The sequence below is a fragment of the Tachypleus tridentatus genome, unplaced genomic scaffold, assembly GCF_004210375.1.
Source record: "Tachypleus tridentatus isolate NWPU-2018 unplaced genomic scaffold, ASM421037v1 Hic_cluster_2, whole genome shotgun sequence".
NCBI classification, from domain to species: Eukaryota; Metazoa; Arthropoda; class Merostomata; order Xiphosura; family Limulidae; genus Tachypleus; species Tachypleus tridentatus.
In genome coordinates, this window is record NW_027467782.1 from 56,267,911 (window position 1) to 56,339,999 (window position 72,089).

At 34.8% G+C, this 72,089-nt stretch overlaps 1 protein-coding gene across 1 annotated transcript; it reads right to left on the reverse strand.

The window, feature by feature from the left end:
- Positions 1 to 2,795: 2,795 nt before the first annotated feature.
- Positions 2,796 to 54,449, reverse strand: LOC143242334 (lachesin-like). Its single transcript, XM_076485694.1, has 10 exons — positions 54,396 to 54,449; positions 51,528 to 51,567; positions 50,866 to 50,993; positions 47,615 to 47,822; positions 25,842 to 25,997; positions 25,515 to 25,643; positions 21,325 to 21,618; positions 9,801 to 9,917; positions 9,063 to 9,154; positions 2,796 to 7,570 (listed from the first exon to the last, which is right to left on the reverse strand). Exons 1-10 carry the CDS (start codon positions 54,447 to 54,449, stop codon positions 7,508 to 7,510), a joined length of 1,281 nt encoding a protein of 426 aa, XP_076341809.1. The 3' UTR covers positions 2,796 to 7,507.
- Positions 54,450 to 72,089: the final 17,640 nt, after the last annotated feature.

Below are 72,089 nucleotides of genomic sequence, written 5' to 3' on the forward strand. Positions count from 1 at the left end.
GTACAACCGGTTTGTTTTGATATAGAGTGTACATGTAGTACAACCGGTTTGTTTTGATATAGAGTGTACATGTAGTACAACCAGTTTGTTTTGATATAGAGTGTACATGTAGTACAACCAGTTTGTTTTCATATAGAGTGTACATGTAGTACAACCGGTTTGTTTTGATATAGAGTGTACATGTAGTACAACTGGTTTGTTTTGATATAGAGTGTACATGTAGTACAACTGGTTTGTTTTGATATAGAGTGTACATGTAGTACAACCGGTTTGTTTTGATATAGAGTGTACATGTAGTACAACCAGTTTGTTTTCATATAGAGTGTAGATGTAGTACAACCGGTTTGTTTTGATATAGAGTGTACATGTAGTACAACCGGTTTGTTTTGATATAGAGTGTAAATGTAATACAACCGGTTTGTTTTGACATAGAGTTTACATGTAGTACAACCAGTTTGTTTTGATATAGAGTGTACATGTAGTACAACCGGTTTGTTTTGATATAGAGTGTACATGCAGTACAACCGATTTGTTTTGATATACAGTGTACATGTAGTACAACCGGTTTGTTTTGACATAGAGTGTACATGTAGTACAACTGGTTTGTTTTGATATAGAGTGTACATGTAGTACAACCGGTTTGTTTTCATATAGAGTGTACATGTAGTACAACCGGTTTGTTTACATATAGAGTGTACATGTAGTATAACCGGTTTGTTTTGATATAGAGTGTACATGTAGTTCAACCGGTTTGTTTTGGTATAGAATGTACATGTAGTACAACCGGTTTGTTTTGATATAGAGTGTAAATGTAGTACAACCTGTATTTTTGATATAGAGTGTACATGTAGTACAACCGGTTTGTTTTGATATAGAATGTACATGTAGTACAACTGGTATTTTTGATATAGAGTGTACATGTAGTACAACCGGTTTGTTTTGATATAGAATGTGCATGTAGTACAACCGGTATTTTTGATATAGAGTAAACATGTAGTACAACCGGTTTGTTTTGATATACAGTGTAGATGTAGTACAACCAGTTTGTTTTGATATACAGTGTAGATGTAGTACAACCGGTTTATTTCGATTTCTGATATGTATTGATAACAGATGTGTTGACCAACCATGTCAGTTGCATGTGGACTAGCCATATCAGTTCCATGTGGTCTACCCATATCAGTTCTAATATGCATTCGGAGCAACTATTTCAGTTCCATGTGTACGTACCGTATTAGCTCCAATATGCTTCAGTATGTGAATCAACTATATAAGAAAAATGTAGACCAATCGTTTCAGTTCCAAGAGGACCAGTCATATTAGTCTCATTGGGACCAATCACATTAGTTCCTATTTGCATTTAGCATACGGAACAACCATGTAAGCTTCATATGGATGAACCACAAAAATTCTCATATGCCTCAGTCTTTGGATCAACTATATTAGTTCCTATACGCTTCAGTATGTGGGCCAACTATATCAGTTCCTATACGTCTCAGTATGTGGGCCAACTATATCGGTTCTTATATGCCTCAGTATGTGGACCAATTATATCAGTTCGTATACGCCTCAGTATTTGGACCAACTATATATCAGTTCTTGTATACCTCAGTATTTGGACCAACTATATATCAGTTCCTATATGCATCAGTATTTTGACCAACTATATCAGTTCCTGTACGCCTTAGTATTTGGACCAACTATATCAGTTCCTATATGCCTCAGTATATGAATGAATCATGTCATTTCCATGTGGACCAACAACATAAGTTCCTGTATGTGTCTCCAAGTGAACCAACCATGTCACTTCCTAAATATCTCAGGATGTTGAAAAAGCATGCCAGTTTCATGTGGACCAGCCCTATCAGTTCCTATATACCTCAGTATATGAGCCAATCATGTCAGTTCCTTGTGGACCAGCAACATAAGTTCCTATATGTGTCCGAAAGTGAACCAGCCATGTCACTTCCTAAATATCTCAGGATGTTGAAAAAGCATGCCAGTTTCATGTGGACCAGCCATATCAGTTCCTATATACCTCAGTATATGAGCCAATCATGTCAGTTCCTTGTGGACCAGCAACATAAGTTCCTATATGTGTCCGAAAGTGAACCAGCCATGTCACTTCCTAAATATCTCAGGATGTTGAAAAAGCATGCCAGTTTCATGTGGACCAGCCATATCTGTTCCTATATACCTCAGTATATGAGCCAATCATGTCAGTTCCATGTGGACCAACAACATAAGTTCCTATATGTGTCCGAAAGTGAACCAACCATGTCACTTCCTGTACACCTCAGGATGTGGACAAAGCACATCAGTTCCATGTGGACCAACCATGTTAGTTCCTGTATTGCCTCAGTATGTGAACCAATTGTGTCAGTTCCTGTGTGTTTTAGTTGTTTCTTCACCTTATTAGTAAGTTTTAACCTGTTAGGGTTGTGCTAGTGGTTTAAATTTTTATTCAATCACCGAGGCGTCAATCGTGTATATAAATAACCGCATATTCTCTGACGAAACTGTTGAATTTTAAACAGGCGACCTCCAGGTTCTAATGATCGAACCAGATAATCTAATGGTTATTAGGTGTCAAATAAATTTCCGTTTTATAAATCACGAGACAATGAATCTAGTGAATAAATATCAGTAAGAAATTGACTTATGAAAGTTTAAGTATGTTTTAGATTTTCAGAAAGTTTATCAGGGTAACAGCAGCAGACTCATGGGATGTTCGTATTGTGCGTAAAACAAAATTAATTTAAAAAACCAACAACAGAGTTCCGTAGATACCGATATCATGAATGACATATTTATTGATATTTTTAGTGAAATACAATTTCAACAGTTTACATGCACAGAAAAATTTTGACTTGAATATGAGTCGTTCCAACAATATCCGCTATCGTACCATGAATGTAACTATATTTATCATGTTCATAGAATCCATGTACATGCTAGCGACTATTAAACACTGACACCACCTGGTGTTGTTTTATGTAACTCGATGCTCCTATTGGTAGATGTTCAGTGAAGTAAGGTTTTCACACAAGCTCTGATGCTAGTTGTACTTTAAGCCTAAGGAAATAGGATGCTGTTTACATTTAGAATTTGAATAAGGTAATAAAGGTTTCTATTGATCCGTCGAAGTCCGATGTCTCTCCGGCCCAACAAGCATGAAAACCTGAAAACACCGTCGTATCACTGGTTTCACAGTCTTCAAGGGATCCTTTATTTCCCGTAGGAACGTCGGAAAATAACAACATATATAAGAATTTGAAACGAGACCTCTGCTTATACAGGTAAAATATTCATTTGCCACGCTGTCAGAGGGAGACACGGACACCATTACTTCCGGAACTTCAGTTCTTCGTTTTGACGGAAGGATCATTTTCCAAACCGATACGTTTACTGTTTATAGTTACGAGAGAAAACATACAGGAAAAAGTGTGCCAAGGGCATAACACCAAAGGGTAAGTATCAATCACAATCGTTTTGGCCAACAGACTAGCGAATATGTTTTACCAAAATAATGGATTTGTTAAGGCAGCACAAGGAAAATACATTTTTAGTACTAAACTAGGTGAACCGACAAAGAAATATATTTTTCAGTTGCACAGAACATAAAACGTACGTTTCAGAATACGGAGAGGATACGTTAACCTGTTTGATATCTTTTGAACCGAAACAATACATGTGCATAAGAGCTCTCATCGTAAAGATGCGTGTGAAATTTCGAATTTCAAAGAAAATCGTGAGGCGCACACTGCACTTATTTGTCATCCAAATGTTAAATTCATATCGGAAAGTTTTCACATTTGTTTTTCTCAGATGTGATAATGTATTTAATGTTCAATGGTACCATAATAGACACTAGAATTATGTACATATTAGCGACTATTAAGGTTCTTTGGTACCACTATACACACTAGAATTATATATTTACTAGAGACTCTTAAAGTTTAGTGGTACCATTGTAGAGACTAGAATTATGTGCTTACTAGCAACTACTAATGTTTAGTGGTACCATTGTAGATACTACAATTATAAACTTATTAGTGACGATTAAGGTTTAGTGGTACCATTACAGAGACTATAATTATGTATTTGTAACAATTTAGGTTTAGTGGTACCAATATAGTGACTAGAATTATGTACTTACTAGTGGTTATTAAGGTTCAGTGGTATCACTATAGTGACTAGAATTATGTACTTGTTAGTGACTATTAATGTTCAGTGGTATCACTATAGAGACTAGAATTATGTACTTACTAGTGGTTATTAAGGTTCAGTGGTATCACTATACTGACTAGAATTATGTACTTACTAGTGGTTATTAAGGTTCAGTGGTATCACTATAGAGACTATAATAATGTACTTACTAGTGGTTTTTAAGGTTCAGTGGTATCACTATAGTGACTAGAATTATGTACTTGTTAGTGACTATTAAGGTTCAGTGGTATCACTATAGTGACTAGAATTATGTACTTGTTAGTGACTATTAAGGTTCAGTGGTATCACTATAGTGACTAGAATTATGTACTTGTTAGTGACAATTAAGGTTCAGTGGTATCACTATAGTGACTAGAATTATGTACTTGTTAGTGACAATTAAGGTTCAGTGGTATCACTATAGTGACTAGAATTATGTACTTATTAGTGACTATTAAGGTTCAGTGGTATCACTAGAGTGACTAGAATTATGTACTTACTAGTGGTTATTAAGGTTCAGTGGTATCACTATAGTGACTAGAATCATGTACTTACTAGTGGTTATTAAGGTTCAGTGGTATCACGAAAGTGACTAGAATTATGTACTTGTTAGTGACTATTAAGGTTCAGTGGTATCACTATAGTGACTAGAATTATGTACTTGTTAGTGACTATTAAGGTTCAGTGGTATCACTATAGTGACTAGAATTATGTACTTGTTAGTGAGTAGTAAGGTTCAGTGGTATCACTATAGTGACTAGAATTATGTACTTGTTAGTTACTATTAAGGTTCAGTGGTATCACTACAGATACTATAATTATGTACTTACTAGTGGTTATTAAGGTTCAGTCGTATCGCTATAGTGACTAGAATTATGTACTTATTAGTGGTTATTAAGTTTCAGTGGTATCACTATAGTGACTATAATTCTGTACTTACTAGTGGTTATTAAGGTGCAGTGGTATCACTATAGTGACTATAATTATGTACTTACTAGTGGTTATTAAGGTTCAGTGGTATCACTATAGAGACTATAATTATGTACTTACTAGTGTTTATTAAGGTTCAGTTGTATCACTATAGTGACTAGAATTATGTACTTACTAGTGGTTAGTAAGGCTCAGTTGTATCACTATAGTGACTAGAATTATGTACTTACTAGTGGTTATTAAGGTTCAGTGGTATCACTATAGTGACTAGAATTATGTACTTACTAGTGGTTATTAAGGTTCAGTGGTATCACTATAGTGACTAGAATTATGTACTTACTAGTGGTTATTAAGGTTCAGTGGTATCACTATAGTGACTAGAATTATGTACTTACTAGTGGTTATTAAGGTTCAGTGGTATCACTATAGTGACTAGAATTATGTACTTACTAGTGGTTATTAAGGTTCAGTGGTATCACTATAGTGATTATAATTATGTACTTACTAGTGGTTATTAAGGTTCAGTGGTATCACTATAGTGACTAGAATTATGTACTTACTAGTGGTTATTAAGGTTCAGTGGTATCACTATAGTGACTAGAATTATGTACTTGTTAGTGACTATTAAGATTCAGTGGTATCACTATAGATACTATACTTATGTACTTACTAGTGGTTATTAAGGTTCAGTGGTATCACTATAGTGACTAGAATTATGTACTTACTAGTGGTTATTAAGGTTCAGTGGTATCACTATAGTGACTAGAATTATGTAATTACTATAGACTGTTATGGTTCAGTGGTGCCTTTACAGAGTTAGTTATTTATATGAAGTATCTGAGTTAGTTTTTTTTTCTGTAAATCGTCCCCAAATTATGAAGTCAAGCAACTTACTATTGGTCCGTTTAGATGCTTGGTAACGAATCATTGGTCTGTGAAGCATGTATCTAGATGTATATATATATATATATCTATGCACCAATAAAACTTAATAACAATTCAATTTGCATGGAAAACCTTCATACTTGTTATAACTCACTAGTCAAATATTCTATGTTAGATTCAATAAAGAAAGTTTGCTAGCTATTTTTAATAAAGTTAAAATAAATGGCTAATTTCTAAAATGGTTCAGAAAGGCTTGTTAAAAGACGAGGCAATAAATATCTAACTTGAAATCGAAAACGAGAAAACTACGTCGTCTGCATCTCAGTTTTCGTCATCCTTATATCAGAGACTTATCTCAATGGTAGTTCTGGGCCCTTCTGATAACACTGTAATATTAACATGATAATCCATGTAACGTGGGCGCTATAATTATTGCAGCGTGTCTTCGTGATTTAGTGTTAGCTTCTCAAAATTACTATTAGAAGTTATAGAAAAAGGAAATAGAAATGGTTACGTTTGTGAAGAGATCAACGATAGGGCGTCTGGAACTTGGAATAGCTAACGTTTTATTTGTTGCTAAGGGTAAGATAGAACAAGCGCTTTCCTGAAGATAAGGAATATCAGATTTGATGCAACTATGTAAAGTTTAAAACATTTTGATTTAACTACAGCATTTTGCGAATGAGAAACTCCTTGAATGATGTCTTATATGGACATTTTAATGAGCTAACACGTTGGAATATCTAAACTCCGTGACAGTAGTATTATGGAGAAGAACAAACAAGGTCTCCGGATGTCAGCATCAAAACAAGTTTGGCAGTTTCTCACTAGAGGACGTTATTGTTAAGCATTAATGAACAGAGATTTTAACGTGTGAAGAGCGGCAAAACTTGGCTAAAGTTTGTGAAATCAATATATAAGACGTGATGAAGCACTGAGATAACTCCTTACCCTGACTTTGATGTAATGATTAGTTGTGAATAAGGACTTTCTATCTTAAATTGAATCTTAACTCTATCAAACATGTCTGACAAGATATTACAGCATGTTCTAGATCCGGATAAATTTATCGGCCAGCACCAGTTATGATCCAGTGAAACTGACTACAGAAGCAAAAAGCGGAAGATAAAAGTTCCAGTCTCAGGAAGGCTGGTTGGGAGTCCTATTTGAGCATCGCTAGGGGGCGTGGCACTGATGAATCCTCTATGATAACTTTGGCACACTGTGAGGGCTATCGGTTTCATGTTTTTCGTCGTAATCAACATGAATATACATAAGATTTCAGTGACAGAGACAAGTGGTCGCTTGGAAATATTATATTTTGTCACTGAAAAGAGTTTCCCTAAGAAAATTGCTGAACGTCGAGTTCTAGGTAAACACCATGATAAAAGTCTTTGCCCACACAAGTCAATGTCTTCTTCCTCATCTGGAGCCCGGGATGTTACGGTCTAGTGGCTGCAGGTTCCAAGCAAAAACACCAAACTTATAACCACAAGTGTTCGTGGCAGCGGAAAAGACGACGCCGAGTCGTTGTATGCACTTTTTTCTGTAGAAAGAAATGACATAAATATTTACATGGGATCAAAACAAATGATTTCTTAAAACTTTCTAGAACATTCACACCTATTTATTATTCACTCTAAAAATGATGCCTTCTGTAAGAATGTTAGGGAGTGAAATATTTCAAGGCCGTACGTAATAAATAATAAAAAAATAATTAATAAATAATTTCGTCTGTGATGAACAATAAACCATACACACACACAAACAAACATAAAGGATGTCGTGTTAGTTTCTGCCACTAATTTAAGGCTTGAGAAAATTTATTTTCAATAAACAAGTCTCACACAATAACTATTATTGTCAAAAACATAAGATCACTGCACTTCATAAAACTATTTACAGTTTACAGTTCTAAAATATATTATTCTACCAAGTTTGTGTCAGAAACTAACAGTAATGAATACTTCATATTTATACTAACAACCGTCTACCAAGTTTGTGTTAGAACTAACAGTAATGGATACTTCATATTTATACTAAGGACTGTCTACCAAGTTTGTGTTAGAACTAACAGTAATGGATACTTCATATTTATACTAAGGACTGTCTACCAAGTTTGTGTTAGAACTAACAGTAATGAATACTTCATATTTATACTAAGGACTGTCCACCAAGTTTGTGTTAGAACTAACAGTAATGAATACTTCATATTTATACTATGAACTGTCTACCAAGTTACAGATTGGAAAGTTTACCATATGCTTTATTCTGGTTGTTTTGATAGGTGCATGACTTAGACTGTGTGTACTGCTGGTTGATTTTCCTGTCTCAGGCCAGTAGACCTAAGATTATTAGGGAGTACCTTGAGTGGATCTTCATGGTTCTATCTTAGGCCAGTAGTTCTAAGTTACTGTGAAGGATCTTATGTGAACCTCGAAGGTGTCTTTCTACTATAAGATTTGTTTTTCTGTTTTCAAACTGAAGAACTGACACAACGCGAACAAAGTAATAATAAATTGATAAACTGACAATAATGAGGACATTTTCTGTTTCAATTTTTTAATAGTATTCAACTAACGTATAATAACCGCATCTAGATATTAAAATAGTTAGCAAATTATTCACGACTAACTGCCTTACAAAAGTCTGCTCATTGTGACAGCATAATTGATAATGTTTTTGGACGTAACTTCACCGAAAGAGGGAGCTGTTTGAAAAAGGATGTATTTTCTTCAAAAATAAATATATATTTATTTAACTGCAGAGGCTTGAATCTTTAGTTGTTTTCTTGTGTACCTACACATATTGGCCCGACATGGCCAAGTGGTGAGGGCGCTCGACTCACAATCTGAGGGTTGTTGGTTCGAATCCTTATCATACCAAAAATCCTCTCTCTTTCAGCCGCAGAGGTGTTATAATGTGACAGTAAATCCCACTATTCGTTGATAAAAGACTAGCCCAAGAGTTAGCGGTGGGTGATAAATGACTAGCAACCCTCACTGTAGTCTTAAGAAGCGCACGTATGCACAACTTACCAGAAACAGCCGTGTTATCTTCTGGAGGAGTAACCGGATGATGTCCGGATGTACAACATCGTGAGTGTCGTCTATCACATCTGTAGAAATATCTAGAAAAGAGACACTGTGGTTTCGAGAGTATTCGATAACAAATGGTAAAGAGAAGTAGGCCTAGGAGAAACGTGGTGCATCTCACTTTAAAATGAATAACGTTTGATACATAACATTTAGAGTAGGTTGACATAAATAAAGAAAAGTGCTTGTTTGAAATGACGAATATCACAAAGTGTATAAATTTCTCCTTAAAACAGAGAGATCTGTGTCGTAGAGTACAATTTATAAACCAAAATACCAACATGAAACACTGTTGTTTTTTTTATCCAATTAAAACTCACTTTTACATTTTAAAACATATGATAAACGTAGTCTTCGTCTAGCAAAAACTGAAAACAACAACTAATATTTCCCTAGATACAAGCCCATCTCAATAACTCAGCGATTTAATGGTTATGTCTGATGACTTATATCGCTAAAAAACCACATTGCGATACCTGTAGTGAGCACAGGACAAATCGTCCATTGGGGGTATCTTTGCGTTTAACAATAAAACAATCCTGATTATGAAACAACATTGATAAAATATATTTATTAGACCTTGAATTATGTTCGTTGAACATTATTTGTACATGCAAACACCAAACTTACACGTTTATAACAGATCTTTAATCAGATCGTTGTATGATTATCATATTATACCTTTCTCGTTAGGCTTAGAGACCACGTTATGGGAGTAACTATTCCACAGTTTTTCTGACTTTGGTTGTAGCGTATCCGGAAGATAAGGCTGCGGTGACGTCACAGGTGCCGGAATCTCTGTAAAATAGAAGAGAAGAATTATGCGAAAGCGTAAATAAAAGAAAGGAAGTTTTTTTATTTCAGAACAATTTCTCAGTTTCATCGATATCGATTGTTTGGGCATACTAGAGTCACTCAAGTCTCACGCTTTGTGATTTACATTACTGATTTGAATTTCGCGCAAAGCTACACGAGGGCTATCTGCGCTAGTCTTCCATAATTTTACAGTGTCAGACTAGTGTAACCCAACTCTTGAGCTACTCTTTTACCAACGGATATTAGATTGACCGTCACATTATAAAGCCACCTCGGCTTTGGTGTGACGGGGATTCGAATTCGTGACTCTCGGCTTACGAGTCGAGTGCCTTAACCACCTGGCCAGGCCGAGCATCTAACGTTATTGAAATAATCTATTCAATTATTTTGTTCTATAACCAGATTTCTAATCTTGGGTAAGACGACAGTCGACAGGTTCAGCGATGAAAACAATGTTTTAGGTCCTAAAGGTTTTTATTCTGCTCTTAAAATACAAATTGTATCTTAGTACGATTGACTCTCTGCTTAAAACAAGTAAAACTCATTCAAGTTATTGAAAAATTCCGTTCATAATTTGGTTTATAATCTGTCTGCTATAACGTTTCGTTTGAAATGAAATGAAGCCTAAGTTAATCTCCGAAGATTACAGGCGAATTTCTTTGATTGAGAAGCTAAGAGAAAGCGATTTTCTCACCAGTTAACGTAAAGTTTACAACAGCAACTTCTGACCATGTTTAACAATACAACTTAGAAACTTGAAAACCAATGGTATGATAGCATTCGACTCTTAACAAAATCAAAACGGTAGTTAGATGTTTGAACTGACAGGAGAAACGTGGTTACTCATTATAAATTATTCTTTCTGATAACCGGGTACGTGAAGAAATATAAATAATCATTTTGGAGGTGTGGTATTTTCATGTTAAGCTGTTTTCTTAAAAGTATAATACATTGGGGAATTATTTCATAAAGCAGACCGGGCATGGCAAAACGTTTTTCGTGACCGGACCGTGGAATCGAGGGACCATGACCCGTTCTCAATATTTGAAGAAGGTGTACTATATGAACAAAGTGAAAATCCGTATCATACGATAAGACAAAAAGTTCCCCAAGCTTTGTCAATTGGTGGTATTAACTAGTTGTCTTCTCAATTGAAAATGTCAGAAATGTAATGCCCAGATAGCCCTTAAAGTAGACGTGTTCGTCGTTTCCATAAGTTAGCTAAACAGTGTATGGATTGTGGTAGTAACAAGAATAAAAGGAAATTAAAGTTAGCACTTTTCTTGAAATTAAAATAAAAGAAATAACCAAAATTTTTATTGTTGTTTTCAATTTCTTGCAAACTTACACGAGGCCTATCTGCGTAAGCAGTCTATAATTTAGTAGTGTAAGACTATAGGGAAGGCAGCTGGTCATCACCACCCACCATCAACTCTTGGGCTACTCTTTTACCAACGAATAGTGGGATTGACCGTGACGTCATAACACATCCACGGTTATAAGGGTCGAGCACGTTTGGTGTGATGGGAATTCGAAACCTTCGACTCTCAGAGAACTTTAAACCTGCTTTAACACCAAGTTTTAGGTAGCGAATAACAACTTATTTTGGATAGTGTAATTTAGGTCGATCTTATCACGAAGTCCTCAGAGAGAGACAAATTGGTGTTTCAATGCTTTACCAACTTACACCATTTAAATTATTAATTTTAATGGCCTTGGGAGGCCTTTAACCCCTTCCATGACTTCTTATGTTGACTTGGTAAGCCTTACCTTGGAGATTGAAACGTTTCGAATTACCCAAGGTGAGTGACTCGTTATTGTATCCAAAACGAACATTTAATTCCAATTCTAACTTGAAGAATAAAGGGAAAGTGCTCATGTTGGAAAATTTCTCATTGTGAAGTACATTTATTTGAACTACGGGGATAAATGTAGTACATTTATTTGCATACTACGTATTTTCTTTGTATAAAGTAATATTTTAATAGAATTTCACTAAATAACTGTTACAATAAGGGACTGCTGTTCTGATAAGTAAATTGTATTATAACCAACCAATCAGTTTTCTTCTAATGTCTGATCAGTTAAGCCTATTATGACCAACCAATCATCTTTCTTCTAATATCTGATCAGTTAAGCCTATCATCACCAACCAACCAGGTTTATTCTAATTCTATCAACGTCTTTTGCTGGAGAAACGTAATGATAAACAATTCTGATGAAACATTGTAGAATAGACAACAACTGCCTGTTGTGGAGACACAAGTGTAGAGGATGACGTTTCCATTTTACAAAGTTTCATCATGAATACTCTGCCTAAACAATCTGTCAAAGAATGAAAAATTATATTTATGATCACACATTCCTATTAGGCATCTTGTGTTTTGAAACACTAATCTTGATTCGGTTCCTTAGGGTTTTTCCGAGAATAAGAATGTATAAGATATTTCAACCACACTATGTCCATTACAGATTTACTATAACAAACTTTATTGTAACAGATGACTTGAATAAATAGTATACTTACCACACTATGTCCATTACAGATTTACTATAACAAACTTTATTGTAACAGATGACTTGTATAGAGAGTATACTTACCACACTATGTACATTACAGATTTACTATAACAAACTTTATTGTAACAGATGACTTGTATAAATAGTATACTTACCACACTATGTACATTACAGATTTACTATAACAAACTTTATTGTAACAGATGACTTGTATAAATAGTATTCTTACCACACTATGTACATTACAGATTTACTATAACAAACTTTATTGTAACAGATGACTTGAATAAATAGTATACTTACCACACTATGTCCATTACAGATTTACTATAACAAACTTTATTGTAACAGATGACTTGTATAGAGAGTATACTTACCACACTATGTACATTACAGATTTACTATAACAAACTTTATTGTAACAGATGACTTGTATAAATAGTATACTTACCACACTATGTACATTACAGATTTACTATAACAAACTTTATTGTAACAGATGACTTGTATAAATAGTATTCTTACCACACTATGTACATTACAGATTTACTATAACAAACTTTATTGTAACAGATGACTTGTATAAATAGTATACTTACCACACTATGTACATTACAGATTTACTATAACAAACTTTATTGTAACAGACGACTTGTATAAATAGTATACTTACCACACTATGTCCATTACAGATTTACTATAACAAACTTTATTGTAACAGATGACTTGTATAAATAGTATACTTACCACACTATGTCCATTACAGATTTACTATAACAAACTTTATTGTAACAGATGACTTGTATAAATAGTATACTTACCACACTATGTCCATTACAGATTTACTATAACAAACTTTATTGTAACAGATGACTTGTATAAATAGTATACTTACCACACTATGTCCATTACAGATTTACTATAACAAACTTTATTGTAACAGATGACTTGTATAAATAGTATACTTACCACACTATGTCCATTACAGATTTACTACAACAAAATTTATTGTAACAGATGACTTTTATAAATAGTATACTTACCACACTATGTCCATTACAGATTTACTATAACAAACTTTATTGTAACAGATGACTTGTATAAATAGTATACTTACCACACTATGTCCATTACAGATTTACTATAACAAACTTTATTGTAACAGATGACTTGTATAAATAGTATACTTACCACACTATGTCCATTACAGATTTACTATAACAAACTTTATTGTAACAGATGACTTGTATAAAAGTATACTTACCACACTATGTCCATTACAGATTTACTATAACAAACTTTATTGTAACAGATGACTTGTATAAATAGTATACTTACCACACTATGTCCATTACAGATTTACTATAACAAACTTTATTGTAAGAGACGACTTGTATAAATAGTATACTTACCACACTATGTCCATTACAGATTTACTATAACAAACTTTATTGTAACAGATGACTTGTATAAATAGTATACTTACCACACTATGTCCATTACAGATTTACTATAACAAACTTTATTGTAACAGATGACTTGTATAAATAGTATACTTACCACACTATGTCCATTACAGATTTACTATTACAAACTTTATTGTAACAGATGACTTGTATAAATAGTATACTTACCACACTATGTCCATTACAGATTTACTATAACAAACTTTATTGTAACAGATGACTTGTATAAATAGTATACTTACCACACTATGTCCATTACAGATTTACTATTACAAACTTTATTGTAACAGATGACTTGTATAAATAGTATACTTACCACACTATGTCCATTACAGATTTACTATAACAAACTTTATTGTAAGAGACGACTTGTATAAATAGTATACTTACCACACTATGTCCATTACAGATTTACTATAACAAACTTTATTGTAACAGATGACTTGTATAAATAGTATACTTACCACACTATGTCCATTACAGATTTACTATAACAAACTTTATTGTAACAGATGACTTGTATAAATAGTATACTTACCACACTATGTCCATTACAGATTTACTATTACAAACTTTATTGTAACAGATGACTTGTATAAATAGTATACTTACCACACTATGTCCATTACAGATTTACTATAACAAACTTTATTGTAACAGATGACTTGTATAAATAGTATACTTACCACACTATGTCCATTACAGATTTACTATTACAAACTTTATTGTAACAGATGACTTGTATAAATAGTATACTTACCACACTATGTCCATTGCAGATTTACTATAACAAACTTTATTGTAACAGATGACTTGTATAAATAGTATACTTACCACACTATGTCCATTACAGATTTACTATTACAAACTTTATTGTAACAGATGACTTGTATAAATAGTATACTTACCACACTATGTCCATTACAGATTTACTATAACAAACTTTATTGTAACAGATGACTTGTATAAATAGTATACTTACCACACTATGTCCATTACAGATTTACTATAACAAACTTTATTGTAACAGATGACTTGTATAAATAGTATACTTACCACACTATGTCCATTACAGATTTACTATAACAAACTTTATTGTAACAGATGACTTGTATAAATAGTATACTTACCACACTATGTCCATTACAGATTTACTATTACAAACTTTATTGTAACAGATGACTTGTATAAATAGTATACTTACCACACTATGTCCATTACAGATTTACTATAACAAACTTTATTGTAACAGATGACTTGTAAAAATAGTATACTTACCACACTATGTCCATTACAGATTTACTATAACAAACTTTATTGTAACAGATGACTTGTATAAATAGTATACTTACCACACTATGTCCATTACAGATTTACTATTACAAACTTTATTGTAACAGATGACTTGTATAAATAGTATACTTACCACACTATGTCCATTACAGATTTACTATAACAAACTTTATTGTAACAGATGACTTGTATAAATAGTATACTTACCACACTATGTCCATTACAGATTTACTATAACAAACTTTATTGTCACAGATGACTTGTATAAATAGTATACTTACCACGCTATGTCCATTACAGATTTACTATAACAAACTTTATTGTAACAGATGACTTGTATAAATAGTATACTTACCACACTATGTCCATTACAGATTTACTATAACAAACTTTATTGTAACAGATGACTTGTATAAATAGTATACTTACCACACTATGTCCATTACAGATTTACTATAACAAACTTTATTGTAACAGATGACTTGTATAGAGAGTATACTTACCACACTATGTCCGTTACAGATTTACTATAACAAACTTTATTGTAACAGATGACTAGTATAAATAGTATACTGACCACACTATGTCCATTACAGATTTACTATAACAAACTTTATTGTAACAGATTACTTGTATAAATAGTATACTTACCACACTATGTCCATTGCAGATTTACTATAACAAACTTTATTGTAACAGATGACTTGTATAAATAGTATACTTACCACACTATGTCCATTACAGATTTACTATTACAAACTTTATTGTAACAGATGACTTGTATAAATAGTATACTTACCACACTATGTCCATTACAGATTTACTATTACAAACTTTATTGTAACAGATGACTTGTATAAATAGTATACTTACCACACTATGTCCATTACAGATTTACTATAAGAAACTTTATTGTAACAGATGACTTGTATAAATAGTATACTTACCACACTATGTCCATTACAGATTTACTATAACAAACTTTATTGTAACAGATGACTTGTATAGAGAGTATACTTACCACACTATGTCCATTACAGATTTACTATAACAAACTTTATTGTAACAGATGACTTGTATAGAGAGTATACTTACCACACTATGTCCATTACAGATTTACTATTACAAACTTTATTGTAACAGATGACTTGTATAAATAGTATACTTACCACACTATGTCCATTACAGATTTACTATAACAAACTTTATTGTAACAGATGACTTGTATAAATAGTATACTTACCACACTATGTCCATTACAGATTTACTATAACAAACTTTATTGTAACAGATGACTTGTATAGAGAGTATACTTACCACACTATGTCCATTACAGATTTACTATAACAAACTTTATTGTAACAGATGACTTGTATAAATAGTATACTTACCACACTATGTCCATTACAGATTTACTATAACAAACTTTATTGTAACAGATGACTTGTATAGAGAGTATACTTACCACACTATGTCCATTACAGATTTACTATAGCAAACTTTATTGTAACAGATGACTTGTATAAATAGTATACTTACCACACTATGTCCATTACAGATTTACTATAACAAACTTTATTGTAACAGATGACTTGTATAAATAGTATACTTACCACACTATGTCCATTACAGATTTACTATAACAAACTTTATTGTAACAGATGACTTGTATCGAGAGTATACTTACCACACTATGTCCATTACAGATTTACTATAACAAACTTTATTGTAACAGATGACTTGTATAAATAGTATACTTACCACACTATGTCCATTACAGATTTACTATAACAAACTTTATTGTAACAGATGACTTGTATAAATAGTATACTTACCACACTATGTCCATTACAGATTTACTATAACAAACTTTATTGTAACAGATGACTTGTATAAATAGTATACTTACCACACTATGTCCATTACAGATTTACTATAGCAAACTTTATTGTAACAGATGACTTGTATAAATAGTATACTTACCACACTATGTCCATTACAGATTTACTATAACAAACTTTATTGTAACAGATGACTTGTATAAATAGTATACTTACCACACTATGTCCATTACAGATTTACTATAACAAACTTTATTGTAACAGATGACTTGTATCGAGAGTATACGTACCACAAATATGTCTTTTTCTTTTTTTACTCAAGACAGTCTGATGAGCTCTGATATTGGGCGAAACGTTTTGTCGGCGTTGTTTATGGTTGATATATAGTGAAAAAGTTGTGCTGTTAACGTGATTTTATCACAAATTTTAGACCAATTGGTTTCTAAGCTTCGCCAGCTTTCAACGTTTGTAACTGTAACTTTTAAGGTATTATACTGCATACACGATAACTGTTTGGTTGGTTGTTTTAAATTTTGCGCAATACTACACGAGGGCTAGCTGCGTTAGCTATCCCTAATTTTTAAGTGTAAGACTAGAGGGAAGGCAGCTAGTCATCACCACCCACTGCCAACTTTTGTGCTACTCTTTTGCCAACGAATAGTGAGATTGACCGTCACATTATAACACCCCCATGGCTGAAAGGGCGAGCACGTTTGGTGCGAAGAGGATTCAAACCCACGACCCTCGGATTACGAGTCGAGTGCCTTATCCACTTGGCCATGCCGGGCCACATTTACTCTGTTAAGACATCTACGTGTCCCCCTGGTGGCTCAGACTAAGTCTGAGGACGTGAAACGTTACAAACAGGGTTTTGATTTTTGAGGTGTGCACAGCATAGATGATTCATTGAGTGGAGCTTGTGCTTAATAATAAACAAATAAACAACATAGATAACCGCATTTGTAAAACCAAGGGGAACGAGTTTATAAAACTCGCATGTAGACCAGTTTGACCATGAAGAAGGTAACGTAAGCATATGTAGAGTGTTTTGTGATGACGTCATGACCACTCTATATGGTTCTTATGGCGTGTAAAGGCAGTGTTTGGTTTAGAGTTTCAGAACATTGTTCCTATTGTTCTTGTGAATGAAGTAACCTGAACAACTGATTAACTTTTGAGACAGATTCACATACATCAAACCTTAGAAATTTCACGTCTTAATGCCATCATCGGCTCCAGTTCTCTATTTCAAATTAACCGCTTCTTAGCCGTGTTGGTTACATTGTGGTTCACTTTCACTGAGCGAAGAATTGAGAAGGTTAAGAAGACAGAATGCCACTAAAATCACTAAGATCTAACATTCGAACTAGTGATAAAAAAAATTGCCCGAGGCTCACTGACAACCCAATGATAGGATGTTGTCCGCGACGTTGTTTGTCGTGTTCGTCTATAAAAGTATTATAATATTACAAAGTATTTACCATTATTATTTTATAACGTTTTAGTCGCCAGTTTCTCACAGCCACCGTACGACATAATCTGTACAATTATTGTACGTTATTAGACCTCGAAACTGTCTTGTAATTTAACTCAATTTTAAATCTTTAGTTGCTAGTATGTGTGTAACTAGCTAAGACGAACCTCGAAACTTCTCATAACTTTTCCATTTGACGTGTACGTCTGTCCCATTTTTGTGTTCCCTGTATTTTCTGTCAGAACTTACTAATTCTCAAGATACTCACAGATGTAAAAATGTTGTTTATTTAAGAATTGTTATAATTCATTACACTTCACTAAATGAAAGTAATTATTAAGCCTTTTAATGACTTCCATAGACAGCAGCTACTTGAAGTGTTTTCCTTTGAGGACGTCACAGTCTTTTTGCTGATATCTTCTCTCGTGGCCTTGCTTTAAGGGCAATTGCATCTTTCTTAATCCTAAAATATTCTATCGTCAGATGGCGTTGCTTTGACCTATGTATGGGTTGATTTACATCAAGTTTCATTGTTTGTATTGATATTAGCCTAAATATACTTACGTTTTCACAAGTTTTATCTTCGCTTGTTTTTAATGCTGTGTTTCAATACACATAGGAAAGTTGTATTGAAAACCAAGATCTAAATACAATAAGTTACAAACTGTAATATGTTTCAATACACATTGGAAAGTTGTATTGAAAACCAAGATCTAAATACAATAAGTTTCAAACTGTAATATGTTTCAATATACATAGGAAAGTTGTATTGAAATCCAAGATCTAAATACAATAAGTTTCAAACTGTAATATGTTTCAATACACATAGGAAAGTTGTATTGAAAACCAAGATCTAAATACAATAAGTTTCAAACTGTAATATGTTTCAATATACATAGGAAAGTTGTATTGAAATCCAAGATCTAAATACAATAAGTTTCAAACTGTAATATGTTTCAATACACATAGGAAAGTTGTATTGAAATCCAAGATCTAAATACAATAAGTTTCAAACTGTAATATGTTTCAATACACATAGGAAAGTTGTATTGAAAACCAAGATCTAAATACAATAAGTTTCAAACTGTAATATGTTTCAAAACACATTGGAAAGTTGTATTGAAAACCAAGTTCTAAATACAATAAGTTTCAAACTGTAATATGTTTCAATACACATAGGAAAGTTGTATTGAAAACCAAGATCTAAATACAATAAGTTTCAAACTGTAATATGTTTCAATACACATAGGAAAGTTATATTGAAATCCAAGTTCTAAATACAATAAGTTTCAAACTGTAATATGTTTCAATACACATAGGAAAGTTGTATTGAAAACCATGATCTAAATACAATAAGTTTCAAACTGTAATATGTTTCAATATACATAGGAAAGTTGTATTGAAAACCAAGATCTAAATACAATAAGTTTCAAACTGTAATATGTTTCAATACACATAGGAAAGTTGTATTGAAAACCAAGATCTAAATACAATAAGTTTCAAACTGTAATATGTTTCAATACACATAGGAAAGTTGTATTGAAAACCAAGATCTAAATACAATAAGTTTCAAACTGTAATATGTTTCAATACACATAGGAAAGTTGTATTGAAAACCAAGTTCTAAATACAATAAGTTTCAAACTGTAATATGTTTCAATACACATTGGAAAGTTGTATTGAAATTCAAGATCTAAATACAATAAGTTTCAAACTGTAATATGTTTCAATACACATAGGAAAGTTGTATTGAAAACCAAGTTCTAAATACAATAAGTTTCAAACTGTAATAAGTTTCAATACACATTGGAAAGTTGTATTGAAATTCAAGATCTAAATACAATAAGTTTCAAACTGTAATATGTTTCAATACACATAGGAAAGTTGTATTGGAAACCAAGATCTAAATACAATAAGTTTCAAACTGTAATATGTTTCAATACACATTGGAAAGTTGTATTGAAAACCAAGTTCTAAATACAATAAGTTTCAAACTGTAATATTTATTGATTGTCTATTATAATTATTGGCTGGTAATTTCTGTTTCACCCTGTATTTAAGCTTTTTAAAGAACAACACAATTCTGTAAGAAAGCTGACTACAAGGGGTAATGATACTATTGTTAACACTAGAATTACGATTCTCAAATTATTTCCAGTTATTAATAATACTTATAGGAGTAGATACTACGTTTAAAACTGTGCAACTTCAGTGAAACTAGATGACAATACTGTTTTGGTTTTATAATGTAATAAGGAAAAACAATGAATTCAAACGTTTTACTATATTTACAGACATTACCAGAACTTGTGACTTAGTAATTACATATATATTGTTGTAAAAGTAAACACTGTACCGTATTGCAACGTCCTAATGACCTATGAGAAGATATTTAAAATAACATTTCGATTAACGATTCGAACCTTCCATACATCGGCAGTGCTGCCTGCCTACTTGTTTACCCATTGTTCAGTTTAGTATATAATCATTAGCTCTGTAGTTTGATATATTAAATACCCACTGTATGGTTTAGAAACTAATCCATACATATGTTATTCATTACTGATTGTACACTAAACATGCTATTACCAAACGTATTGTTTATAACGTTATTGTCAGTTCCCCGCTGGTACAGCGGTAAGTCTACGGATTTACAATGCTAAAATCAGGGGTTCGATTTCCCTCGTTGGATTCAGTTGAAAGCCCGACGTGGCTTTGTTCTAAGAAAACACGCATACGTTATTATTAATGGTAAATCTTAAGACAAAACGTACATAATAATATGTATTACTCACCGTACAGTTTAATAGTGCCATCTGCAAATCCGAGAGAATTCTTAGCTGAACAACGGTAAGTTCCAAGGTCATCAGGTTGAAGGTTTCGAATTTGTAGCTTCATGTGAGTCTTATAAGGTCCGCTAGGTGTCTCGCTGGTATTGTATTTTGTGTTGGAGATGACGATGTAGACGTCTTTTTCCCTGATCCAATACGCTACAGACTTAGGATGTGATTCTAAGTTACAGTCAAGGGTGACGTCAGATCCGATCGCAGCGCCGACTACTTGGTTTGGAACCGCGATTGTTGGCTGGACTGGAATATAAACAGTCAAAATTACGTCATGCAAAATGATATATTTTTATTTTATGAGATTAATTACGGCTGTCGTTAAATGGATTAATATTTTTGTAGAACATTTTAAAATTCTCTGTCTTACGAAGGAAGTTGTTGAATACAGTATTAATTTATCTTCCACCACATCACTACCTTAAATTCAAAGTGGTTTCCCCCCAGTTGAACAAACGCACGGGTAATGAAATATCTTTTCTTCCCAAGTCTTCACTTCATACATCTGACCTTTTTATATAGAAAATAGTTGTTCTAAAAGACAAAAAAAAAAAAAAACTTTGTCTGTTGTTGCTGCTGAAGGCACAAGAAATTACTCCGAGAGAAAAAAAAGTTCTACCTTCTAAATGTAAAAAACGTGTCTTTATATGATAAGTGGAAGGAAGAAGACAGCTTAGGCTTAATGTCGTTAATGAATAAAGTTTTTATTCGCAATTACGAGTACAGAAAAATACACTTCACAGCCTCGTTCTTTGTAGCACCTCCATATACAGTAAGCTTTGATGTCAACTGCAGTTTCACTTTAATTCGCTTGTTTATAGCCGTTATAAAATTAAAATGTTACCATTTTAGTTTACCCTTGTAAAATATTTAAAATTGTCATCAGCTGTTCGAACGTTCTAGTAGTCTTAGAACGACAAGGACGTCTAAATGTTAGAACTTATTTATTACAGTTCGAATAGTAGGGAAAGTAGTTTCAAAGGAGCAAACATGCACGACCTTAAACCGCCACAAGACATGGGCAGAGACGGTTAATTTCACCGTTTCCTCGGGGAATCACCACAACATACGTGCTCTCCTGCACAACACAGTAAACAACACCGTTGAGATTAAAACTAGGTCCTCAAAACTATTAGATTTCGTCACGTTTGGTTAAACATAAAGCTACAAAATGGGCTGTTCGTACTCTGCCCACCAGGGGTATTGGGACTCGAATTGTTTTCATTTTACGATATATATATATATATTCCTTCGCCTCTGATGTACACTCCGAGACATTTCGCACACCGGGCGAGAAGTGAACTAAGAAAATAGTTCCTCAGCACTTTATGGACAGGCAGACACCTTTTAACAATGCTACCACATTCTTTGAAGCATGTTTGTTTGTTTATTTTAAACTTCGCGCAAAGCTACAAGAGGGCTATCTGCGCTAGCCGTCCCTAATTTAGCAGTGTAAGACTAGAGGGAAAGCAACTAGTCATCACCACCCACCGCCAACTCTTGGGCTACTCTTTTACCAACGAATAGTGGGATTGACCGTCACATTATAACGCCCCACGGCTGAAAGGGCGAACATGTTTGGTGCGACAGGGATTCGAACCCGCGACCCTCGGATCACGAGTCGAACACGCTTGGCCGTGCCGGGCCCTCTTTGAAGCAAGGTGTAGTCTAGTGTCGTCAAGGGATGGCAGTATTATCTTATCCAAGACTTTATAATAAAGCTTCAAAGTTAAGATAATAACTACATGAAAAGTGTCATATAAAGTAGTTGATAAAAGTTTTTGTTCACAAGAAACTGAAATTGTTTATGAATTAAATGAGTAAAACTTTAGAATGTTTCGTTTGTTACTAAACATGCTGCTCTAGACTTTATATTGTAGTGGTTCGTAATCTACATCAGGAACACTTCGTATTTTACACTAATAGCATTTCACAGTACACACTAGTAGCGGTTCATACTCTAAACCATTAGCCCTTCATAATCTACACTGGTCAATCTAAAAGAATGAGTAACAAGGTGTACATTTTGGAGATACAGGTAAAAGTTTTATCTGTTTTTATACTTATTGAAAGCTGATAGATAATAAGAAAATCATTTTTCGCTGAGAAAGTTAGGGTTACAACTTCGTGTAAGTCAATAAGCAGAGGTTCGTTCTAGCTCAAAACGGCTGAAAATGTTTGAAGAAAATGCCTGCTATTTGTAGCATCAAAGTAAGATGAGAAGATGAGATTTAGGTAATAAAAAATATTCTCATAATCACCAGCCAAGCGATGGTTATTGAACCCAACTTTCTAGTTAATAAAGTAAACTTTAGTTCACTTATTGCCGGAACTATACGCCTTTTGTGCCAAAGAAGCCTCATATATTAAGGGCTACGTTCAAGCAAGTTGTGTCATTGGTTATTACTGAAATGAATTTTTCCGAGGTAACTCTTTCCATGCTTGCTGTGTTTGTTTGTAGCAAGTTGATGAATGAGGCACTACAGTGTTAAGCATGTCGGTTACACACGAGATTCTGTTTGATGTTACATTTTCAAAGCGAGCCGTACTGAGTGACTAGGTATTATCATTTGAAAACCTCGTGCGTGAAAACACACTTATAATTTAAACACAGTTATAATTGAATCATACAACACAAGCCTAACGTTACGTACAGTATAGCATAACGAAGTTATTGATCTATTTAAGGGTTCTTCATGAAACCATGGACGTCGAACTTTTGTGAAGTGAATTACCGGTGATAATAGTGAATTACATGTCGTTGGGGGGGGGGGTGTAGGTGGGATGACATGCAACAAAGTACGTTGTGTCTCAGCTAAACGAACTACAAACGGAGTAAAATTGCTATGACTTAAAGTAAACAGGACAAGTATGGCGTAATAACTATGTTGCACATTAAAATCTGAAGTGATTACGAAAGGCAAATAACAAGGAATTGAGTGCAACATCTGTTGTTTTCCTGATTATGTCTGAACTGGATCTTCACGAGGAGATAAGTAGATAGTTTTTTAATCAACAGATCAGATATTGTCTGCCACAAAACTGAACATAATCAGGCTCAAACGTTAACAGTATTGATGACATTAGTAAACACGGATCACGTGACTTTTTAAAAGGAGAACGGGATGATCATGTGATTATTTATACATTTAGGTTATTACTAAGACAATTAGCTTACTGACGCATGCTCATTATTATAATTATCACTGACGGTTACCATAACTACCTAAAGTCTGCTCCAATTACAATCCGCATATTAACATGAGGTTATTAATATAATTACTTTGAGAATACTCCTAATAAAGGATCTTTATCAACATTAGGTGATTATTATAAGTAACAGCAAGCCGGCTCTAGAACAATCCATTTACTAACAAGTGTTGATTATCGTAAGTACCTACAGACCTGTCCCAGAACAATCCGTTAAGTAACAGGTGTTGATTATTGTAAATATCTAAAGACCTGTCCCAGAAGAATCCGTTAAGTAACAGGTGTTGATTATTGTAGATATCTAAAGACCTGTCCCAGAACAATCCGTTAAGTAACAGGTGCTGATTATTGTAAATATCTAAAGACCGGTCCCAGAACAATCCGTTAAGTAACAGGTGCTGATTATTGTAAATATCTAAAGACCGGTCCCAGAACAATCCGTTAAGTAACAGATGCTGATTATTGTAAATATCTAAAGACCTGTCCCAGAACAATCCGTTAAGTAACAGGTGTTGATTATTGTAAATATCTAAAGACCGGTCCCAGAACAATCCGTTAAGTAACAGGTGCTGATTATTGTAAATATCTAAAGACCTGTCCCAGAACAATCCGTTAAGTAACAGGTGTTGATTATTGTAAATATCTAAAGACCGGTCCCAGAACAATCCGTTAAGTAACAGGTGCTAATTATTGTAAATATCTAAAGACCTGTCCCAGAACAACCCGTTAAGTAACAGGTGTTGATTATTGTAAATATCTAAAGACCTGTACCAGAACAATCCCTTAAGTAACAGGTGTTGATTATTGCAAATATCTAAAGACCTGTCCCAGAACAATCCGTTAAGTAACAGGTGTTGATTATTGTAAATATCTAAAGACCTGTCCCAGAACAATCCGTTAAGTAACAGGTGTTGATTATTGGAAATACTTACATGCTACCCCCAGAACTATTCTTTTGCTTACAGACGGCTGAACTCCGTTTGATGCAATGCACAAGTATGCTCCGATGTGATGCCTGTTAACTTTTAAAATACTCAGGTTCGATCCCACCACCGATGGTACTGAAAGAGACCAAACACAGTTCAGATGTAGTTTTGTCATTTATGGCGTTTAAATAAGGAGAAATGCCATATTTATAAAACAAAACTGGGGTTAATTGTATTTAAGTTGAAGCTGAAAAGAAAACTGAAACAGTATAAAAGAAATACTTGAATCTGTTTTGATATTTATAAGGAAAAAATTACTAGATAGCAATTTACCTTTTTTGCTTCCAATAGATATTGGAAGACTGTCTTCTCTTCTCCATGTAATAGTTGGTTCCGGCGAGCCTGTGGCAACACATTTCAACGTTACCTCTTCGTTTTCTTTGACCTCTAGGTCAGTGCTGGTATTTCCTTCATCTATCCTAGGTGGAACTGAACGTTAAAAAATAACAAATTTAACGAGTATCCTCTGCTTTTGACGTAATTTTTTTTTTGACATCTCAAATGGTATTCCTACAAAAACACATTAGCACATCTGAAATGACATTGGTTGTAAAAACGTAACTCTATACATTGCTGTTGTTTGTTTAGTTTTAAGTTAGAGTGAAAAAATGGTGTTTCTGATTTATCTTAAATCGAGTGTAACCGTTTTAATGTAACGTGTAGGTTACTTTAAAACGTTTTAAGCTATCAATCCACTAATAGCTGTGATATAAAGTTAATATAAATGTCTAATATAAAGCGCATAGTTAAACATACAACTCGCTCTCTATGCGTATACATGTAGTACAATAACTTATGTGGCAGGACAGGGCAGAGTTATTAGATAACAGGGAAGTAGATGGGTGAGTTCAAGGTTCGAGATATGATGGTGTTTAACACGCTCCGCGTTATAGAAGTCATAGTTAATTCAAAATTTTGAATCCTGGAGGCCGTTTAGAGGTTATTTAACCCACGTGCTTATCAGCTTGATAATTCATATTCTGGAGAAACTAAATATGTTAAACAATGTCGTAGTTAATACATGAGCACGTTAGGAGTTGTAGGAGTTATAGCATTAATGTGTCAGTGACGAATGTTTTATTAGTAACCAACTTTTGTGTTTCGTGGTTTTTAAAATGACAACCATTTCTCTAATTTGTGTTTTTGTTCTTGAAGAGGTTTCTTTAAAATACTTGGTTTTTATTGACCATATTACGTGTGTTTATATCAAAGCCACATCGGGCTATCTGCTGAGCCCACCGAGGGGAATCGAACCCCTGATTTTGTCGTTGTAAATCCGTAGACTTACTGCTGTGTTACAGGAGTGTAACAATATTACGTTCTGAATGTTTAATAAATGAATATATATACTTTTATTACTCCTCGTTTTGTAACAAGTTCCACTGAAAATCAACTCTGAGCATGGAGATACATTCTATCTCTTTACACCTGGCGCTAGGTGCGCTGCCCGCAAAAATATGTTACGAAAATACAACAGGACATTACCTCGTGGGTCGTACAACTAAGAGGATAACTTAACACATAATTTGTTATACTGCTGTATTTGTTCGATTACACAAGTTTAGTAAAATAAAAATTGATCAAATTTAAGCTTATCTAGAATGTTCATTTAATAAAACATGTTTCCTTTAACTTGCAGAAGTTTTTCTGGCAGTTGTACTTCTGATGCGCCATTATGTTTCAAGTTTATCTGCAGCATACCGAACATTTTAAGACAATTTGGATTTGTTTGTTTGTTTTGAATATTCACACAAACCTACACAAGAGCTATCTGCGCTAGCCGTCCCTGATTTAGCAGTGTGAGGCTAGAGAGAAGGTAGCTAGTCATCACTACCCACCGCCAACTCTTGGGCTACTCTTTTACCAATGAATAGTAGGGCTGACTGTCACTTTATAACGCCCCCACGGCTGAAAGAGCAAGCATGTTTGGTGTGAGCGGGATTCAAACCTGCGACCCTCAGATTACGAGTCAAGGGCCTTGACCACCTGGCCATGCAGGGCCTAGACAACTTGGAAGTGGAAGTTGATCTGTTACTTTTGGAGTTGTAGATGAAACTGTTAACTGACGTTTTTTGATAAAAAGGGTGTTAGTAAAGAAAGTATACTGTATCACAACTCTTATTGGCTCAACAGAAGACTTATAACGCAAAAAATCTGGTTTCGATACCCGTAGTGAGCACGTGACGAGTAACTCATTGTGCAGTTTTGCGATTAACAACAAACAGCATCTCTGTGTAAATATATTTCAAGAAAACCACAAATACTGTAGCACAAGGATAAATGATTTAATTGGACATCTACCAATAAACTTCAATGTTAGTGGTCCTCTTCTACCTTCTAAGCTTCTGTTGTACAGTACAGAAGATTCTGTAGATGTCGAATAGCTATGTGCGACTGTGTATGAGCCCTTGCATTACGTTCTCTCGAATGCAATGACATGCACGTGGAATTAAAAGACAGTCTTAGCGTGACAACTTAATGCCAGTGTAATGACATTCTGCAAACCCGATCTCTCTACACCTATTGATCTCAGGAGAGGAAATTTATATCGAAGATATGATTAAACTCCTTTTCCTAACAAAGGAGATGCAGGGACTAGTGACTGTGTCAACTAGACGAAGAACGAAGAGTTGTGGAGCGAGAAATAAGATCACATACTGTTACGCTTTAATTATAGCATCGGATTTCGGTGACTTTTTCGTTGCTTCTTAGCACAGTTGATGGGTTGGTAAGGAAAACATTAGATAATACAGATTACGTTTGTAGAATATGTGCATAACATACAGCCACAAAGAAGTAAGTCTTTCGTGTTAACTTGTATACACAGTAGTATATAAATTATAACTAATCCATGTACTTCCAATTAACACGTTTGAATAAATTGATATTTCAATAAGTAACTTGTTGCTTGCCAGAGGGCGGTGTTATCGTTGGTTTGTTTTTGAATTTCGCGTAAAGCTAGCTATCCACTGTAGCCGTCCCTAATTTAGCAGTGTGAGACTAGAGGGAAGGCAGCTAGTCATCACCACTCACCGCCAACTCTTGGGCTACTCTTTTATCAACGGAAAGTGGGATTGCTCTTCACATTATAACGCCTCCACGGCTGAAAGGGCGAGCATGTTTGTTGCGACGGGGATTCGAATCGCCACCTTCGGATTACGAGTCGAACGTCTTAAGCCATCTGGCCATGCCAAGCCCAGGGCGGTGTTATCGTTGGTTTGTTTTGTTGAGTTTCGCGCAAAGCTGTTCGAGGTGACATCGGCACTGGCCGTTGGTAATTTTGGAATGGTGTACTGGAGAAAGGACACCTCAGGGAAGTGAGTACTATACAAGAGTAACAATAGTTATCGTGTGTGTGTTTCAGGGGGTTCAATATTTACCTTCCAAATTAAGGAGGTCTAGTGAAAATAGCAATCTAATAGATGTGCGCGAAATCTAAAAGAAAGAAAACCTGAAAGAAACAATACCCAACCTTACGAAAATAAGAAAGAAAACCTGAAGGAAACAATATCCAACCTTACGAAAATAAGAAAGAAAACATGAAGGAAACAATATCCAACCTTACGAAAATAAGATATAAAAACTGAAGGAAAAAATATCCAACCTTACGAAAATAAGAAAGAAAACCTGAAGGAAACAATATCCAACCTTACGAAAATAAGAAAGAAAAACTGAAGGAAACAATACCCAACCTTACGAAAATAAGAAAGAAAAACTGAAGGAAACAATATCCAACCTTACGAAAATAAGAAAGAAAACCTGAAGGAAACAATACCCAACCTTACGAAAAAAAGAAAGAAAAACTGAAGGAAACAGTATCCAACCTTACGAAAATAAGAAAGAAAAACTGAAGGAAACAATACCCAACCTTACGAAAATAAGAAAGAAAAACTGAAGGAAACAATATCCAACCTTACGAAAATAAGAAAGAAAACCTGAAGGAAACAATACCCAACCTTACGAAAAAAAGAAAGAAAAACTGAAGGAAACAGTATCCAACCTTACGAAAATAAGAAAGAAAAACTGAAGGAAACAGTATCCAACCTTACGAAAATAAGAAAGAAAAACTGAAAGAAACAGTATCCAACCTTACGAAAATAAGATATAAAAACTGAAGGAAACAATACCCAACCTTACGAAAATAAGAAAGAAAAACTGAAGGAAACAATATCCAACCTTACGAAAATAAGAAAGAAAACCTGAAGGAAACAATACCCAACCTTACGAAAATAAGAAAGAAAAACTGAAGGAAACAATATCCAACCTTACGAAAATAAGAAAGAAAAACTGAAAAAAACAGTATCCAACCTTACGAAAATAAGATATAAAAACTGAAGGAAACAATACCCAACCTTACGAAAATAAGAAAGAAAAAGTGAAGGAAACAATATCCAACCTTACGAAAATAAGAAAGAAAACCTGAAGGAAACAATACCCAACTTTACGAAAATAAGAAAGAAAAACTGAAGGAAACAGTATCCAACCTTACGAAAATAAGAAAGAAAAACTGAAGGAAACAATATCCAACCTTACGAAAATAAGAAAGAAAACCTGAAAGAAACAATATCCAACCTTACGAAAATAAGAAAGAAAACCTGAAGGAAACAATATCCAACCTTACGAAAATAAGAAAGAAAAACTGAAGGAAACAATACCCAACCTTACGAAAATAAGAAAGAAAAACTGAAGGAAACAATATCCAACTTTACGAAAATAAGAAAGAAAAACTGAAGGAAACAATATCCAACCTTACGAAAATAAGAAAGAAAACCTGAAAGAAACAATACCCAACCTTACGAAAATAAGAAAGAAAACCTGAAGGAAACAATATCCAACCTTACGAAAATAAGAAAGAAAACCTGAAGGAAACAATATCCAACCTTACGAAAATAAGATATAAAAACTGAAGGAAAAAATATCCAACCTTACGAAAATAAGAAAGAAAACCTGAAGGAAACAATATCCAACCTTACGAAAATAAGAAAGAAAAACTGAAGGAAACAATACCCAACCTTACGAAAATAAGAAAGAAAAACTGAAGGAAACAATATCCAACCTTACGAAAATAAGAAAGAAAACCTGAAGGAAACAATACCCAACCTTACGAAAATAAGAAAGAAAAACTGAAGGAAACAATATCCAACCTTACGAAAATAAGAAAGAAAAACTGAAAGAAACAGTATCCAACCTTACGAAAATAAGATATAAAAACTGAAGGAAACAATACCCAACCTTACGAAAATAAGAAAGAAAAAGTGAAGGAAACAATATCCAACCTTACGAAAATAAGAAAGAAAACCTGAAGGAAACAATACCCAACCTTACGAAAATAAGAAAAAAAACCGAAGGAAACAATATCCAACCTTACGAAAACAAGAAAGAAAAACTGAAGGAAACAATATCCAACCTTACGAAAATAAGAAAGAAAACTGAAGGAAACAATATCCAACCTTTCGAAAATAAGATATAAAAACTGAAGGAAACAATACCCAACCTTACGAAAATAAGAAAGAAAAACTGAAGGAAACAATACCCAACCTTACGAAAATAAGAAAAAAAACCTGAAGGAAACAATATCCAACCTTACGAAAACAAGAAAGAAAAACTGAAGGAAACAATATCCAACCTTACGAAAATAAGAAAAAAAACCTGAAGGAAACAATATCCAACCTTACGAAAATAAGAAAAAAAACCGAAGGAAACAATATCCAACCTTACGAAAACAAGAAAGAAAAACTGAAGGAAACAATATCCAACCTTACGAAAATAAGAAAGAAAAACTGAAGGAAACAATATCCAACCTTTCGAAAATAAGATATAAAAACTGAAGGAAACAATATCCAACCTTACGAAAACAAGAAAGAAAAACTGAAGGAAACAATACCCAACCTTACGAAAACAAGAAAGAAAAACTGAAGGAAACAATATCCAACCTTACGAAAATAAGAAAGAAAAACTGAAGGAAAAAATATCCAACCTTACGAAAATAAGAAAGAAAACCTGAAGGAAACAATATCCAACCTTACGAAAATAAGAAAGAAAACCTGAAGGAAACAATATCCAACCTTACGAAAATAAGAAAGAAAAACTGAAGGAAACAATACCCAACCTTACGAAAATAAGAAAGAAAAACTGAAGGAAACAATATCCAACTTTACGAAAATAAGAAAGAAAAACTGAAGGAAACAATATCCAACCTTACGAAAACAAGAAAGAAAAACTGAAGGAAACAATATCCAACCTTACGAAAACAAGAAAGAAAAACTGAAGGAAACAATACCCAACCTTACGAAAATAAGAAAAAAAACCTGAAGGAAACAATATCCAACCTTACGAAAACAAGAAAGAAAAACTGAAGGAAACAATATCCAACCTTACGAAAACAAGAAAGAAAAACTGAAGGAAACAATATCCAACCTTACGAAAATAAGAAAGAAAAACTGAAGGAAAAAATATCCAACCTTACGAAAATAAGAAAGAAAACCTGAAGGAAACAATATCCAACCTTACGAAAATAAGAAAGAAAAACTGAAGGAAACAATACCCAACCTTACGAAAATAAGATATAAAAACTGAAGGAAACAATACCCAACCTTACGAAAATAAGAAAGAAAACTGAAGGAAACAATATCCAACCTTACGAAAATAAGAAAGAAAACCTGAAAGAAACAATATCCAACCTTACGAAAATAAGAAAGAAAACCTGAAGGAAACAATATCCAACCTTACGAAAATAAGAAAGAAAAACTGAAGGAAACAATACCCAACCTTACGAAAATAAGAAAGAAAAACTGAAGGAAACAATACCCAACCTTACGAAAATAAGAAAGAAAAACTGAAGGAAACAATATCCAACTTTACGAAAATAAGAAAGAAAAACTGAAGGAAACAATATCCAACCTTACGAAAACAAGAAAGAAAAACTGAAGGAAACAATATCCAACCTTACGAAAACAAGAAAGAAAAACTGAAGGAAACAATACCCAACCTTACGAAAATAAGAAAAAAAACCTGAAGGAAACAATATCCAACCTTACGAAAATAAGAAAAAAAACCTGAAGGAAACAATATCCAACCTTACGAAAATAAGAAAAAAAACCGAAGGAAACAATATCCAACCTTACGAAAACAAGAAAGAAAAACTGAAGGAAACAATATCCAACCTTACGAAAATAAGAAAGAAAAACTGAAGGAAACAATATCCAACCTTTCGAAAATAAGATATAAAAACTGAAGGAAACAATATCCAACCTTACGAAAACAAGAAAGAAAAACTGAAGGAAACAATACCCAACCTTACGAAAACAAGAAAGAAAAACTGAAGGAAACAATATCCAACCTTACGAAAATAAGAAAGAAAAACTGAAGGAAAAAATATCCAACCTTACGAAAATAAGAAAGAAAACCTGAAGGAAACAATATCCAACCTTACGAAAATAAGAAAGAAAAACTGAAGGAAACAATACCCAACCTTACGAAAATAAGATATAAAAACTGAAGGAAACAATATCCACCTTACGAAAACAAGAAAGAAAAACTGAAGGAAACAATACCCAACCTTACGAAAACAAGAAAGAAAAACTGAAGGAAACAATATCCAACCTTACGAAAATAAGAAAGAAAAACTGAAGGAAAAAATATCCAACCTTACGAAAATAAGAAAGAAAACCTGAAGGAAACAATATCCAACCTTACGAAAATAAGAACGAAAAACTGAAGGAAACAATACCCAACCTTACGAAAATAAGAAAGAAAAACTGAAGGAAACAATATCCAACCTTACGAAACCTCGAAACGATATAAAAGTAGGAATATAAATCGTTAAAATTATTCTGATTTAAAAGTTATTACTGAGTTCTTGATAATAACAAATCTGTGGTTTAAAACATTTAATACATATATCTTTGTTCTGGAATTTCGCGCAAAGCTACACGAGGGCTATGTGCGCTAGCCGTCCCTCATTTATCAGTGTAAAACAAGAGGGAAGGCAACTAGTTATCACCACCCACCGACTACTCTTGGGCTTCTCTTTTATCAACGAATAGTGGGATTGAACGTCACGTTATAACGCCCCCACGGCTGAAAGTGCGAGCATGTTTGTTGCGACCGGGATTCGACCCTCAGATTTCGAGTCGAACGCCTTAACTCTCCTGGCCATACCAGGCCGTAAAGTTAAAGAAATAAGCTAAACTGTTAGCGTCAAAGTGAAAGAATGCTGTGTGATTATTCATTAGTTTCATCGTCTCTGTTAATAAAATCTCTTCTTGACTGTAACAATAAAAATCGCAGTGAGACTTCTCTACATTGTAGCTCGATTAAAAGTCACGAGATTCTAACTCGTGAGTTACACGAGTTCTTGATGACGAGAAATCCACGTGAAATAAAAATGTATCTCAGAACGGCTTGTGTACATCAGCCGTTTCTAGATACAGAGTCGTGACGTTACGTCTGTACTACGCCTGAATGAACAATCAACGTCTGTGTATTCCATTTCTTTTCTAGGTATTCCGACAGCAGGAAAATCGCATTGAAACTGGAACTTTCCGTTTTTTGGTTCTTTTTCCAAATTATCCAGAAACTGATCATTTTCAAACACATGAAGCGAGTTGCTTCATGTAGATTTTATTTTATGAGAGAAATAGAGCATTTATCTACCAACAAAAAGTCTGATCGATTTTCTGGCAGGGTTTTCTACGTTTAAAAGCTGGTAGTCACTAATTAGATTTATGGATGTTCTGGGGTGTAGAAAGACCAATACGTTTCAATTTACATTGGCTGTTTTTGTCCATCGTGAATCATGCAACTATAACCGAATTGCCTTGATTGAGTTACCACAGTTTTGTCCAGAGACTGCTACTTTACCTTCTTTCAGGTTAAGTGGAGTACAAAGAAAACTCTTCATAGAGTTGATGAGCTAAATATACTTCTGAACAACCAAACAAATCTGTAGGTAATGCTAAAATTAAATAGTATATTATTTTAGTTATATTAAGTTTAGACATTACAGTGAAACATACAGTATTAACATAAGTAATTAAACTATTTCTACACAGTTTACAACGGTAACAAGCACTTTGTAAAGATTTCCTTTTCATGTATTAAATAGGCCCGGCATGGCCAGGTAAATTAAGGCGTTCGACTCGTAATCCGAGGGTCGCGCATTCGATTTCTCCCTCACACCAAACATGCTCGCCCTTTCAGCCGTGGAGGCGTTATAATGTGACGGTCAATCCTACTATTCGTTGGTAAAAGAGTAGCCCTAGATTTGGCGGTGGGTGGTGAGGACTAGCTGCCTTTCCTCTAGTCTTATACTGCAAAATTAGGGACGGTTAGCGCAGATAGTCCTCGTGTAGCTTTGCGCGAAAGTAAAAAAAAAAAAAACAACAACAAAGAAAATTCTATATCTTTTTCCCAGCTGTCAAAGGTACATTAAAACAAGTTTATATGAATATAACTCGAGAAGTAACTCGGAGGAGACTCGTATGTTCTGATGAATTCTGTCGTTCAGATGTGGAAAACAGTGCGGATGTATATTTTGAAACTGGATTATCGGCGGTGGAAATGAAACCATTCTGAAAACTCAGTTATAGATTTTTCGAGATGAGACCAATATTTATACCAGTCCTAAGTGACTAAGTCATGATACGTGCAGTATGTGAATAAAATAAAATATAAACTCAGTGTTAAACGTGTTGGAACACCATAACTGAGCAGAGAAACGTGTTTGGTAAATAGCTCAGTATACGTGCGTGTCTGTTATTAAAAGTAATATTCTGTATGACCTTTAGCTGTCAAGATACGACAGTAACAGTTTGTTTTGAATTTCACGCAAAGCTACTCGAGGGCTATCTGCGCTGATAGTAATAGAAGCTAATGAATAGTGTTTATATATTCCATAAAGAACGTGTGTTCCATTCTCTCTATTACTTTTAATATTTTAATATTAAATATTTAAATGTTTAATTTTGCATATTATTCTGGATTTATTTTATTATCGTACAAATTATTTTATATTTTAGCTTATTATATAGTTTTAAAACTAATTTATATCTTCGAAAGTGGTCAAACTTCGTGAGACATCAGTGGGTTTACCACCGAAAATGTTACTATCAATGAGGGTATCCAACTGATAAAAACGTTTAAATCTAATCTTTATAAAAACGTATGAACAACGTATGTACTTACTGAAGCTAACTACCGAGTTAACACATTTTACTATGTAAGAAGTGACCTTACTCTAACTGGAAGTTAATATCTATGTAAGAAGTGACCTTACTCTAACTGGAAGTTAATATCTATGTAAGAAGTGACCTTACTCTAACTGGAAGTTAATATCTATGTAAGAAGTGACCTCACTCTAACTGGAAGTTAATATCTTTGTAAGAAGTGACCTTACTCTAACTGGAAGTTAATATCTATGTAAGAAGTGACTTTACTCTAACTGGAAGTTAATATCTATGTAAGAAGTGACCTTACTCTAACTGGAAGTTAATATCTATGTAAGAAGTGACCTTATTCTAACTGGGAGTTAATATCTATGTAAGAAGTGGCCTTATTCTAACTGGGAGTTAATATCTATGTAAGAAGTGACTTTACTCTAACTTGAAGTTAATATCTATGTAAGTAGTGACTTTACTCTAACTGGAAGTTAATATCTATGTAAGAAGTGACTTTACTCTAACTGGGAGTTAATCTCTATGTAAGAAGTGACTTTACTCTAACTTGAAGTTAATATCTATGTAAGAAGTGACTTTACTCTAACTGGAGTTAATATCTATGTAAGAAGTGACCTTATACTAACTGGGAGTTAATATCTATGTAAGAAGTGACCTTACTCTAACTGGAAGTTAATATCTATGTAAGAAGTGACCTTACTCTAACTGGAAGTTAATATCTATGTAAGAAGTGACCTTACTCTAACTGGAAGTTAATATCTATGTAAGAAGTGACCTTACTCTAACTGGAAGTTAATATCTATGTAAGAAGTGACCTCACTCTAACTGGAAGTTAATATCTATGTAAGAAGTGACTTTACTCTAACTGGAAGTTAATATCTATGTAAGAAGTGACTTTACTCTAACTGGAAGTTAATATCTATGTAAGAAGTGACCTTACTCTAACTGGAAGTTAATATCTATGTAAGAAGTGACCTTATTCTAACTGGGAGTTAATATCTATGTAAGAAGTGGCCTTATTCTAACTGGGAGTTAATATCTATGTAAGAAGTGACTTTACTCTAACTTGAAGTTAATATCTATGTAAGAAGTGACTTTACTCTAACTGGAAGTTAATATCTATGTAAGAAGTGACTTTACTCTAACTGGAAGTTAATATTTATGTAAGAAGTGACTTTACTCTAACTGGAAGTTAATATCTATGTAAGAAGTGACTTTACTCTAACTGGAGTTAATATCTATGTAAGAAGTGACTTTACTCTAACTGGAAGTTAATATCTGTAAGAAGTGACTTTACTCTAACTGGAAGTTAACATTACTTTTTTCAAGATCTCAGAGTTGCTTCCAAGAGACGCTTCGTATCCATAAAGATGCAGAAGTAAGAAACGTAAAGGGTAATAATTCTCATATATGAACTTTCCTTGAGACAAAGTACTACTAATATTTACCATACAAATGCGAAAACCGTACATTTCTCACGCCATATCTCGGCCGTTGTGGAACCTATAGACACGAAACGACGGTTGCTCTTCGCCTCAATAAGCAGTATATAACAGTCAATACGTTACTTTGTGCGTATAATTAGATTTGAGGGTAGGTCAGAAAACATCGTGATGAGTAATAAAATCGATTTGGGTACATGTGTACTTCATATTTGTTTTACAAGCGCACAAAAATCATAAAACCTGGCAAACATTTCTTATTACGTGTCCTGGGTTATTAAGACACACTGACGTTACATCACCAGATTTTATCCAACAAGAACCAACATGTTTTACCCGCAGCACATTTAAATTTTGAAAATGCCCAAACTGAAGCATGTTTGCTCAGTCCAACAAGCTAGCAAAGTCAAAAACAGGAAGATAATCCAAAGACTAAATCTCAAAATTCATAATAAAATTCACTACCTTTACCATTACAACTAATAATTTGTAGGGTCGCACAATTGACGAGTAGGAGGAACACGTCTTTGAGAATCATTTTTTTTTCGTTATTTCAATCGATAAGCCCGTCATGGCCTGGTGGGTTAAGGCGTTCGATTCGTAATCTGAGGGTTGCGGGTTCGAATTCCCGTCACACCAAACATGATCGTCCTTTCAGCCGTGGGGACGTTATAATATTTCGATCAATCCCACTATTCGTTGGTAAAAGAGTAGCCCAAGAGTTGGCGGTGGGTGGTGATGACTAGTTGCCTTCCCTCTAGTCTTACACTGCTAAATTAGGGACGGCTAGCGCAGATAACCCTCGTGTAGCTTTGCTCGAAAGTCAAAAACAAAACAAATCATAAGGGTAGTGGAGACTATTAAAATATTTCAAATGAATTCCAGTTTCCTATTATTTCTATTCCAAGTTCATTGCCTTCACAGCTCAGAGGATAGTTTGACATTATAAAGTTAAACATCAGGCTTAGATACCCGCGATGCTTAACAGCAAACAAACGAAACACCTGCATATTTGGTGACGCAAGCTTAATAGATGGATTCACAAGAAAGGTCTTATTTGATCAGCAAATTTATGACGAATAAATGTTTTTCTTTGCGACCAAATCATAATATAATTCAATATAAACGCTTCTATCCACTGATATATCTTTGAGGGGTTTGTGAATATTTAAGATGTGAAGAATAGTTGGGGCTACAATAAACGTAACGAGTGTCACAGCATGTTCGAACGGTATCTCATGTCAACGGTCAGAAGGACTTCTTATTCAGAGAGATTTCTGGAACATTACCAATTGTTCAGTGCCGTTTTCGTCTTGTATCATTTGATAAACCTATCACAGATATTCCTAAGGGCATTGTCTAACTGTGTTTTTCCTGAGATCGATGAAGACTGCCAGAAACGAACCAGTCTAAACAAAGGCAAAACCAAGCAATTTTCAGACTTTGAATATATCGAGCTCACTATAATATTACAAAGTATCAGTGAAACTTTGGCAGAAAGGACATAAGAGTTAGTAGTGAAATTTTAGGAAATGCGAATGTCTTGTAAGTAAAACATGAGTGTGAAAGTTCGAATAATCTTAGCATAATGATCGAGCGCAGATAGCCCTCGAGTAGCTACCTCGAGCCGTGTGTATCGTCCAGTAATGTTTCTTGAAACGTGCCATGTGTAATATCAAACAATACTTTTTAAAACTGTATACTATAATTCTATAACATGCTCTAATATACTTCATGGGTTTATATTATTTCCAAATTGCTCTAATCTGAAAAGTGACGTGTGAATTTCTACTTTATCCTAACACATAATTCGTTTCTGTCTTTGTTTCGTCACAGTTGGTTTCTCGAGGCTATCACAGTCATAAGTTCCTTTGTTATTTTTGCATAACGTGTCAATGATTTAATGTCTGGCCCAGTAGACGGTGTTTCTAGGGTCGTTAAGGAACGCCCATTTGCTACTCAACTTATTCGGTGTTATCGTCATAGATTGATTCAGGGGTGGGCACAAGAAACGTTTTGCCCAAAAAATTTCTGAAGAAAAATAATGTTAGAAAAGAGTTAAGTGTAGTACGGAGAAAAGTTGTCCGTTTATATGTAATTCATTTCACTCCACCACAGCGTGTTTGGAACATTCAACCATAAGATCACGCTGGGCTCATTTTTTCCCACGCCCTCTGTTGGTAACGGTAACAGCGCTGCACCATTTGTATGTCGAAATCTATTTAAAAAACGACACGTGACAAGCCGGTTTCTTGCAGTAACATCAAACCAAAGGAACTTCGAATTTTGTTCTTTGTTTTATACAAGTAAACTGTTAATGACGTCACAGCCATTGGAGAACTTCCTTATTTGGAAGTCCGATCCCAACCCTTGACGAAATGAACCACACGCACAAGCGACTCCAAACTTGTAAATGTCAGAATGTTTTTTTATCTTTCCATAAGGAAGTCATAATTTTACGGACTTACAACGCTAAAATGTGGGGTTTGATTCTCTACGGTGTACATAGCAGCTAGCTAGCTCCGTACGTTTTCGCTCTAAAAACAAACAAAAGAAGGTCACAATTTATAACTATTTAGCGACAATATTATCTTTCTAGTCTCCCAGTGGCAGGATAAGTAATCTTTCAGTCTTTAGAGGTGACTCTAGTCTCCCAATGGTAGGATAAGTAATCTTACAGTCTTTAGAGGTGACTCTTGTCTCCCAATGGTAGGATAAGTAATCTTACAGTCTTTAGAGGTGACTCTAGTCTCCCAATGGTAGGATAAGTAATCTTACAGTCTTTAGAGGTGACTCTAGTCTCCCAATGGTAGGATAAGTAATCTTACAGTCTTTAGAGGTGACTCTAGTCTCCCAATGGTAGGATAAGTAATCTTACAGTCTTTAGAGGTGACTCTAGTCTCCCAATGGTAGGATAAGTAATCTTACAGTCTTTAGAGGTGACTCTAGTCTCAAACATGATAGGATAAGTAATCTTACAGTCTTTAGAGGTGACTCTAGTCTCCCAATGGTAGGATAAGTAATCTTACAGTCTTTAGAGGTGACTCTTGTCTCCCAATGGTAGGATAAGTAATCTTACAGTCTTTAGAGGTGACTCTAGTCTCAAACATGATAGGATAAGTAATCTTACAGTCTTTAGAGGTGACTCTAGTCTCCCAATGGTAGGATAAGTAATCTTACAGTCTTTAGAGGTGACTCTAGTCTCTCAATGGTAGGATAAGTAATCTTACAGTCTTTAGAGGTGACTCTAGTCTCCCAGATGGTAGGATAAGTAATCTTACAGTCTTTAGAGGTGACTCTAGTCTCCCAGTGGTAGGATAAGTAATCTTACAGTCTTTAGAGGTGACTCTAGTCTCCCAATGGTAGGATAAGTAATCTTACAGTCTTTAGAGGTGACTCTAGTCTCCCAATGGTAGGATAAGTAATCTTACAGTCTTTAGATGTGACTCTAGTCTCCCAATGGTAGGATAAGTAATCTTACAGTCTTTAGAGGTGACTCTAGTCTCAAACATGATAGGATAAGTAATCTCACAGTCTTTAGAGGTGACTCTAGTCTCCCAGTGGTAGGATAAGTAATCTTACAGTCTTTAGAGGTGACTCTAGTCTCCCATATGGTAGGATAAGTAATCTTACAGTCTTTAGAGGTGACTCTAGTCTTCCAATGGTAGGATAAGTAATCTTACAGTCTTTAGAGGTGACTCTAGTCTCCCAATGATAGGATAAGTAATCTTACAGTCTTTAGAGGTGATTCTAGTCTCCCAATGGTAGGATAAGTAATCTTGCAGACTTTAGAGGTGACTCTAGTCTCCCAGTGGTAGGATAAGTAATCTTACAGTCTTTAGAGGTGACTCTAGTCTCCCACATGGTAGGATAAGTAATCTTACAGTCTTTAGAGGTGACTCTAGTCTCCCAATGGTAGGATAAGTAATCTTACAGTCTTTAGAGGTGACTCTAATCTCCCATATGGTAGGATAAGTAATCTTACAGTCTTTAGAGGTGACTCTAGTCTCCCATATGGTAGGATAAGTAATCTTACAGTCTTTAGAGGTGACTCTAGTATTCCAATGGTAGGATAAGTAATCTTACAGTCTTTAGAGGTGACTCTAGTCTCCCAATGGTAGGATAAGTAATCTTACAGTCTTTAGAGGTGATTCTAGTCTCCAACATGGCAGGATAAGTAATCTTACAGTCTTTAGAGGTGACTCTAGTCTCTCAATGGTAGGATAAGTAATCTTACAGTCTTTAGAGGTGACTCTTGTCTCCCAATGGTAGGATAAGTAATGTTACAGTCTTTAGAGGTGACTTTAGTCTCCCAATGGTAGGATAAGTAATCTTACAGTCTTTAGAGGTGACTCTAGTCTCCCAATGGTAGGATAAGTAATGTTACAGTCTTTAGAGGTGACTCTAGTCTCCCAATGGCAGGATAAGTAATCTTACAGATTTTAGAGGTGACTCTAGTCTCCCAGTGGTAGGATAAGTAATCTTACAGTCTTTAGAGGTGACTCTAGTCTCCCATATGGTAGGATAAGTAATCTTTCAGTCTTTAGAGGTGACTCTAGTCTCCCAATGATAGGATAAGTAATCTTACAGTCTTTAGAGGTGACTCTAGTCTCCCAATGGTAGGATAAGTAATCTTGCAGTCTTTAGAGGTGACTCTAGTCTCCCAGTGGTAGGATAAGTAATCTTACAGTCTTTAGAGGTGACTCTAGTCTTCCAATGGTACGATAAGTAATCTTACAGTCTTTAGAGGTGACTCTAGTCTCCCAATGATAGGATAAGTAATCTTACAGTCTTTAGAGGTGACTCTAGTCTCCCAATGGTAGGATAAGTAATCTTACAGTCTTTAGAGGTGACTCTAGTCTCCCAATGGTAGGATAAGTAATCTTACAGTCTTTAGAGGTGATTCTAGTCTCCCACATGGCAGGATAAGTAATCTTACAGTCTTTAGAGGTGACTCTAGTCTCTCAATGGTAGGATAAGTAATCTTACAGTCTTTAGAGGTGACTCTAGTCTCCCAATGGTAGGATAAGTAATCTTACAGTTTTTAGAGGTGACTCTAGTCTCCCAATGGTAGGATAAGTAATGTTACAGTCTTTAGAGGTGACTCTAGTCTCCCAATGGTAGGATAAGTAATGTTACAGTCTTTAGAGGTAACTCTAGTCTCCCACATGGCAGGATAAGTAATCTGACAGTCTTTAGAGGTGACGCTAGTCTCTCACATGGTAGGATAAGTAATCTTACAGTCTTTAGAGGTGACTCTAGTCTCCATGGCAGGATAAGTAATCTTACAGTCTTTAGAGGTGACTCTAGTCTCCCACATGGTAGGATAAGTAATCTTACAGTCTTTAGAGGTGACTCTAGTCTCCCACATGGCAGGATAAGTAATCTTACAGTCTTTAGAGGTGACTCTACTCTCCCACATGGTAGGATAAGTAATCTTACAGATTTTAGAGGTGACCCTAGTCTCCCAGTGGTAGGATATGTAATCTTACAGTCTTTAGAGGTGACTCTAGTCTCCAATATGGTAGGATAAGTAATCTTACAGTCTTTAGAGGTGACTCTAGTCTCCCACATGGCAGGATAAGTAATCTTACAGTCTTTAGAGGTGACTCTAGTCTCCCAATGATAGGATAAGTAATCTTACAGTCTTTAGAAGTGACTCTAGTCTCCCAATGGTAGGATAAGTAATCTTGCAGTCTTTAGAGGTGACTCTAGTCTCCCAGTGGTAGGATAAGTAATCTTACAGTCTTTAAAGGTGACTCTAGTCTCCCATATGGTAGGATAAGTAATCTTACAGTCTTTAGAGGTGACTCTAGTCTTCCAATGGTAGGATAAGTAATCTTACAGTCTTTAGAGGTGACTCTAGTCTCCCAATGATAGGATAAGTAATCTTACAGTCTTTAGAGGTGACTCTAGTCTCCCAATGGTAGGATAAGTAATCTTACAGTCTTTAGAGGTGACTCTAGTCTCCCAATGGTAGGATAAGTAATCTTACAGTCTTTAGAGGTGATTCTAGTCTCCCACATGGCAGGATAAGTAATCTTACAGTCTTTAGGGGTGACTCTAGTCTCTCAATGGTAGGATAAGTAATCTTACAGTTTTTAGAGGTGACTCTTGTCTCCCAATGGTAGGATAAGTAATGTTACAGTCTTTAGAGGTGACTCTAGTCTCCCAATGGTAGGATAAGTAATCTTACAGTTTTTAGAAGTGACTCTAGTCTCCCAATGGTAGGATAAGTAATGTTACAGTCTTTAGAGGTGACGCTAGTCTCTCACATGGTAGGATAAGTAATCTTACAGTCTTTAGAGGTGACTCTAGTCTCCCAATGGTAGGATAAGTAATCTTACAGTCTCTAGAGGTGACTCTAGTCTCCCAATGGTAGGATAAGTAATCTTACAGTCTTTAGAGGTGACTCTAGTCTCCCAATGGTAGGATAAGTAATGTTACAGTCTTTAGAGGTGACTCTAGTCTCCCAATGGTAGGATAAGTAATGTTACAGTCTTTAGAGGTGACTCTAGTCTCCCACATGGCAGGATAAGTAATCTGACAGTCTTTAGAGGTGACGCTAGTCTCTCACATGGTAGGATAAGTAATCTTACAGTCTTTAGAGGTGACTCTAGTCTCCATGGCAGGATAAGTAATCTTACAGTCTTTAGAGGTGACTCTAGTCTCCCACATGGTAGGATAAGTAATCTTACAGTCTTTAGAGGTGACTCTAGTCTCCCACATGGCAGGATAAGTAATCTTACAGTCTTTAGAGGTGACTCTACTCTCCCACATGGTAGGATAAGTAATCTTACAGATTTTAGAGGTGACTCTAGTCTCCCAGTGGTAGGATAAGTAATCTTACAGTCTTTAGAGGTGACTCTAGTCTCCAATATGGTAGGATAAGTAATCTTACAGTCTTTAGAGGTGACTCTAGTCTCCCACATGGCAGGATAAGTAATCTTACAGTCTTTAGAGGTGACTCTAGTCTCCCAATGATAGGATAAGTAATCTTACAGTCTTTAGAAGTGACTCTAGTCTCCCAATGGGAGGATAAGTAATCTTGCGGTCTTTAGAGGTGACTCTAGTCTCCCAGTGGTAGGATAAGTAATCTTACAGTCTTTAAAGGTGACTCTAGTCTCCCATATGGTAGGATAAGTAATCTTACAGTCTTTAGAGGTGACTCTAGTCTTCCAATGGTAGGATAAGTAATTTTACAGTCTTTAGAGGTGACTCTAGTCTCCCAATGATAGGATAAGTAATCTTACAGTCTTTAGAGGTGACTCTAGTCTCTCAATGGTAGGATAAGTAATCTTACAGTCTTTAGAGGTGACTCTAGTCTCCCAATGGTAGGATAAGTAATCTTACAGTCTTTAGAGGTGATTCTAGTCTCCCACATGGCAGGATAAGTAATCTTACAGTCTTTAGAGGTGACTCTAGTCTCTCAATGGTAGGATAAGTAATCTTACAGTTTTTAGAGGTGACTCTTGTCTCCCAATGGTAGGATAAGTAATGTTACAGTCTTTAGAGGTGACTCTAGTCTCCCAATGGTAGGATAAGTAATCTTACAGTTTTTAGAGGTGACTCTAGTCTCCCAATGGTAGGATAAGTAATGTTACAGTCTTTAGAGGTGACGCTAGTCTCTCACATGGTAGGATAAGTAATCTTACAGTCTTTAGAGGTGACTCTAGTCTCCCAATGGTAGGATAAGTAAGCTTACAGTCTTTAGAGGTGACTCTAGTCTCCCAATGGCAGGATAAGTAATCTTAGTCTTTAGAGGAGACTCTAGTCTCTCACATGGTAAGATAAATAACCCTTCAATCTTTGGAGGTAACTTTAGTCTCTCATAACGTAAGGATAAAACGCCTTAAAGTCTTTACAAGTGAATACAACAAACGGTGTCATTTCCAGTAAATATTTGTATTTTCCTTAAACTTCATTTAAATGTTGGACTTACAGCTCCAGTTTCATGTCTATTTTCATTTCTGGCAAGTTGCTACGTAATCTGTTTTTCGTCTTCAGAACTCATTAGTTTGGCTGGACGATGAGCCACAGATGCCCCCCACCCCTTTCAGAGGGTTAGCAGTCCATCAGAGGATTGCACCCTATCTTGTGGTAAGACATAAAAAATACTGACATAGTACAGGGTGTTCAGAAAAAACACTGTGCAGTTTTGTCTGTTAATAAATATATAGGCACACAGTGACTTTCCAAACACCCTGTACATAATGTAAGTGGATTTATAGTAAGTCAAATGAACTAGTACCATTTTGGTTATAATGAAGCACAAACCTACACAATAGACTAACTATGCTCTGCTAATCGCGGGTATCGAAACCCAATTCTTAGAATCTTAAACATGAAATTTACTTCTGAATCGATTAAAGAAAACTTGGGAGGATGAAGATGGGGTTTAGAGACAAAACATTTGTTTTGCTAACAGCGAGTAGACAGAGAAAGGACATCTAGATAAACAATCGTTGACTGGAAATAACGTAAGAGAGAGAAATTTAAAAGATGCTCATTTGGTTGGAGGATGGAAATCTCTACAGGATGGAAATTCTGGCTGAAGACATCGGAAGGTATTATGTGTCGAGAGAAAAACATCTTTTATCATGTTAAAGAGATTTTTACGTAGTTATTTGTTCACTTTTGTCCAGCCCAACCGATGAGTTCTGAAATTGAATTTACAAACTTGTGGGAAGCGATAAGTTTTAGATTTGGTTTGGTTTGTTTTGAATTTCGCGCAAAGCTACACGGGGGATATCTGCGCTAGTCGTCCCTAGTTTAGCAATGTAAGACTAGAGGGAAGGCAGATAATCATCACCACCCACCGTCAGCTCTTGGGCTACTCTTTTACCAACGAATAGTGGGATTGACCATCACATTATAACGATCCCACGGCTGAAAGGGCGAGCATGTTTGGTGTGACAGAGATTAGAACCCTCGACCCGATTACGAATCGGGTGTCTTAACCACGAGGCTATGCCGATGTACCGATTTCAAACTACCCTCTGAAAATATTACCCCCCGGTAATTTGAATTCGTTTTCATATTATCAGGGGGTAGGACAAAATCGATTTCAGGTTATCCCCGGAGGTAGTTTGAAATCGATTTCATCTTACCCCCCCCTTTATTTCAAACTACCCCCTTCCCGATAGACTCGTTTTAACGGTTTGTTAAGATGCTAGACGTTCTTATCGCACTCAGTGTGTGTAAACAAAATTAATACATTAATAATAATGTAAAAAAATTAGAATATTTATCATGTTCTGTATCTCATGCTATCAATCACCCATTTTTATTTCAGTGCGCATAAAGATATATACAAAAAATAATATGTATAAATTACAATATATTGAATGAAGACAGTATGTAGACCTTGTGGTCTGGCGAGTACGAGTCCTTTTATCTTATATAAATCATCAATTTTAATAAAAGAAATAATAGGCCTTTTGCCTATTATCATGTACTTAGATACGTACTCGGCACGCACTTCAAATATTAAAAGTAATTATTATGTTTGTCATTTTGGCGTTAGAAGAGGGGGTAATTTTAAATCAAGGGGGGTAGCTTAAAATCGATTTCATGTTAGTCCCCCAGTACTCTGAAATGATTTCATATTACCGGGGGGTAACTTGAAAACGGAGGTAATTTGAAATCGTTACACCGGGCTAAGTTGTAGATATAAAGAAATTACACCTGAAAATCTGTTTCTGAACCACAAAGTAAGGATGAGAAAAACACATATATGAAACAAATTACATTTTTGTAACTTTTTTTTTTTATCGCTTTACAACTCGGTGATAAGTACATTTAGGTATACAATAATCTTCATATAAACCTCTCTCTCGAGGGGATCGAACCCTATCTTGAGTTAGTTATTTAAGGGCTACCTCGCTATATATTTTAACAACTCATCCTACAACACTTCCTCCCACTTCTTTTTTAAAACCAAGGATCGCCGTTGAGTGTTTATCTCAGAGTTATGGAATGAATGACCGCCAGTTGGATACCAGATTTTCTCTGTTAAATTGTTTTGCATTTTCTGCGACAGGAATCGAACCCAAAATAACTTTTACGACAATAAAGGTTGCTGTATGGACTGAGATAACAGAAAATCAAGGTTGTTGAATAACGTTATGATGAAGCTCTTCCATTCAGCTTTCTCTTCTATAAAACAACAACAAACGAACACACGAAATAGACGGCGCGTCTTTCCTCTGTTGGGAAGTCATTATGTTTAGAAATGTTGTATTATAATTAGCAGGATAAAGTTGTCTAAGTTAAAAAGTAATAATTCATTTACCTTGTTAGTGTTTGGTAAAATGTACATTTCTTTGTTAGGACCTTCATCAGAGAATGTTATTACTTGAATACAAGTAATAGATATGCGATATATATATATGAACATATATAATATATTTGTTTCGTGTTTACCTACCTACAACACTGATAAATCCACTCTGGCTCTTCATTGGAGAAGTGTTAATTTGGCACATGTATTCTCCACTGTCTCTTTCTTCCACTTCCCTGATGTGCAGCGTCCACGTCCGATGACCATTGTGGGTGATGCTAAATCTAGGATTCCTGGTGATGACCCTGTTTTGTAAGGTCAGTAGAGTGTAGCGGTCAGTGTGGATCCATGCGATCTGATGGGTCGAAAATATGTTCAGTTTAATGTCTTTTATGCTCTGATTAAGAACAATACTATAACACAGAGGGTTAATGACCTTTATAGTCTTATTAAGAACGATACTATAACACAGAGTGTTAATGACCTTTATACTCTGATTAAGAAGGATACTATAACACAGAGGGTTAAGGACCTTTATAGTCTTATTAAGGACGATACTATAACACAGAGGGTTAATGACCTTTATAGTCTTATTAAGGACGATACTATAACACAGAGTGTTAATGACCTTTATACTCTGATTAAGAAGGATACTATAACACAGAGGGTTAAGGACCTTTATAGTCTTATTAAGGACGATACTATAACACAGAGGGTTAATGACCTTTATAGTCTTATTAAGGACGATACTATAACACATAGGGTTAATGACCTTTATAGTCTTATTAAGAACGATACTATAACACAGAGGGTTAATGACCTTTATACTCTGATTAAGAAGGATACTATAACACAGAGGGTTAAGGACCTTTATAGTCTTATTAAGGACGATACTATAACACAGAGGGTTAATGACCTTTATAGTCTTATTAAGAAGGATACTATAACACAGAGGGTTAATGACCTTTATACTCTGATTAAGAACGATACTATAACACAGAGGGTTAATGACCTTTATACTCTGATTGAGAACGATACTATAACACAGAGGGTTAATGACCTTTATACTCTGATTAAGAACGATACTATAACACAGAGGGTTAATGACCTTTATACTCTGATTAAGGACGATACTATAACACATAGGGTTAATGACCTTTATACTCTGATTAAGAACGATACTATAACACAGAGGGTTAATGACCTTTATAGTCTTATTAAGAACGATACTATAACTGTAGGTTTTTGTAGTGAAACAAACAAACTGTAGCTCTAAATAGTGAAATAAAAAACAACTTGCAGCTCAAATAGTGAAACAAACAAACAAACTGTAACTTTAAATAAGGTATTTCACAGAATGCTTGTATCGGATTCCATATCTCTGTTGTTGTTGTTGTTTTGTGAACTGTTTCTCGATTTCTGGTGGGCGGTGGAAACACATCAGAAACGAAATGGTTGAAAGAAAACACAACCTGACGAATATTCACATTACGTTGTTTCATTTAAGAATTGTCTCTCTTATGTACGGCTCTGTTCTTGAAACATATTGAATTCTACATACTTAAATCAAATATAATAAAAATATGAGGTATAAAAACAGTCAAACAAAACAAAAATAAACCGTGAAAACTTCGTACTCTAAGAAACTTCCCATTCTAGCTTAGGATCGCTATATGTTAGAGACGCTTAGTGTTTAGACTAACTAAACATTGTTATCACATGTACTTCTATGCCTTTCTGTGTCACACACAATACAGACACTGGATGCTATTGTGACGATGGCGAACCCACTTTCTACAAAATCAAAGTTTGGAAACGGCTTGAATGAATCGTGAAAGAAAATGATAAAATTGTACAACATTTCAACAATATTATGTGATGATAACCGTTTCGTTACATAATAAATTTATAATAAAGTTTCTTTCGTTGTCCATTGAAGTCGCTTCAAACCAGATATTTTGACCCACACAGTACTGTTATATTACACTGACACACTATTTAGACAGTACACGTATTGTAGTGTTTTGATTTGAAAATCTGAAATCCACGGAATGTGAAATCTACGTTACACGACTTGTTATAAGCAGGAATCTAACCAAGAATGTGTATAGTTTTAACAGCGATGTACGACAAAAGGTTAATCATATCTTGGATAAGCGATTCGTTTAGCCAACACAGTGGTATGACGCTGTAGAAGTGATCTGTGACGCAGCGAAGGACATTTTCAGCACCTGTGGATTTGTCTAAAAATAAATTCATTACAGTTCCACAATGTAATGGGTGTTTTTCTTATAATAAAGCCACATTAGACTATCTGCTAAGCCCACCGAGGGGAATCGAACCCCAGATTTTAGCGTTGTAAATCCGTAGACTTACCGCTGTACTAGCGGGGGACATCACAATGTAATGCAGCCAAGGTTAGAAATATGTCCCAGAAGAAATTGGGAAATTCATTCCATGGACAACAGTGGATTCCTGGACCACACTCTAAATCAATCTGGAAAACGCGCAGGTTCAAAGTAATGGTCGTAGTTTTTGAATATTTTCCAACCCAAAATAACCTTACAATAAAATATTTGAAGTTGACAAAAACTCACACACATTTTGCCACAATTCGAAATTAAACGTTTACTTTTAATATAAAAAAGGAATATGATGGAAGAAACTGGACCACGTACCTGCCAAGTTTACAGATGTAGTTCCAGTAAATGATAATGCCTTTGGTCGACATAAATGTGACTTCGGAAGACAATGGTCACGTACAGTGAAAAGTTTGTTACATTGTGGAGTCTAAGATTGTCCATCGCAAATCCTTGTTACAACGAAAATTACAATGTTGGCCAATAGTGATTAATACTAGCCTTTAGATATCAAACATCTAGATCAGCCATTCTATATCAAACGATAGCCATCAAACATCAAGTATCAGCAATCAAACATCAGCCATCAGACAGGCATCAACCATCAGGGATGAGACATCAACCATCAAAATTGAACAATACAGGAAGTGGTTTCAAGTGCAAGGAACCTGAGACGTCGATAATACTACCAGATAGACTTTGTATCTCCAAAGACTTGGTTCAGTGTTAATGAAATACAAGGAACATAAATAAAAATAATGAAAGTAAAGTTTTAAAGAAACGTATTATTATATTAGTGATTGTATTTACTTTGCTATTTTCTTTAGCCGTCTAATTGTGCAAGTTTAGAGCTAACAGTAACTGAACTTAGAAATAAATTGATGTAAACTTTGCCCTGTGTAATAACATAAAATGTTTTTAGTAAAACTCCGCAGCTTGCACTACATGGTGAAGTATTATAATTCGAAAAATTCACCATAAGTGACAATGGCTGTACAAGAAATCGTATAAGAAAAATAAATACAATATTGCACATACCCTGTACGACCCTAAGTTCTCCACAACGCAGGCTAGCTTAACATCTCTCCCAACTGACACAGTGACGTTTGGAATCGGTTCGGTGAAGTCCGGTTCGACTTCGGCTTCTTTACTTCCGGAAGAATTAGCTGCGATTATAAGAGGTACGTGTTAGGCCTAGTGATTTCAGTTTGACCTCGTAAACATAGGTTTGATTATTTGTTTATTTATTGAATTTTGCACAAAGCTGCACGAGGGCTATCTGCTCCAGCCATCCCTTATTTTGAACTAACAGTTAGAGGGAAGGCAGCTAGTGAAACAGCACTCACCACCAACTGTTGGGCTACTCTTTACCAACGAATAGTGAGACTGGCCGTCACATTATAACGCCCCCACAGCTGATAGGGCGAACATGTTTGGTATGACGGGGATTTGAACTGTCAGATTACGAGGCGAGCAACCTAACCACCTAGCCAAGTTTGGAAACAAAAGTAAGGAAGCCATGATATTTGCCAAAGTGTCTCTTAACTGTTATATAAGGAATATCCGATAAATTCATTTTAAATCTCGCACAATACAATGATTTCTATTAAAACTGTCGAAGGATTAGGTAAAAACGGAGGTTTGTTGTACCGTGTGGCACACTAACAAATCACCCGTTTTAAAGCGAATTGTACACTTACCGGGAATTTTAATACTAGATCCACTTTCTGTCTTCTTGTCCTGCAGTGAACGCACCAGAGTTTGGATTAATACTCTCTTGTTTTTTAATGTTATTGAAAGCAATCCGTGAAGAGAACCTATTTGTCACTGGTGTGGGGTTTGTCATCAGGTACTTTTTTTTAGAAAATCGTCTAATCAATCAACCCAGGGTCTACTATTAAACTAACCCAGTAATAATTTCAATTTGACAGCTCGAAATGCCAAATGTGTCTACATAAGAAAGATTTATAAACGGCCCCTAGTAACATCCATTCCTCCTGAAAAATGATAAACATGCTTAAAATTTGTCAAATATTAAACAATGGAAAGTATATCTTTCACAGACAACGACATTATCTTATCTTCAACAATGAATAATTAATTACCTAACTTGGTTTGCGTTCACAGAATAAAATAATCCAATTCTTCCTTACTGGAAATATAAAGAAAATATCTGGAAACTTCGTCGGTACAAAGTGTATGTCAGTTTTGAGGCATTTCTATCCTGATCTATGTTAACAAGGTTAAATCTGCTGTTATGTATTGTGATTTACAATCCTGAAAGTCGATAAAGAACGTGCTTATTGCTATGTATTCGGTTGTTTTGAACGTAAAAGCGACACGTTAAAATTGTTGCTGTTAAAGTGCATGGTTTTGTTTGGAATTTCGCCCAAAGCTACACGAGGGCTATCTTTGCTAGCCGTTCATAATTTAGGAGTGTAAGACTAGATAGAAGGCAAGTGGTCATCAACACCCGCCGCCAACTCTTGAACTGCTCTTTTACAAACGAATAGTTGGATTGACCGTTACATAATAACGCCCCCACGGCTGAAAGGGTGAGAATGTTTGGTGAGAGGGGGATTCGAACCCGCGACCATCAGATTACGAGTTGACTGTCTTACCCCCCTGGCCATGCCGGGCCAAGTACATTTGAAGTTGATGTCTGAAGTAGATTACATACATATGTTACATACATACATATATTACTTACATACAAATGTTACATACATATATTACATACATACATATGTTACATACATACATATATTACTTACATACAAATGTTACATACATATATTACATACATACATGTTACATACATATATTACATACATACATGTTACATACATACATGTTACATACATACATATATTACATACATACATATATTACATACATACATATGTTACTGAAATATTACATACATACATATGTTACTGAAATATTACATATATACATATGTTACTGAAATATTTCGACTTTTTAAAATTTTAATGGGAATTAGTAAATGTATGTTTAGTTCTAAAAGTAACCACCAGGCTGTAAAGTTCATGTGTACAGGCAAATATATAACATGACAGTTTCGGTATGAACTCCGAAACTTGGTGAAATTTGAAAGAAAAGAACAAGATTTGATAGACATGTTAAAGTCATGTAAGACTGTAGGCATGTTAAAGTCATGCAAGACTGTAGATATGTTAAAGTCATGTAAGACTGTAGACATGTTAAACTCATATAAGACTGTAGGCATGTTAAAGTCATGCAATACTGTACACATGTTAAAGTCATATAAGACTGTAGATATGTTAAAGTCATGTAAGACTGTAGGCATGTTAAAGTCATGCAAGACTGTAGATATGTTAAAGTCATGTAAGACTGTAGACATGTTGAAATCATGTAACACTGTAGTCATGTTAAAGTCATGCAAGACTGTAGATATGTTAAAGTCATGTAAGACTGTAGACATGTTAAAGTCATGCAAGACTGTAGATATGTTAAAGTCATGTAAGACTGTAGACATGTTAAAGTCATGTAAGACTGTAGACATGTTAAAGTCATGCAAGACTGTAGATATGTTAAAGTCATGTAAGACTGTAGACATGTTAAAGTCATGTAAGACTGTAGACATGTTAAAGTCATGTAAGACTGTATACATTTCTTTAATAACTTTTAACTTTGTACAGGCCCGGCATGGCCAGGTGGGCTAAGGCGTTCGGCTCGTAATCCGAGGGTCACGGGTTCGAATCTCTGTCACACCAAACATGCTCGCCATTTCAGCCGTGGGTGCGTTATAATGTGATGGTCATTCTCACTATTCGTTGGTAAAAGAGTAGCCCAAGAGTTGGTGGTGGGTGGTGACGACTAGCTGCCTTCCCTCTAGTCTTACACTGCTAAATTAGGGACGGCTAGCGCAGATAGCCCACGAGTAGCTTTGTGCGAAATTAACAAAAAAAAAAAACCAAATCGTGGTGAAACAGATTGTATCAGAACTACATTTTCATATTTTTGACATTTAATTGGCAGTGCGATGCCAATGAAAATAAATTGCTTTTGAGAATGGTTTGTAAGAGCCCCTTCGATGGAAAATATTCGTACTCTCAGGTAGCAATACCAAATAAAATTTAAATTTAATAAAATTTAAAATGAAATTTCGTTTAATACAGTTCTTACATTTAGGCCTAAAAAATCACCGCATGCCCTTAATGTTTCGTAGTACGAAAAATTGTCCAGGCATGAGTATACATATATATATATGTCTGCTTCAGTGATACTCGATATTAAATCGGTGATTACCAAGGTTTTTATTCATTAGTTGCCCGCAGCGGTTTCAGTTATGATTGTGAAAGAGGAAGGAGGTAGCCTTGTGTGGCCCCTTATGCAAAATCAATATGTATAGTTTGGGTAGAGAATTCGGAGGCGTTCTCTAAATGTTTACATTGGATCTACGTTTAAAATTACTGTGTGACCCACATGTAACATTACAATGTTGCTGTAAGTGTTTTGCTATTTGACTGCGGTTGGTACGTTTTGAATTGTAGTCGGATGACCATGATTGACAATGGTCCTACGAAACCGAATTCTGTTGTGACACAGTCTTTAGTCTGGAGTAGTCGGATGACCATGATTGACAATGGTCCTACGAAACCGAATTCTGTTGTGACACAGTCTTTAGTCTGGAGATATTTCACTTTTAAAACATAAGCACGTGTTTGTTAAAGCACTTTTCGTGAAGTGTCATTATTTACACCATCCATAAGTAATAAAAACGTAAATAAATACAGAGTAACAAAATGACCAAGAATTTCACAATTTGAACATCAGAAACTCCGTTATAAATTTTTAATATATACAAAATTGAAACAGCTGTTCCATATTGAAACAAATTTCTAATAATTTTTAATAAATAACTCCCTTAATATTATTTTATGATATTATTTATGTTTTATTTTACCATAGAATGTGATAATAATTAGAATAGATGGATCTTTCTAGGCCTAAATCATGCTGGTAATATAAGTTACATTTTATTTGTTAGAACTATTCCTGAGATGGTAAGTGATGACTCTGTAGGATTTGTTACGTCACTGAATTTCACCTTTATAGACAAGCATGAGTTACTGTAACCCTAAGTAATTCGACGTTTCTTTTAATGAACACTTCAATTTTAAAAGTCGCTCGAGCACAACACACCATATCTCCGCTACTCATAGTTAATATTCAATGATAACCATTGGATCTATTACTTTGTATCAGACTTTACAGGATATGAAGAACTAATAGTTAATAAAATGTGACTTTTGTTGTTTTTTTTTGGCAGAATGAGAGATAAAATTTATGTTAAATATTTCAGACAACTGGTTCCGATAACATAGTTACTTGTTTTGTTTTTGTTTTTGAAATTCGCGCAAGCGACACGAGGGTTATCTGTGTTAACCGTTCCTAATTTTGCAGTGTAAGACTATAGAGGAGACAGCTAGTCATCACCGCCCACCGCCAACTCTTGGGCTACTCTTTTACCAACGAATAGTGGGATTGACCGTTACATTATAACGCCCCCACGGCAGAAAGGGCGAGCATGTTTGGTGTGACGGGGATTCGAACCCGCGACCATCGGATTACGAGTCGAGTGCCTTAACCACCTGGCCATGCCGGGCCCAACATAGTTACTATCATCAGGGCTATGCTAGCAAAGCTACGTTGGGCTATCTGCTGTGCCCACCAACGAGAACTGAACTCTTGAGTTTAGAATTTTAAATTGAAAGACTTTCCGCTGTGATAGTGGGGTATTATCGAAACTACTTAGGTGACACGTACGATAAAGATTGTCTTTGTGAATGTGCCAAAACATGTCATTCTTGTTTTTGTTGTTTATGATTGTAATTTTATATGAACCTAAAAAACACAAAAGATAAAAATTCGAATTCCTCACTTGTTTTTATATTGTTTTATGTCGTTCACTACCGGTAGCGTCAACGTATCGTATTGGGTAATTTTGTCTTTATTCGTTACGGCACTCTGTGATGACTGTAGACTGTGTGAAAGCACCCGTTTTCTGTGTAGAATGAACAGTGAGTCACAGCAGTAATGGATGGTGTTAGCTGTGTTGATTATAATAATTTTGTTTAATTTCTCTGTGTTACTTAGAAAGTAAAAGCGCCGTGATCCACGAGGAATTTGGTTCACGTGTATTTAGAAAACAAAATAAAAGCTTGAGAAAATGGCGTATGTGAGTTTTTCTCACGTTCTGAGGGAGTGGGGAATTTGTACAAGATGGTGGCTGACGTTTAAAGGACCAGTTGTTGATTATTTGATTTATCTTGAAGTTTCTCTTGGCTTTAAAAGAATTCCGTTCCTTTAAAACGTAGAACCTACTTTGAAGTTTATAATAAAAAAACACGTTTAGTGACCCGTTTTGTATTATTAACACTCGAGATAAACTGATGTACACTTGATAAAAATATTCGCGCCAGTAAATGAAATTCGACAAGCTTTCTCCTCGAGATAGAACTAACCATTCGAAAAAAAGGAAGAAAGGTCTTATCACGAAATTCCGCAAGGTTCGAACACGTGAAAGAGGTAGCCAATTGAGAAAAAGTATTCTTTCTTGAAACTCAGATAACTTGAAAAAGAAAACGAGATTTCATCTTGGGCTTTCTGGAAGTTTCTATCAAAATGAGTTACCGATGTATATTTATCAAATTTAACAACATCTGTAATATGCTATAAACCTTTTAAAACTACTGTATCAATCCTATTCAATAAATCCGTTTTTAAAGTCTTCTAACATATACGTTATTTTCGCAAAGCACTGTCTTTGCTTAATAAACGAAAGTTCTATAATAGTGTAAGTCATATGAAAAGATGTTAAACAGTGCAGTTATGTGGAGATTTTCTCCCATTCTTCACAGAATTGTGCAAAAGAAACTGGCGTAAAATTGAATTCATTTCTTCCAGCATTCATCCACACAGCAGTAAAATAAGAGAGATAAATATATAAACATAAAAAATATATCCAAAGTTCGTACAAGACGGAGTGAAGAAATCTCTGTGGTTGATTTTGATTAATAACCACATTTCATTTTGGGAAAGGGGTGATGTTAGGTAAAGTTATCTGTAAATAAAAAAATATTCATAAACTTGAAATAATATAATATAATATAATATAATATAATATAATATAATATAATATAATATAATATAATATAATATAATATAATATAATATAATATAATATAATATAATATAATATAATATAATATAATATAATATAATATAATATAATATAATATAATATAATATAATAATATAATATAATATAATATAATATAATATAAAGAACGTCTTCAAACGACCAATAACAACAAGATTACTGGGCTTTACCAATTTAATATTATTCTAGAATAGTGTTACACTAAATATATACTGTTTTCCATATAGCTATTTTGTATTATTTTCTGTCCTAACGAAAACTTAAAGTTGAATTACTTAGACTACGTATTCTGTAAATAACATTCTAATTAAAAAATATAGGACTAAGACAGAAACAGATGCAAAAACATAGGATATAGGTTACATTTGTCAGGCCTTGTTTATTGTAGTTAAACACAACCAATAGAACAATATTTATCTTTCGTATTACTGGAACAAACTATGTCTCACAACAAAATGTTCATTCACATTTATTTCTAGTTAAGTATGTACAAACGAGGTTTGAAATTCATTTTTGAAAAGAAGCATAGCTTTAATGAATTCTAGAAGTATATATTATGGATAGATACTTTGTAAAAACACGAATGATGAACTTCCATCAAAGAGTGCCGCTATGAAAAAAACATAAACAATTAATCTCACGGGTTGTCTTTTTGATAATATATCTGCTATGCAGGCTCACTAACTACTGGCCAAATGATGATACAACAGTTGTATAGACACGTTTACTGTATTATACTAGATCCCCATATATTGAGACACTTACCTTTACTGTATTACAGTAGATCACCATCTGTTGAGACACTTTTACTGTATTATACTAGATCCCAATATATTGAGACACTATCCTTTACTGTATTAGAGTAGATCACCATCTGTTGAGACACTTTTACTGTATTGGAGTAGATCACCATCTGTTGAGACACTTTTACTGTATTGGAGTAGATAACCATCTGTTGAGACACTTACTTTTACTGTATTAGAGTAGATCACCATCTGTTGAGACACTTTTACTGTATTGGAGTAGATAACCATCTGTTGAGACACTTACTTTTACTGTATTAGAGTAGATCACCATCTGTTGAGACTCTTACTTTTACTGTATTAGAGTAGATCACCATCTGTTGAGACACTTACTTTTACTGTATTAGAGTACATCACCATCTGTTGAGACACTTTTACTGTATTATACTAGATGCCCATATATTGAGACACTTACCTTTACTGTATTAGAGTAGATCACCATCTGTTGAGACACTATCCTTTACTGTATTAGAGTAGATCACCATCTGTTGAGACACTTTTACTGTATTGGAGTAGATCACCATCTGTTGAGACACTTACTTTTACTGTATTAGAGTACATCACCATCTGTTGAGACACTTTTACTGTATTAGAGTAGATCACCATCTGTTGAGACACTCACTTTTACTGTATTAGAGTAGATCACCATCTGTTGAGACACTTACTTTTACTGTATTAGAGTAGGTCACCATCTGTTGAGACACTTACTTTTACTGTATTAGAGTAGGTCATCATCTGTTGAGACACTTACTTTTACTGTATTAGAGTAGATCACCATCTGTTAAGACACTTATCTTTACTGTATTATAATAAATCACCATCTGGTAAGACACTTTACTGTATTAGAGTAGATCACCATCCGTTGAGAAACTTACTTTTACTGTATTAGAGTAGATCACCGTCTGTTGAGACACTTACTTTTACTGTATTAGAGTAGATCACCATCTGTTGAGACACTTTTACTGTATTAGAGTAGATCACCATCTGTTGAGACACTTACTTTTACTGTATTAGAGTAGATCACCATCTGTTGAGACACTTTTACTGTATTAGAGTATATCACCATCTGTTGAGACACTTACTTTTACTGTATCAGAGTATATCACCATCTGTTGAGACACTTACTTTTACTGTATTAGAGTAGATCACCATCTGTTGAGACACTTTTACTGTATTAGAGTAGATCACCATCTGTTGAGACACTTACTTTTACTGTATTAGAGTAGATCACCATCTGTTGAGACATTTACTTTTACTGTATTAGAGTAGGTCACCATCTGTTGAGACACTTACTTTTACTGTATTAGAGTAGATCACCATCTGTTAAGACACTTATCTTTACTGTATTATAATAATTCACCATCTGGTAAGACACTTTACTGTATTAGAGTAGATCACCATCTGTTGAGAAACTTACTTTTACTGTATTAGAGTAGATCACCATCTGTTGAGACATTTACTTTTACTGTATTAGAGTAGATCACCATCTGTTGAGACACTTTTACTGTATTAGAGTACATCACCATCTGTTAAGACACTTATCTTTACTGTATTATAATAAATCACCATCTGGTAAGACACTTTACTGTATTAGAGTAGATCACCATCTGTTGAGACACTTACTTTTACTGTATTAGAGTAGATCACCATCTGTTGAGACACTTACTTTTACTGTATTAGAGTAGATCACCATCTGTTGAGACACTTACTTTTACTGTATTAGAGTAGGTCACCATCTGTTGAGACACTTACTTTTACTGTATTAGAGTAGATCACCATATGTTAAGACACTTATCTTTACTGTATTAGAGTAGATCACCATCTGTTGAGAAACTTACTTTTACTGTATTAGAGTAGATCACCATCTGTTGAGACACTTACTTTTACTGTATTAGAGTAGATCACCATCTGTTGAGACACTTTTACTGTATTAGAGTAGATCACCATCTGTTGAGACACTTACTTTTACTGTATTAGAGTAGATCACCATCTGTTGAGACACTTACTTTTACTGTATTAGAGTAGATCACCATCTGTTGAGACACTTTTACTGTATTAGAGTAGATCACCATCTGTTGAGACACTTACTTTTACTGTATTAGAGTAGATCACCATCTGTTGAGACACTTTTACTGTATCAGAGTAGATCACCATCTGTTGAGACACTTACTTTTACTGTATTAGAGTAGATCACCATCTGTTGAGACACTTACTTTTACTGTATCAGAGTAGATCACCATCTGTTAAGACACTTACTTTTACTGTATAAGAGTAGATCACCATCTGTTAAGACACTTTCTTTTACTGTATAAGAGTAGATCACCATCTGTTAAGACACTTACTTTTACTGTATAAGAGTAGATCACCATCTGTTAAGACACTTACTTTTACTGTATTAGAGTAGATCACCATCTGTTGAGACACTTACTTTTACTGTATAAGAATAGATCACCATCTGTTAAGACACTTACTTTTACTGTATTAGAGTACATCACCATCTGTTGAGACACTTACCTTTACTGTATTAGAGTACATCACCATCTGTTGAGACACTTTTACTGTATTAGAATAGATCACTCTTTGTAGATTTCCAGCTGATGAGACATCTGTTTGTCAAGTCAGTGAATTCTGTCACTGTGTTAGAAACTTGTTCATTTACTGTCTATCAAGTTAATTTTTACTAAACATTTAGACAATATGGTTCTTTAGCATATAAGTAAAGTTACGGGTTTTTGGGAAGCGGTCACAATCATTATGATTTTGTTGAGAAGCCATAAAAACTAAAACAAATGAATATAACTTAGGTCAGCATATTTCAGAAAAGATAAAGAACGGAATGTTTGAATGAAGAGTCAAATAAAAGATGTTCACAATGTGGATCATTAATAAGTGTCGTGTTTAGGATCAAATCTCATGTGGTATAGCGAGATACATTCGACAAAGATATTCAGTCGAAATATTCAAGTAGATATATCGGGGGTGAAACGCTAATTATTGGATATTCAGTTCTGAACGTAGCTCTTGTCATTAGACTTTCAATTCTGAACGTAGCTATAGTCATTAGACTTTCAGTTCTGAACGTAGCTATAGTCATTAGACATTCAGTTCTGAACGTAGCTCTTTTCATTAGACATTCAGTTCTGAACGTAGCTCTAGTCCTTAAACTTTCAGTTCTGAATGTAGCTGTAGTCATGAGACATTCAGTTCTTAACGTAACTCTAGTAATTAGACTTTCAGTTCTGAACGTAGCTCTAGTCATTAGACATTCAGGTCTGAACGTAGCTCTAGTCATTAGACATTCAGTTCTGAACGTAGCTCTAGTCCTTAAACTTTCAGTTCTGAACGTAGCTATAGTCATGAGACATTCAGGTCTGAACGTAGCTCTAGTCCTTAAACTTTCAGTTCTGAACGTAGCTATAGTCATTAGACATTCAGTTCTGAATGTAGCTCTAGCCCTTAAATTTCAGTTCTGTACGTAACTCTAGTAATTAGACTTTCAGTTCTGAACGTAGCTCTAGTCCCAAATTTCAGTTCTGTACGTAACTCTAGTAATTAGACTTTCAGTTCTGAACGTAGCTCTAGTCATTAGACTTTCAGTTCTGAACGTAACTTCAGTGATCAGACATTCAGTTTTGGACGTGACTCTTGTCATGAAACACAGGTGGTTTGTTCCCTCATCTAATTTCGTATTTATAGAAATATTTAAAAGTATATCTTTATTTTCAGTGTCGGTCCCTTTGTGTATTTTTATTGTACAAATAAAATAAAAGCATAATTTCCTGTCGTTTGTTAGAAACATTTTTTTTATTACATCCCTCCACAGGAAGGGTGCTCCAGTTGGTAATCTATATTTCATAATTGTTGCTTAACTCTACGTATTCAGTAAAACACTTCATCCAGGTGGCGTAGTGAACTAATTTATATTTATTTCAATAAAGTTTCCAGAAACCTAAGTTTAAAATCGATGGCTCTCAAAGCAGCATTAATTTTTTATATCTGGTTTGAGTTCGTTTACAGTTTTACGTATAAATACCATTTAGGACTTTGGATATGACTCTGTTTACGAAAAAGTTTGAAATGTCACTTTTTCATGGTGTAATATTCACAGAGGGCAGCACGAACTAAGATCGAAAGTCTTTGTCGCTGAACTTTGTATGTAATAAATCAACTAATCGAGAAATCGATACAAACTATATAAACAGTAACTTAATTACGAAGTTAAATAAATGTCCTTGTCCTGTGTGAAACGTGAGTTTGGCGTTATATGTAACCTTAGTGTGAGATGCGACCTTGACATGAAATGTGACGCTAACATGAGATATGATCTTGCTATATGATATGATACTGGTGTGAGATCTAACCTTGGCGTACGTTATGGCTTTGACTTGATATGTGACGTTGACAAGAGAATAAATCATATCCACAAATTTCATTCGCAGGACATCGTACAGGATGTCTGTGAAGTCTGGAACCAGATGCACTTCAGTGAATTGTACAGAATATGTTCTATACGCTGTCCTCATTTGATACAAGTTTATAAACGGTGTTTACATTTCATTTGAACGCTGTGTAGCACATCTGTGTCATTTTCAATGGTCAGACACTCGTTTCAAATTCGTTGTTTCAGATGTTCAGCGATACTGATTTTATCTTTGTACACGTGGGCTTTGAACAGTCCTCAGAAAACGGAATCCGTAGATTTGTTTGTTTGGAGTTAAGAACAAGCCTACATAACGGGCTATCCGTTGCTCTGCCCACCACGAGTATCGAAAGTTTTCTAGCGTTGCAAGTCCTTAGACATACCGCTGTGCCAGTGGGAGGGGGAGACAAACATATGAGAGTTGAGTAGGAGGTTCTCGGAGCAAATTCCTAAAGACCAAGTGTGTCACTCCAATATCCTAGGAAGGTGTAATTCAATCAATCTCGGACTTTTAAGGTGCACATCACCTACGTTTCAGACTCTTTGGACACCCTATACACCTTAAAGTATGTCACTTCTCGGACTTCTTTGTTATATCTAGAAACGTGAACAGACTCAGTGAATGTCTAGGCCATGACCAAATAACAGAATCCAGACCATTTAGCCATTGGGAGATATCAAGTTCTGAAACTATTAATTAAAGTCCCGGGTTAAAGTATGTATTGTAATCTTTCAAGTCGTGTGGTTAATATTTCCTTCCTCCTGTTATTATACTCTTATAAATGGAATCGAAGCAGGCACAGTGCCATGTTGCACTCTACAAGAACTGTATTTCATTAACGAGGATTTTTAATAACTTATTTATAACGCTTATCGATGCACATCGGCCATTCTTCATTCTGAAATAAAGACCGAACATCTCCTATGTGGTTGTGGTCTTAATGTGTTTCTTTGCTTTTGTTACCTAGAGCTTTCATTTAACTTAAACAAACACTTTCTTATGTTATGTTGTTAAGACAGTAAGAAATAATTAACCTAACAGTTCTTCTCTCGTTGCTTCTCTAACTGGTTATTTTGACACGAGCTTGTCCATGAACATGAGATTAATGAATACAGTTTCAAACTACAACAGAAAACGTTCGTCTTGACCAAAATAACTGAGTTCTGATGCAACTTTTCAGTTGTCAACAGTTCCTTTTTGACGCAGCTCCAGTTATCAAAAAATTTCGTTCTAGTTACCAAGTGTTCCGTTTCGGTAGAATTTTATTTATCAATCATTAAGTTTTGGATGTAACTACATCCATTAGACAGTAAGTATTGGATGTAACTATACCCGTTAGACATTAAGTTTTGGATGTAACTACTTCCATTAGACATTAAGTTTTGGATGTAACTGTAACTGTAGTCGTTAGACATTAAGTTTTGGATGTAACTATACCCGTTAGAGATTAAGTTTTGGTTGTTACTATACCAATTAGCCATTAAGTTTTGGATGTAACCGTAGTCGTTAGCCATTAGGTTTTGGATGTAACTGTAGTCATTAGACAATACGCTTAAGATACACTTAAATCATTAGACATTAAGTTTTGGATGTAATTCATCACCTCACACCTAACATCATTAAGTTACAATACCATGTTATATATTAATTTCATGCCTTAGTAAACTGTATATGGTTATTTATTTTCAGATTCGATTCTCGAACGTTACTAATGGTATTGTGATAGGCTATCCGTTCGTCAGTGAAAAACGTTTGTGAAAATTCTATGTCTTTCGTTTTGAAGATATTTTTGTGGGTACTTGTGTATTGTATTTATTATTCTAGGTGGTACAAATTACAGGAGATTCTAGGAGATTTCCTGTCACTCGGAGAAAATGTCCGGACGCGGTTTGAATAAAACTTGCTTCATATCAGTAGTCAATGTATGTTCAGAATGTTGTCTGTTAAAGGCATTGGATAGTAGCTTCAAGTTGTCAAAGTTACGTTCTAGTCTGGACGGAATTTAAAGATTTTGGGGTCTGTCATCTTTCATAGGGTTATATAAGCCCTTTATATTGCTTATGAAACATCACACATACCTCAAATTTGTTTGTTTAAATGACAAATAGGGACCCATTGTATGGAAACAGTTTCAAGGAATAAACATTGGTTAAGACTAAATCATGCTCGTTTTAACTAAAATAACAAAAAAATGAAACCAAAACCTATTGTTTACGTAGTTAGCTTCCATAATGTAAAATTATGGTATACTGTGAGGTGGTGGGGATACTTCTTGACACGTTATTTTATAAGGTAGTAAAAATATACCTAGTAACTGTAATATAGAGAGCGTAAAGATGCGAAATACGGCCATATATATTCCAAAACATACGTCGACAGTTCATAGCAAAAAACATTAACCTGTCTTGCAGGAAGTGATAGAAGTGACTGTTAGTTCCATTTACAACATTCCGTAAATAAGTCTAATAAATGTTTATTGGTTGGCATTCGTCACGATCTGTTTGTAGAACGCGGATTTGAAGAACTTGAGGTTTCAGCTTGTTAAGTTCTGCCATTTCTTTACATTTCGAATTTCGCGCAAAGCTACACGAGGGCTATCTGCGCTAGCCGTCCCTAATTTAGCAGTATAAGACTAAAGGGAAGGCAGCTAGTCATCATCACCCACCGCCAACTCTTGGGCTACTTTTTTACCAATGAATAATGGGATTGGCCGTCACATTATAACGCCCTCACGGCTGGAAGGGCGACCATGTTTGGTGCGACCGAGATTCAAACCCGCGATCCTCGGATTACGAGTCGAACGACTTAACCACCTGGCCATGCCGGGCCCTGCTATTTCTTAAACGTGTAGTAATGACTTATTTACTCGAATTATTTACAGAATTTTGTAATTTAAAGATTGTATCATAATAACTGTTGGGTAAAAGTGTTAAATTAATTGATTTAAAATAGTTTGTTTATAGTTTCACAATTAGTTTTAATAAGCAAACATTGAAATTAATTTTCATTTGCTTATTCACAACATGTAATTTCCAGATGGTGTACACGGAAAATTTAACATTGTGTCCTTTGCAACTAGTAATTTGAAAAAAATATTTTTAGATAAATGAATCGAAATGAATGTCCTCAAGTTTTCCCAATAGACGAAATTGCAAAAATAGAAGTTTGTGCGTCTATCCTTAATTATGTCCTGTAAATAGATGTTTACATACACGCGTCTATTGTTAAATGTGATTTCAAGAATATGCTACCTTTACAAATGCACGTGTAACATTGTTTAGTTTGTTTTAATTACTGGGAACTTCTGACTTCTTTAATCTGATGACTACCAGATAATTACACTTGTCATCAGTTGTTATAGCTACACAACTACCAGATACTTACAGTTGTCATCAGTTGTTACAGCTACACAACTACCAGATAATTACAGTTGTCATCAGTTGTTATAGCTACACAACTACCACATAGTTGTATCAGTTGTTACAGCTACACGACTACCAGATAATTACAGTTGTCATCAGCTGTTATGGCTACACGACTACCACATAGTTGTATCAGTTGTTATAGCTACACGACTACCAGATAATTACAGTTGTCATCAGTTGTTATAGCTACACAACTACCGGATAATTACAGTTGTATCAGTTGTTATAGCTACACGACTGTTTTTTTTAGTCATGCGATGTATTGATGAGAAAAATGAAAACTCGCGTGCGAAATCGAACTCAAAATCTCAGTGTTATAAACATATCAGTGATATAAACATATCAGTGTTATAAACATATCAGTGTTATAAACATATCAGTGATATAAACATATCAATGTTATAAACATATCAGTGTTTTCACTCTGCTTAATGAACACAGGTTCACATAATTAAGTGGATTTAAATAACGCTGACTTCCAAATTACTTTATAATCGATAACACTATGTAACACAATGTTTACTACTTCTTGTTCCTGGACAGAAAGTGTTATTTCCCAATTACTTATGTCTAAAGTAAATGGAAAAGACCTATTTTTTCTCTTCAAACTTTGCTTTTGTGATCTGGGAGTGTATAACAAAAACATGATGGGAGACTATATTTGGGGCTGATATGTAAAAGTGATTTACATCACAGACAAATCTCGAAAAATACTCACTTCTAAACATTTTTGTATAACTTTAGTATAAATACATGTAAATCTTGATTCATATGTTGTTTTATTCAGACCTTATGCAAACTAAAATGTGCAAATTTGTCCGTTTTACATAGAAAATAGGTTAATTTCTAAATTTCATTATCCAGGTCACAAAAGCAAAGTTTGAAGGGAATAATGGCCACTTTCTGTAACTTTACAATATAAGTAATTAAACACATACTATCCAGGAACAAAGTTTGTGTTGCATAATGTAATGAACTCTGAAATAACAGTTAGATCAGAGTGTTTTACAAAAAAGTACGTGATGCTAAGTATTTTTTTTAGACTCTTCGTCATTAATGGTGTATTAGTTTGACGCTTTCCTTGTTCTAGAAAATCTATTAGTCGCTTATTAGGCTTAGTGATACCAAATGACAACAAAGAAGCTGAAAAAGATAGAAGCTGGTTTCAGCTAGATGAGTGAGATGTGTATAGCCCCTAAACATTCGTTCTGTTCATCAGCAGTTTCATTAATACACGCTCGAACAGACCCCATGTGTTCTTTCTATATTGCAAAATGACTTTCAGCATCGCCCCTGCTGGAAATGAATCGTGTGAGCGATAACAGGATCTAGTAAGCTTTTGAAGATTGCCGACGTGTGTGTGTGGTATGAAACACAGACATTAAGTTCTGGCTCCCAAGAGTTCAAAGAACTACCAGTTGTAGAAACGTTTCAGTGCACCATGAAGAACTGATAATGACCCTGTATGATTGTATCTCAGAGCGGCTGGTAGGGATATTAAATTTTTACTAATAAAACGGAGAACAACGTTTAGACCTTCTTAGGTCATCTTCAGATTAACAAAGAGCGAGTTTACAACTGACTGTTGCAAACGGACACCGTCTTAGGTGTTAGGGACGAGAGAATAAACGTGTACCGGACTGTAGGGGCGTTGCAGTTACATGTTAAGGTTTTTAATTAGTATAGCTATAAAGGTGTTCCTTTATATTGGTTTAATTTTGGTTTTGGTTGCTGTATAAGTTGGGCTTCTCTGATCTTGTGTTTCTTTATATTTGTTTCCATATTTAATATCTGGTTGTTTTCTATTATTGTGTTGTTTTTATTTGATTTGCAGTGTTCAAAAACATGTGAAGGTGTGTTTTTTTATGTTCTTTGAATCTAGTTTCCATTTTCTGCTTGTTTCTCCAATACAGAAATCGTGTCAGTTATCACATTGTATTTTATAAATTATGTTGGTGTTGTGTTTGTCAGTCTAGTTTTTACATAATATAGACTTTAGTTTTGTACCTGTTTTTTGAATAAATTTGGTATTAACTGGAATGTTGTGTTTTATTTAAAGTTTTTTCCACAAGTTGGTTATTTTTTCTGCTGATGTGGGGAACATATGGTATGCAGCAGTGTAAGGTTTTGTTGTTTGTTGTATCTTGGGATTTACTGTTGTTTGTTTGTTGTTTGTCTAGATTTGTGTGTATAATTTTTTCCACGGTTTTTTGAGGATATATGATGATGTTGTTGAAGTGTTGTTTTGTTCATTTCATAATAAAGTTCATAATAATAAAGTTAAAAGAATCTTTGAAAGACGAGCTGACGTCACATAAAGCACGAGCTGACGTCACATAAAGTATAAAAGTTTTGATGTAATTTCCCTCTTCACAGAAGTCCCAACAAGTGAAGCCTGCAAGATAGCTTTGGAACTCCAAGATCCCAACCCACTGGTACACAACCACAGCAACCAATTAACAACCTTTATAGAATTCACTACCACCAAAACTAACTTTATGTTAAATAACCAAAACTACCTATAAATAAATGGCCTAAGTATGGGGAATCCCGTGTCACCAGTTTTAGTGAACATTTTATGACACAGATTGAATCACAAGCGATCAGTTCAGCCTCACACCCACCACTATACTGGTACAGGTAAGTTGATTATACAGTTGCTGGATTCACCTCTACAGAACACAGTTAACTCGATACACCCCAATATTAAGTTCACCTGTGAACAGGACAAAACTAACCAAATAGCATTTCTTAACATCAAGATTACTAGAACTGATACACAATTCAAAAAAAACAGAAATCCACAAAAAAATCACCCATACTGGATTATACATTCCCAGCACATGAAACAAAACAAAGACTCGACATATTAAGAAACCAAAAACAAACACAACCACACAATTTTGTTCACCTGATAAAATTAACAAAATAAAACAACACTTCATCAACATCAACAAATTTCCCCAAACCCGTTGAAAAATTACAGACACAAACCTACACAAACAACAAGCAAACAACAATAAATCCCAAGATACAACAAACTACAAAATCTTATACTGCTGCATACCATATGTTCCTGACATCAGCAAAAAAATAACCAACATTTGGAAAAACTTATAACAAAACACACAACATTCCAGTAAACACCAAATTTATTTAAAACCAGGTACAAAACTAAAGTCCATATTATGTAAAAATACAGTGACAAAAAACAACACCAACATAATTTATAAAATACAATTCAACAACAGCCAGGACTTCAATATTGAAGAAACAAGTAAAAAAACAACAACAACAAAAGGAAACCAGATTCAAAGAACACAAAAATACCTTCACACATATTTGAACACTTCAAATAAAATAAACACAACATAACCATAGAAAACACCCAGTAGAGAAACAAATATAAACAAACGCAAAATCAGAGAAGCCCTACTTATACAGCAACTAAAACCGAAATTAAACCAATATAAAGGAACATATTTTTCTTGTACTAGTTAATATCCTAGCATCTAACTGCAACTCCCCCTACAATCTCGTACCTGTTTATACTCTCGTTCCTAAGACATGTGTCCGGCAACAGTCAGTTGTAAACTCATTCTTTGTTACCTTGAAGATGATCTAGGAAGGTTCAAACGTTGTTCTCCGCTTTATGAGTAAAACTGTTAATACATACACCGGCCCAGCATGGCCAAGTGGTTAAGACACTAGCCTCATAATTTGAAAGTTGTGGGTTCGCGTGATAAGAGAGAGAGGGTCTTTTGTTTGTTTTGAACTTCGCGCAAAACTACACGAGGTCTATTTGCGCTAGCTGTCCGTAATTTAGCAGTGTAAGACTAGAAAAAGGCAGCTAGTCACCACTACCCACCGCCAACTCCTGGGCTACTCTTTTACCAAGAAATAGTGGGATTGACCGTCACATTATAGCGCCCCCCACGATTGAAAGGGCGAACATGTTTGATGTGACGGGGATTCGAACCCGCGACCCTAAGATTACAAGTCCAATGCCTTAACCACCTGACATTGCTGAGCCGTATACAGTTTTGAAAGAAGCTATATATATCACTCCCGTTAATCTAGTGGCCAGGAGGGGACCGTTGAATCGCGTCCTGGTTAGGTTTGTATCTGTCACAGAAATGATGACACACTAGACTTAACTGTTGTGAGAATATGAAAACTGTGGACGTAATAGGAAGATCAAATGACTTAAACTTAGGAAAATATAGGAACAGGTACTAAGAGTGAAAATATAGAAACAGGCATTAAGAGTGAAAATATAGAAACAGGCACTAAGAGTGAAAATATAGAAACAGGCACCAAGAGTAAAGTATATAGAAAACAGGCACAAGAGTGAAAATATAGGAACAGGCAATAACAGTGAAAAAATATAGAAACAGGCACTAAGAGTGAAAATATAGAAACAGGCAATAACAGTGAAAACATAGGAACAGGCAATAACAGTGAAAACATAGGAACAGGCACTAACAGTGAAAATATGGGAACAGGTACTAACAGTGAAAATATAGGAACAGGCAATAACTGAAAAAATATAGGAACAGGTACCAATGAAAAAAATATAGGAACAGGTACTAACTGGAATAAGAAAATATAGGAACAGGGTACTAACAGTGAAAATATAGGAACAGACACAACAACAGTGAAAATATAGGAACAGTCACCAACAGTGAAATTATTAACGAAATGTTGGCCGGTTAAACAAATACACCAGAAACTTGTATGTGGTCCACAACCAAACCGTAATCTAGAATTTCACGTTACGACTTATTCGCGTATAAATTAGTGTCACTGGGGACTCATGTATCATAATATGTTCAGTAATTTTATGTTTTATTGCTTATGATCTAAATGTTAAAACGTGGCCGAACAGACAAAGGAAGCCACTCAGTATGTACGTAAAATACTGAGTAATGTGTTGGTACAACGTTGTTGTTTTTCTGTACGACTCCATACGATATTAGTGTTAGTGTAACTCTTACGTTATATATATAACAGTAATGCAGTGGATAAATACTTTAAGAAATGGTTTTAAAAAATCAACGGGTTTGTTATTGACTTCTTTGGTAATTTTAGAGTTGGGTGTTCTGAAGTGGTTTTGTTTTTCAAAGTTCAAAGGGTGCTTTTATTTATATAAAAATGATAAAACCAAAAAATGGATCCTTTATTGAATTTTTAAATTATCTCATGAATTTTAATGCAATTTAAAACTACGTTTAAATCAAACACATTTTAGGTGTATTTGCAACAATCTTTTATTTTGTTTGAGTAAAACAACAACAATAAATGTTTCTTTAGAGTGTATGTGTGGAAAAAGGCTTAACCAGTTAACCAAATAACATCCCGGAGACCCAGAAGTTAAACTTCTCCTTAAATCTGACAAGTAACGCCAGGCCCTCTTCCTTACGATCTTATTAATTGGCTACGGAACGAGTTTACTGACATGCAGCTGTTCATTATAGCATGTCGTGCCACGAGTCCCTTTTTTTAGTGTTTAGCGCAGGGGACACCAAACATGATCGGCTGATGGCAACTTCGGTGTTGCCATGTAATCATTATCTGTTACTTCGGAGTCTTCTAATGAACGCTGTTTGTGTCGAAACATGAACAGCCTTATACATAAGAACCGCTGCATACAGTTAATAAAATCATTTGAATGTTGTCTTTTTTTTTTTTTTTTTTAATAACAATTCCAGTTAGCCATATACTTGGAGCAAAACTGGCCTTCACCGCAACTGATTAAATGAAGTTTTTTTACGTTTCTACTTGATAATGTAAGAGATTCCTCGTAACAGCATTTTCGGCTGTAATCCCAAGATAACTCAACTCATTTCTGATTCGTTTTAGACATTCCAGAATTACCTAACCATACAGGTGAAAAATAACATTCTCATTTTAGTTCTGTTGTGTTAGAATATTAAAGTTTGTAAAATACAGAACGCCTGATTGAGGTTACTTATAATTCCAGATTAATATAAAAATTTAACTCAGAGTCAATCAGGACTGTTACGACTATAATCTGTTATTCCTGATTGGACGTCGTTTACTAACAATAACCTTTAATTCAATTGGACGAAAGTCATGCTAATTCATGATTAAAGAAAGGTTACTTTAGGACATGAAAAGTTGCTTCACTTGTTTGTAATTGTAAGAAACGCCCATAAAACTGCAAAACACAAAATATGAATCTCCCAAATTTGCTTGTTTCTCCACAAGAATCCAAGAAACCTTCGTGCTAAATTTGTTTAAGATCCATCAAAAAGAGGTGAGGTTTGATAAAAAAAAAAAAAACGCTCATAAAACCCGCAAAATGCAAAATGGACCCAGTAAAATTCCATACTATATTTGGCGAAGATCCATCCACACTATGCGAGTTAATTACATGGCT

Bases quoted from the DNA above. Each gene is read 5' to 3' on its own strand.
- LOC143242334 (XM_076485694.1), bottom strand. From the start codon at position 54,449: ATGGTCATCCGACTACTCCAGACTAAAGACTGTGTCACAACAGAATTC. The intron at 50,994-51,527 runs GTAAGTGTACAA...TTATAATCGCAG, and splicing joins ATCTAGTATTAAAATTCCCG to CTAATTCTTCCGGAAGTAAA. The intron at 47,823-50,865 runs GTATGTGCAATA...TCGACCCATCAG, and splicing joins AGAACTTAGGGTCGTACAGG to ATCGCATGGATCCACACTGA.